Source organism: Aotus nancymaae, unplaced genomic scaffold (assembly GCF_030222135.1).
Source record: "Aotus nancymaae isolate 86718 unplaced genomic scaffold, 86718_ANA_hifiasm-v0.15.2.pri h1tg000010l, whole genome shotgun sequence".
Taxonomy (NCBI): domain Eukaryota; kingdom Metazoa; phylum Chordata; class Mammalia; order Primates; family Aotidae; genus Aotus; species Aotus nancymaae.
The window spans coordinates 56,711,423-56,783,511 of NW_026988421.1; the positions used below are offsets into that span (position 1 = coordinate 56,711,423).

Consider the following 72,089-nt stretch of genomic DNA (forward strand, 5'->3'; position numbering starts at 1 on the left):
GGTCCATGATAGAGCTTATGAGCCAAGGACATCCAGGGGGTTCCATTTGCAGGATTATTTGTGGCCTATGGTTTTAATTCTAGAAGAAACCAATGTGACAAGAAGGTTAAAGAAGAGAAGCCCAGATGCCAACAATTATAGAATGGTTATAAACGGGCCTAGGAGTGGATAGAGACAGCCAGTTGTTAAATAAAGTCCACGATACTGTTTCTTGAAGGTCTTGAGCCCTGTGTTCGTTTGATCCCTGAGTTCTTTAACTTTGTTTAAGATAACACTTAATTGGTTTACAAAGTAGCAGCATTTCTTCCTGGAAAGAGACAGGTTCCCTTTCTTTGTTAGCAGATTTAGGGCCCTTTTACTTCGAAGAGCTATGGCAGCTAAAGAGTTAAGGTATTTTTGCAGTGTGAGCTGCCTTTGCAGCAAATTAGCCACCTTTTTAATGTTATTATTTAACTCCTGAGATAGCTTACATTAAAACTGAGTAGAGGTAGTAACTTTTCTAATGCTAGTACCAAGTTTTCCTACTATTCCGGCTTTTGCCCTGCTATGAAAGGAATAATTGGAGTTTGAGAGTCCGGTTACAGATAGCAAAGTTAAGAGTGATAGTCCTGTTAATGCCAGGATGTGAATTAGACTCACAAGCTTTTACTTTCCTTGGGATCTTCTTGGAAGAGCAAATTTAGATTCTCTAATGGCTTGCAGATGTATGAAGGGTAGTCTCGTGGAACTTCAGGCTGTGGAGTGGAGGGCTGATTATTTTCTTCAGGTGGTGTCTAAGGCTTCGCCCAAGTGTGATGAATTCATTAGTTTGACCTCTGAGGCTGCGCACGCACGACCACCCCCGTGATCCCACGCAGGCCCGGCCTCCGGGAACAAGCTGTGGTTGCGCGGCCCCAATTTATGGCCAGGACGCCAGGCCTGCAAGTCAACGGCCTGAGGGAAGCACTGCCCCATGGAGCGACTGGCGCAACTGGACCAGAGGAGGCTGGCTACCCAGGTTAGCACGGGGAGGGCACTGCCAGTTGGGGAGAGGGGTTGTCGCCTGTGGGCAGGAGGCTCGGACCTGGCCCAGAGAAACAACACAGAGCGGGAGCAGGTTTGGAGAAAGCTGGGCAGCCTCCCTGGGGACTCCGGTGGTCCCACACAGGGCCGGCAGCCTCTGTGCCTGGTGCTTTCTCCTTGACGGATTTAAGAAAAGCAGTAGGACAGATTTTAGCAAGTGGGAGGGGTTCGATTCACTCACGGCTGGAAAGTAACGCAGTCTCTTACTACGTTTTCTCCTGTCTGGCTCGCTGCGATGTAACCGGGGATGGGAGCAGGTTGCAGGGGTGTTCCAAAGACGCACACTGTTCCCTGATAGGATGTATTTTCCCGGGTCCTTGGGCCTTACTCACCCAAGAATGGGGAGAGAGCCCTGGTGGCTAGGTGAGCTTGTTCTGTAAGTATCAGACCCAGAGAGTTTTGAAGAAAAGAGATTTATTAGGCAGAGAAAGAGAGAGAGAGAAAGAGAGAGAGAGTGTGAGGGAGTATGAGCTCCCATGCCGTCATGGAAGGGGATCCAGAGATGGAGTCCATATAGGTAAGGGAGTAGGGGGAATTTTAACCCCTGAGTTACACCTGCCCCATTCAAGTTCTTATCTAGTGAGAGAAGCTTTTTCCAAACTTCCTCTGGAGTGATTCATCTTCAACTCTAATGCTGGATTGGCTGCCTGGCTTGCAATAGAGCCTTTCAAGGATTTTGGCAGTCTTTTTAAATAAAGGAAGCTCACCTGGGCTATCTACCTTCCCGTGTGCAGGAAAGTTAGACAAAGAACTCTAGGCTCCCAGATGGGGAGGTGGACGGAGGTATGGTGCTGGGAAGTTCTTGCCTTTAAAACAAGCCCCTTGTGGACCGAGAAGAGAAGTTAACAAAGTCCATCGCCCCCATGATCCAATTGCCTCCCACCTTGTCCCTCCTTTGACCTGTGTGGATTACAGGGATTACAATGTAAGATGAGATCTGGGTGGGGACAGAGTCAAACCATATTATCTGGTATAGTATGTCATATAGTGTGTGTATATATATATATTGAAAGCCCATATATAGGTGTATATACACATACAATGTATAATGGTAAATATAAAACTAAATTCAACAGTAATTAAGTCTACAATAAAATTTTAATACCATATATATTTACCTTTTTGTTGTTGCTGTTAGGGTCCTCTCTACCTATCCTATTGTTATTTAATAATCATAGTTTTTTACTCTGCTTTGTGCAGTTAGGCTTACTTTTACTTAAATGTGACAGAACAATCCAAAGTCATCATTATTTAATAAAATACAGACATTACTTTTTTATGTAAACCAAATTAAGACACCGAATTAAGTGTCTTCATAGTGAGATTCAGTCTTCTATTATCTAGCTACTAAGCCATACTTATGACTCAATTGCCCAGAGCTGTGGGAGTCCCAGCCATCCCTTTAATAGTCACCCACTGAAAGAAGAAAGAAGGGGGGAAAAAAAAGTAGTAAAGGAATTGTGCCTGCTTTTTTAAAAAAGGTTTTTCAGTAGAGTAACATACATTTGCTTAAGTTGCATTGCCCAGAACTTATTCACATGGTCTCACTCATCAAGCTGGAAGGAAGGCTAACAAATGGGTTTTGTTTGCTTATCATACACTGTACTGAATAAAATGGGTTATTTTACTAAAGAAAAATAATGGATAAGAGATTAGGTAAAAAGCAGTCTCTGTCACACACTGTATTTGCCCTTTTAAGATATTTTGATTTTCTTTATTTCAATATTTTATAAGCTTTTTGTATAAAAGTGATAAACCCAACTTTAATATAATTGAGGATGACAACTGATATTTTATTCTTCAAAATCCTGAAACCAAACATTGAATCATCAGTGTGCGATGAGAGCTATATATTACTTTTAGTAGATTTGTCCTGGTCTCCCATGAGATGAGGGTAAAATAGTAAATTTATTTTCTCATTGCTATAGTGCCTCTCAAACAGATTGAGAGTAAGTTCTCATAGAATAAGCCAGTAATAAGTTACTGGCACTAGGGAGTTTCTTCTACTTTACTTAACAAACTTCTGATTAAATGAAACTATAATACATTATCATACTAATTTTATTTCATGTAATAAGACATAATGACCCCACCCCCACCCCCCCAGTTTACTCACAATAAATTCTGCTGTTCCAGAAAGAAATTAGTGGTCAAAATATATCTCACAATAAACACCATTTAGGTGTATTAACTTATCCCCAAATTATTTCCTCAAATGAATATATTCATTATTATTTGAATAGTGATTCTGTTGCACGTAACTTGATACATGTACTTACAGTTTTCTTCATCTTTTAAATATAGCTAAACAAAGATTTTATTTTGGGAAGGCAAGTTATGTGAACTGGTAGCAATACTGATCACTGTGGTTTAAGAGTTCAGGGTTATTCAAAATGCCTATGAAATGGAGTATGAGATGAAGCAACCACAAGAATTTTTGTTTAAATTGTGGCAAAATACACACAACATAATATTTGCCATCTTAACCATTTTCAAACCTGTAGGGTTGCAGTGTTAAGTATATTCACATTGTTGTGTAACCAGTCTCCAGAGTATTTTCATCTTGCAAAAATGAAACTATACCTATTAAACAACTGCTCCCTTTTCCCCGCCCCAGACCTGGCAACCACCATTCTACTTTCTATCCGTCTGATTAGTGTACCACGATGTCCTCCAGGTTGATCCATTGTTTTAACTGTTAGAATTGGGGTTTTCTTATGCCTCTTTTTGTTTTGTTTTTGCCAACATTATCTGAGAAAATAATTTTATACTTAAATTTAGTTTCTGGTAGTGGCTATTCTCAGCAATTATTTATTGTGACACTCTATTTGGTAAACTATAGTGTAGTTTTCCTATTTCTCTCTCTCTCTCTTATTTACAGTGTTTATTTGTTTGCAATGATAAGGCTTTTCTAAGAAACAGATGCTTCTTTTAAGGCACTATTACCTCACTCATCCTCTTGTAGCTAGACAATAAAATAAATTGGGATAAAAATACATTTAAAAAGTAAAATTAAAAATAGTCCCTTTAGATTTGAAATAGTTTTAACTATGTTACAGTTTAATGTAAAAAAAAAAAAAAAAAAAAAAAAAAAAGGTAGCCCAAGACTGTCTTTTTCAATGTATTCTCTTTCTTAAACTTACATTTTAATGAAGAGGAATTTTTTTTAGGAACTGCTAATTGTCCTTTAATAATGCATGGGAAGTATAAGAAGTTGAGTAATTAATGGAGAACAGCTTTCACTAGGAAGGCCCAGTTTTCTGGAAAGAAAGAAAGAGAAGAACGTGGAAGAATTCAGTACAAAATTTATTTGGTATAGAGTATGTATTCCCATAGCTTCGGGAAGTAGTATGGTACAGAGACAAGTTCATGGGTTTGAAGTATGACAGATTTGGATGTGAATTCCAGCTCTGCAAATTACCAGCTGGGTGATGGGGGCTATATCCGTGCTACTCAAAATGTGACAGGAGGACTGATGCCTATCTGTGAGTTGGTTGTCACAGGTTTGTAATGACACAAAAATAGAGCAGTGTACATTTTAACACTGTTGATCAAATTGACGTTTCTGTGTCATCCCACTTGGGATCACTGGATTTGTCTCACTAACAGGGTATGGATTAGACCAAGTGTTGTTCACTAGCCTGATGAGTCATTAAGAGGCAAGAGCTGCATTTTAGTTACACACGTGAGGAGCAAGAGATGACATGATGTTTTAAGTTTGGTTTGTGAAGTGTAATTAAATAAAAATAAAATATGTGTGCTTATTTATTTTACAGGTCTTTTTAAAGTTTTATCAGATATATTTTAAATGTATGGTTTACCATTATTAGCTATTTAAGGAATCAAAATTTTAACCCTAATATGGAGATGGTAAAGAAGATTTACAATAATCTTTTTGTAAAGACATAACGCATTTTTTCTTTCAGTAGTAATATATGAAATTGTAATAATGGAAGTCACTTAAAAGAAGGGATAAGAAATTGTAACCCTAATTTACATATGGTAAAAGAAGATTAACTGGACTTTTTTTTGTCAAAAAATGAGACATCTTTTCTTTCAGGAGTATTAAATAGTGATAATGGAAGTTTTTTAAAAAAGTGAATACCAAAAAAAGGTCAAACTAATTTTGCTCAGAAGTAATATCTCTTGTATATTGATTTCATTTTGTAGCTGTAACTGGTGATGAAGTGATTAAAAAGAAGTATGTTATTTGTGGAGATGAATTGGCTACTGAAATGATTAAACCATCAAACTTAAGGCCAATTATATACACAACATAAAGAGATGCATTCAAAACCACAGAATTATGTGAAAGAAAAAGTATTAAGATAGAGAAAGCTGACAACAGATGTTCAGTGTTTTGAATATAAACATTACTGCTTGGCAGAATTTATGTAACATAGCACTTCTAAGAATAAAAACACTATGTACACTTATTGAGAAACTAATGAATGGATGTAGCAAAAGGCTTTGTCTAGAAATGTTTCTGTAGCAAAGTAGTTGACTCAAGTACCACTCTTCAACACTATACTTTGACACATTCAGGAATTAGCTAATGATATAGAGACTAATTAGAACTGACTACTGATGAATAATTTTGAAAATGCAGCATCAGTTGCATCCTTCTGGATAAAAATTTAAAACAAAAATTTTGGTCTTGCTAAAATTTTTTTAAATTTCTTCTTTTGTTTCTATCAACATACTTCTGTGAGACTGCTTACTCTACTGTGAACATTGTTCTAAGAAAACATAGATATAAAAAGTTGCCAATTATGTTTGTTTATGCAAATAAAGGATTGAAACTTGCTTAGTTTTGATAGGTCAGCACAGCTGGGTTTTGAGTGGTTGATACAGCTCTTATTTGATGAGGTAGTGAGCTCTGGTGGGTTTGTTCAGGTGATCTCTGATTGGTTGGCTTCCACACCCCAAAAGGATATGTGGGGATGGGTGAGGCAGGGGCCATCTTTCTGGCCACAGTTTATTCAGACAACAGGAACTGGTTGGACTTGAATGTAGAAGGGGAAGTCCTGTGATACTTTTACAGTATCTTTCTGAGAACCAAGAGTATGTGACTGCTCCCTCACTCCAGTCATGACAACCTTATTCTGTTTTAGCTTTGAGCAACTCAGATATCCACAGGGAGTCCACTTTGCCTGTTGGTCATGGGCTTACTTTAACAAGATTAAAGTGTTTTACTGTCACGCCACCTACCCAGTACGATAAGATCCATGTTAAGCCTTTAGAATGTCAGCATTCTTACAGTTTCCCACCACAATTTTGGGAAAAAATCAGAATAGCTTTTTAAATAATATAATCTTATTTTAGGAAATTGAAGCTTAAATCTAAGGTCATTTAATTACTGAGTAGCAAAACCATAGCTAGAGAGCAGGTTTATAGAAGTACACTTAATTCCTTAACTCATTTGCTTTTCAGTTAACTGGAAAGCATAATATGGTTTGCAGAAGCTGACAAATATTTAGATTAAATATATATACCCTTGTAAATAGAACCTGAACCAATTATTTCCTAAATGGCTTGTTTATTTTCATTTAGAAACCCTGTCAAGTCTTTAATAACAAAACTGAATAAAATAAAAACAAAATCACCTGTAGGTGCAAGTAAAAAATAAAAATTTTTAAATAAAACATCAAAATAAGTATTAATTGAAAATACCAGGCCGGGTGCAGTGGCTCATGCCTGTAATCCCAGCATTTTGGGAAGCCAAGGCAGGTGGATCACTTGAGGTAAGGAGTTCCAGACCAGACTGGCCAACATGGTGAAACCCCACCTCTACTAATACAAAAATTAGCTGTGCATGGTGGTGCGTGCCTGTAATCCCAGCTACTTGGGAGGCTGCAGCAGGAGATTTGCTTGAACCCAGGAGGCGGAGGTTGAAGTGAGTGAGATAGTGCCACTGCACTCCAGCTTGGGTGACAAGACAGAAACTCCCTCTCAAACAAGAAGGAAAAAAAAAAAGAAAAGAAAATACCTGTTCTAGCTTCCTCTCACTCCCAAAAGGTTTGTTGTAAGCATTGGAATATATTATTTCTACTATTGGTAGAAAGGGGCAACCATCAATTTAAAAAATAGACCTTAACTATTATTATCTCAGGTTTTTAGATTTCTTGGAGAGGCTGTACTTTTTTCTTTTTATTTCTTTTACGAGGTAGTTAACATAGAATGCTGATTATTTTTGCTAAATAAAAATGTTAAAAATATTTTTGAAATCTCTCGCCTATCATTGTAATTTTTAAAAAGACACTTCTGTCACACATGCAGAGAATCAAATAAATACAAAACACTACTGAAGTAATGAATGATATTAGGGATAATTTACTGCAGTTTGAAAATTTATGTGACTTGAATGCAAGAATTTAGTGCCTATTTCATTTTAAAGGTACAAGATTTTCTTTTCTATTCTGTCTATAATAAGATTGAATGTGACCTTTCTGGTTGAGGGCAGCAACCTAGACCAGTGCTATAGCTGGGACTGTAATTGTTAGGAAATCAATGCAATGAGATGAAAACATCCACTTGATAAACATGGGAAAACAAGACTTTATTTTTCTCTAGTGAGTAGGTGTATATTACCTATGAGAAATAGAAAGTCATTGTGAGAATAATAAACTGAATCCAAATTATAGCATTATCTATTAGGTTATGGAATAATTTGTGCATTACTTGTTATTTTAAACACAATGATAAAAAATTATCACAGCAAAGTGTCAAGAAAATACATCTTTGATTTTAACTTAAAATCTCTAACTCTGTAGGTGATTTAAACTTGTGAATTTTATATTTAAATCTTTATAAATTTAAACAGCATTAAACTATTTAAGAAAACCTAATCAGATTACTTTTAACTTTGATGTAATTGACTTATAAGACTTACTTTAGTGCTTGGGAAGAGGTAGTTTGGTAGTCAGATTATTTAAATAATGAAAAAGAAATTCAATACACTGAATTTATAACTTTATTTTAAAATGTTAATTGAGTTTTGTTAATTAGGTTTCAGAATGGGATCAAACATTTGAATATTAAAATTCTGTGGAAGCAGAAGTAGAGTAATTCAATTTATAAGTTAAACATTTCATAAGATTATTAGATTAAAATTTTAACTTACAGATTGAATAGGATTTTAAAGTACATGTCCAGCTACTTCTCTTTGTGCACAAAACCTACTTTGAGTACATCAGACAACACACAGCAGCTGTGGTTCCTTGTCCCCACCGGTCTCAATCCAAGACAGATCGTTTTGCCTGTTCAGTATTCTCCATTAGACATTCACTCATACTCAGCCATTAGTGATTTTAGTAAAAAAAAAAAAAAAAAAAAAAAAAAAAAATAGTTAGGTCTTATTGTTTACTGTTCTGCCTTTTGTTTTTCTTCTCCTCCTCACTGGTATTATGGTCTTTATTTGGTGGTTTCTCTGGAGGACACCATTGTCCCATCACCTTCCTGTCATTCACATGATGCTGACAATTAGAAATCTTGCCTATTTGTATTCTGTCATGGATATTTTTACACTGGCATTATTTTGTTTGTTTTTAAAATTTTTATTGATACATACTAGTTAAATGGGATTACTTGTGTTGGCTCACTACATGGATCACTAAGATGTTAGTAATTTGATGACTCATAATATTTCATTTTATTTTTGGAACATGAAGCAGAAATTTGCATCAATCATACTTCTCACTTTGAGGCAACATAACATCATTGGTCCTTGCAAGGTCCCCTCTTGGTTTGGTTTGTTAGCTCAGTTTTCTTTTCTTCATTTATTTGGTTTTATTCCTATTTCCACTCCCTGCCTCCCACCACCAACTTAGCTACAGACAACTATTATATGTTCTAAGGTGTCTTGTATTGTTTGTATATGCTATTGTAAAATGCATATTGCTGTTATAAATGCTTTTGCATATGATTTATATAATATAGTGAGTCATAGTAATGTGTATATGTGTGTATGTATATATCCAAAAATATGTCATTCTGTTTCTTTTCTCACTAAGCCCTGGGTTTGAAAGTCAACCATGTTGTTCTGTATTGTTCTGTGTATATACATATAACTTTTGCTTCTTACTACTGCATAATGTTTTAGTGTGTGCATGCAGCCCATTTTGCCTACCACCCCTTCACCTATTGATAGTCATGTTTCCTCTAATTTCCCACCTCCATAAATACTACAATAAGGACCTTCTTCATGTGTATCCTTTATGAAATGCTTGTGAGAATTTCTTTGAGCTACATATACCTTGCAATAGAATTTCTGGGCCACGTAGAAGAGCATACGATAAATTTGACTACGTGTACCAAATTGCTGTGTGGAAACCAGTCCGTACTCCCCAAAACAGTGCCATTACATGACAGTTCCTACATTAGCAAATATCTACTAATGTCTGACATTATAAAGTGTTCTATTGTTGGTAGACAGATAGGTACAGAGTACTATCTCAGTAATTTCATTTGCATTTTACTGTATAATAATTATTTTGAGGATCACATTACGTCAGCTTTAATTTTTTGAGTTTCCTTTTTTGAAGAATAATTGAAGTTGCAAATGTGCTTCTTCATTCAGTCATTTATCTATTAACTTTGTTAAGAGGCTTTTAATGAACAAAAAACATTACTTCTTATTTATATCACTTGGAATTCAAACTTTTGATGTTTTATTTAAGAATCTTTTTTCTGCATTTGAATAAAATATTCTGTTTTTTTTTTTCCCAATTACCTATTAGGTTTGTTTTTCATATTCATACTTTTAATCTAACGACTTTAAAATTTTGTGAAGGAAAAATCTTACTTTATCTTATTAAGTATAGCACTTTCTCCAATGCTATTTATATGCCATCTATCATTTCCAGTGATACTTGATGCAGTTTTTATCATATATTAAATCCTGTGTTTATTTGATTCTGTTTCTGATCTCTCACTTTGTTGGTTTAATTTTTTTATCTTCTTGTGGCAATTCCAAATTTTTTATTATGATTGGTGGTTTTGCTGTAGTGTATTTTAATATTCAAAGAAAAAAGTAACCCCTTTGCTCTTTTTTCCTATGGTTGATTTAGATATTCATAAAATTTTTCTGCGTATAAATTTAGAATACATTTGCATTCCTCAAAAAAAACCCTGAAATGTTGGTTTTTGCTTTAATTTAGTTTAGATATTAACTTGAGGAGAAATAACAGCTACATTATTAAATATCATATACGTCTCTATTTTTATCTCTCCATTTATTCTGATCATTCTCTACATCTTTTATTTTAGTGTTAAAAGTTTATCGATAGCCAAGCAACTTGGGAATCTTGTTTGGATTATTTTATAAATTAGTTGATAATATAAATTTTTATTTTTAAAATATATATTTTAGATGGATTGTTGGTGGTATTAAAATATTTAATGATTTAATGAAGTTTTACGTCTATCTTGCATCTGGAAAAATTGTTTAAATCTTTTATTTCATAATAGTTCATGTGTTGATCCTACTAGCTTTTTCAGACAGATAATTTTATCATCTGTATGTAATGGCAATTTTAGCTGCTTTTCTTTCTTACTTTTCTTTTTGTTTTATTATTGTGTTGACCAGAGCCAAGTGTATTTGTAGATATAAAGACAGTACAGAACTATATTAAATATAGCATCCTTATCTGGTCACTATCTTAAAAAGAATGCATTTAACGATTTAAATATGAGATTGTGGACTACATGCCATGGTTTGCAGTGAAGAAGTATGAGAAACTAAAATAGACAGGTCATGCCAGTGAAGAGAAGGTAGGGTCTGGGGGTGTGAAGAGTCATTCAATTTCAAAGTGGGGGCATTGCATGAATTTGAAAAACTTGCTGTTTTGAAAGAATGGTGGAACATACATAGGTATAAATAAATATATACAAATGCTCATAACATACTAAACCTGTGCTAATATTTGATAAGACCAGTAGTTGGTATTTGTTATGTTATATAATTATATTTACAGCACTGTGGGTAAAATAAAGAGGTAGATATTAAAGATAGTAGAACCACATGCCATCTTTGAAAAACATGAGTGCATTTTAAAGTGGTTATAGAAATCAGAAAATATAAAAAGCTCTTCTAATTTGTCTTCTGGATCTTCTGCTTTAACCTCTTTAGATTGCTGTCATTAAACTATTTAAGTAAACAAACCTCTGACATTGGTGGCAGTAAGGAAGCAGTACACTGAATGAGCTTATATAGTTATTTCATCAGAAATATGCAGAGATTAAAACAAACTGATGAGTGTATTTTGAATTTTTCTTCTATAACATAGATTTTATGTTACTAAAAGTTGCTTTTTCTAATATATTGAACATTGATTAGGTGCATATACTATAAGTGTATTATGTATGGAATTAACTAGGAGGCTTTACTATGAGAGACGCATTACTCTTTTTCTTTACTAAATTAATGGCTTGTATTAGATTTTTTTGCTGTCTAAACTAGCTGATAGATTTTAGCTCACAGAAATCTTAGATTCTACTATGTCAGTGATAGTTAACTATCTCTTCATTTTCATTCTACAAAATAAATTATTAATGGGAAGGTTTTAGCAATCTGAGCTTAACTTGAACAAATAAATAAATTTGTTTTGCCTATACTAATAAACAAGGAGAAATTAGTGGAAGGACTGCACTAACTCCCAGAAGTGCAGGGAAACCTTCAAATATAATTTCATTTCTGGAGATCACAGGACTAAAAACTCAGCAAGTAATGACCGTTTAAACAATCTCTTTGTTAAAAGCCCTGTTTGCAGTTACTTTGCATGCTCCTATGGTTATTGTTGCTTACATTACTTGATTTGCTACATTCTCCCCCCTTCTCATTGGATTATGAAATCTCTCTGATCAGAGATGTTTTCCACCTCAACTATAGATATAATAATTTGAGTCTATAGTTGAGTTAAATAGTGTAGAGCTTACCTTACATACAGGCGTGATATTGTAAACTGCATTTCTTATTATGCTAGACATAATAATAGTAGAAGTGTCAAAATGTAGCTTAAGAATTTTATAATTCCAGTGATGATGACTCCAAATCTGTAAGCTAATTAGTTTGTTGCCAGAAACAAGCAAACAAACAGCAAGTCAAGCTGCAATTAGTTGAAAATATCCATATTGATACGTGTAACTGTGCTGTAACTGCATGCTGAACTATAATATAAGGGCAACCATTTCTCTTGCTGAAGTCATCATACCACCCTTTTGTAGAATATAGGATTGTTTTTCTTTTTGTTGTCTCAGTACCTGCTCTTAAACATTTCCAAGTAAGAAAATGTCTTTAATAAGCCACTGTTTCATTAATAAGTGTATTCATTCATCTCTACTAAATACTGCATCTGCTAAATTAAAATACTTTTACTTCACAATCAATTTATCACATTTTCTTATCACCAATGAATGCTCAGTTTATTATGGTGATAAATATGAATATCGGAGATGTAAGAGAAGGTTTGCTATTTTTACCTAGAGAAATTTTCCAGAGGGTGGGGAGATGTCATAAGTTGATTTAACAGAAACTAGAGAACATATGTATATTTGGCTTTCTTCCCTCCTTTATTTGTGGTAAAATTCTGAATTTTTTTCCTATGTCACTCTGTTAAGAGGATAAAAACAAAAGAATTTTTAAAAATCATCTTAGGTTCAAATGGAAAAAAGGGAGAAGAGTTTGAGGAGGGGTGTTTAGAGTGTGGTGGTGACCATGAGAATCAACATAAGAGAAATCCACAGAGAAGGGAGAAATTCCAGAGATGTGAAAAGCACATGAAAAGCTATTTTCCTCTCACCAGCCTTTCAGATAAAAGCCCTTGTCTTTTCTGGAATCTTTTCTTTCTTTTCCCCTAGCTGCCTTGTGTCCCTCTTTGGTAGGTATTAGCAATTTTTAAATACTCCTTAATACAGATTATTATATTTACGTGATAATTTGCGCTCTCTCTCTCCAGTATATCCACCACCACTGGTTATCCAGGGATCCTTTGGGTCTCACAACTGGGCTATCCCATGCATTTTTTTTTTCTTTTCTTTTGATACAGGGTCTAACTCTGTCACCTAGGCTAGAGAGCAGTGGTATAAAAATGGCTTACTGCAGCCTTGACCTCCTGGATCAAGTAATCCTCTCACTTAAGCCTCCCAAGTAGCTGGGACTATAGACACACACCACCACACTTGGCTAATTTTTAAATTTTTTTTGTAGAGACCAGGTCTCACTTTGTTGTTCAGGCCGGGCTCAAACTCCTGGGCTCAAGTGATCCTCCAGTCTTGGTCTCCCAAAGAGCTGGGATTGCAGGCATGAGCCACCACACCCAGCTCCTTTGACTTTTGAAGGCTTCTGTGGGTTATGTTTATCTAGTAGGGCGTGAGCATTGTATGAGGATGCAAGTGATAGCTTACAATCACAAACACGTTACTATAACAATGATTCAGTCTACTTCATTATTTACTACCAAAGTTTCTCTGATTTATTATAAGAGTTTATGGACCTTTGCATGCAAAATAGAGTAAGGAGAATTTTACAGATCAGCTAAAGTCCATGTTACAGATGAAGAGTTTGAGGCTCAAAAAGACTCAATGTCTTGTCTAAGATGATACAGTAAAGTAGGAAGAGACCAACAATATCCAATTTTAACTTTCAGATCACCTAATTGGATATTCAGGGTTCTTTTTATAACTGCCTCTCACTTTTAGTCTTAAAAATAATGCCAGAATTGGGGAGACAGAATTTGGTTCCCAGAGGTAACAGGAAACTTGAGGAGAGTTGTGTAAGAGAGAATTGAAATTCTGACAGACATTCTTGTTTGAACTCACCCACACCGTTGATGAAATAGATTATCGGTAGGAATTTTCTCCAAAACACATTACTTAAAGAGGGGGAATGCTGTTCAAATTACCTTTGGTTATTGCATGGTGAAGCAGTGACTTACCCCAAATTAAATTTTTACTTCCTTGTCGGGTATTTAGAAATGAAAAGAGATATTTAAAGATTATTGGAATTAAGTGAATTGGGTTCGTTTTATTGTTGCTATTTTTCTGATAATTTTCAAATGAAGTCTACCTTGCCTATCCCAGGAGGCTTGTTTTGAGAATACTTCACATAATTTTGAGTATACAGGAAAAAAAAATGGTGAGCAAAGATCATGCAAAAAATGATAGTTCCTTTTCTGTATCATCTTATTTGTGGGTGAGATGGACATGAGAGGTCACCAAAACAGAGATAAGATCAGTAAGTCTGCAAATTTTAATTGGGTTTTTTTTTTTTTGATACTGCCAAAGAATCCTGTTTGTCCAGTTCTTTGAAGTTAAAAGTATAAATTGCACATTTTGAGGAAGGTAGTAACTTGTCTTTCCTTAGAATTGTTTTGCCACAAACTTTTTTTTAACCTATTGAGTTTAGTAATGTGATAAGTTAAACTTACTTCTAACTGCAGTAATATTATATACATTAAGTTAGACCCTATTTTTCATTAGTAAGAAATAAAATAAGCATATTTCTTGATTAAAGATGGCAAATACAATCTCACCAACATTTTCTTTATTTTTCTATATTTTGTCCTATTCCTTATCAACTCTACTCTGTGCCTATAAATATTTTTATTTAATTTATGGAGACTCTGGCTCTTCGACTTTTAGTCAAGTGCAAAATATTGACTTAATAAATGTTGAGTTTCAGAGATTCTGTTAGAAAATTCTGAAGACAAGTAAGAAACAAATTTTTTTTAAAGCAAGTGTATGACCAGGATTTTCCTAGATTGTTTACGTACAGTATTTCAACAAATTAAAAATAAAACTCCCTGAGAAGGATCTACCTTCATTAATAGGAATTCAACAAATGACAGGCCCTTGGTAGTAAGTAGTTATGCTGCAATGTAAATGCACATGTATGTGTGATCATAAAGTCAGTCTATAAAACTCCCATTTTAGAATTATCTATTGTGTAACTAATATGTAATGCATTTAACATGAAAAATGAGTTTTCACATCCTAATAAGATTGAGTTAGAATTGTCAAAGTTACAGGAGTCTCTTCACTGCAGGCCTTCTCAGAGTATTTACAATACTTATGGTCCAAGCTAATGTGTTTTCAGGCTCCAGGTGTGCACTATTTTCCAAATGTGTTTGCCCTCCAGAACCCTAGTGGGGAATGTTTTATTATATATTTTAGAGAATACACTTTGGAAATATATTTTAGAAAATACACTTGGAAAACTATACAAGGGAGTAGTTTGCCCCAGTGATTACAGACACTGAAGCAATGAGAGGTTTCTGAATGGTTGTTTAGTAATTGCAAATCTCATGTGTTGTGCATTTGTGTGCATAAGCATGTATCATGGAACATTCCTCCTAAAAAACTTGTTTACAAGCTATGGGGAAAATTTGCACTAAACCTACTTGTTTGCTTCTTAGATACTATGAGCTATATTTTATGGCATAGGCTAAAGAAGGAAGCAGTTGTCCTAAAATTATTGACCAAGGTCATCATATTATGTCTTAAACTAAGATTATAAAGTCTAACCAAAAGTCATAGATCTAACTGATACAGGGTAAAAAGTAGTCATATACTAAAAATTATAAGTGAATTCCAATAAGGGATAATCATTAAAAGAAAATCTCTACTCACCATTATCTATGGCACTGCCTTATATGTGCTCAGATGAGTGTCCTTCATTTTCTTCAACTAAAATTGTTTTATCCTTCATCTCCACGAATGCTGCTGCTATTGCTGCAGATAATGATGCTTATGAGGATGTTCTTGGGCACCAACGTTCTTATCCTCTGGCATCCGCCTCTAGATGCTACTGCAGGGCCAGTATGAAACTTGCTCCTGTTGGGATCCAAAAGCACTTGCCCCAGCTCCTGCACCCACTCACCTGCATGCTCTCCCCCTGCAAGGGGTGGAACACAGCAGGTTCCAGTGAGTGGAGTTTGTCCCTGCTGGGGCCAGAGCAGCCAGCTGACTCCAGTGCTCGTGTACTCCAGTTCCCACCCATGAAGGGGAAGAGAAATATCCTGCTTCACTATGAACCCACAAAGAGAGTCAAAATAGACTCATTTCTGGACCTCTGTGACATTAACATCATTTAGTATTATGTAACATCATATATAGGACATTAACAGCGTGATTCAGATAAGAAATCATCAACACCACTACAAGGTAGTTCCATTTCTTTAATAGTTTCTCTTTCATTGTGAACAGAAGTTATTGGTTATACATTAACTGCAGTGTTAAGGGTGTCTGTTCATAAACTTCAGTGTATTATGCTGAAATCAATTGCTAAAGTCATAGCACATGCTTATGCAAACACACCCACAACTACTTAAGGGATAGCACTAACACAAAGCACAGAAATGTCTTGCACTATTCACTGGGGGGAGAAAAGAAAAAAAACAAAGCTGAGTTTTAATTCACTGTCATGTGCTTAAGAAACACTTATCTTTTTAATTAAATAAATGCAAATTCCTGGTCCCACTTCCAGGAATTCTGATTTAGTAAGCATGAAGTGAGACTCAGGAGTCCACATTTTCAACAGTTATCAACAAGTGACTGTGAAACTGGAGATGCAGAAATTAAGATTTAGAAAAGACAGTTTTAATAATAAAATTAGTTCCTGGAGTGCTAAAATATGCACTCAAGTAACATTAATAAGGTGATCATGTAACATTTTTATCTGAAACATCTCTATTTAGATTACTTTGCTACATTTAGACATTCTCCACAAAGAATATATCAGTACTGTTTCATGTTGGCATAACATGAAGTGCCTATTCTACTGTTTATAGTTTGTCCATTTTCAAAACAACTAATATAAAAAAATGCCCTCTTTCAAACAAACACACAAAAAGCATCCTTAGAAAAATGAATGCAATGGTGTAATTAGACCACTGCAGTAGTGTCTTTGTTGCTATGACAACCTTACTTCTCTTTCTCATCTAGTCCATACTAAACAGATTGGTGTCAGCTAACTACTTCAGTTTTTTTGTTGACTTCCTCTATCTAAAAAATTCTTATTGGAGTAATGTCCCAATGTTAAAAACAGTCTCCAATGTAGCATCTATGAAATATCCAGCCTTACTTATCACTCTTCTCTTAACAATTGACTTTAGCCAAACTGTTCTACTAAATTTCCATTTAACATTTCACATTTATTTCTAAACATATACATTTCTCTTGCAAATTTCTGCCTGAAAGGCACTCTCTTTAATCTACATTAAACTCAACTTTCATTTCAAAAGTCATTTAAGTCTCTGTATGTCTGTCCAAGTACCCTATAGCCCTTGCAAAGTGCTGGAATTACAGGCATGAGCCACCATGTACAGCTTATATCATGTATTCTAAGGGTACATATATTTTTCTTATTTATTTATTTTTATTTTTTGAGACAGAGTCACTTTGTCACCCAGGCTAGAGTGCAGTGGTGTGATCTTGGCTCACTGGAATCTCTGCGTACCAGGTTCAAGAGATTATCCTGCTGCAGCCTCCCGAGTAGCCAGGATTACAAGTGCCTGCCACCACATGTGGCTAATTTTTTTTGTATTTTTAGTAGAGACGGGGTTTCACCATGCTAGCCAGGCTGGTTTTGAACTTCTGACCTCAAGTGGCCTGCCTACCTTGGCCTCCCAAAGTGTTAGGATTACAGGCGTGAGCCACTGTCCCTGGCCAATTCTTTGTTTTTATATCCATCTATTTATTTGGGTGTAGAGCGATGCCCTTTACCATCTCTTCTTACTCATTTTTTAACCCCAGTACCTTGTACAGACAAAAAATAAATACGTAATGAAAAAATAAATGTGTTAATGTATGATTATAATGGTTATGTAAAGGGATATGTTTTTCCTTATTTGTATACCATAGCTCTCTATGGAAAAATAACATATTTTTACTTGGATGAGACATGAATGATGATTGTTTCTAAAATCAACAAAATTGTCAGTATCTTCACAGCCCAGTTGGGGATTTATGAAGGAACTATTTGTTTCAACAGCAAATGTTTTCCACTTCAGAAGTGTTAGCAAATCCTAAGGCATAAACATACACATTGGAGCATGAAAGAAGTTTGTGTGCAGTTTGTGTGTTAGAATTGTGGGAGTTGTTATGGCAGATGACACTTTTGCTCAACAAAAGCTGTTAAATTTGCTTGGATTTACCGAAAATTTGGATGTGTATGTAATGCATTTAAGACGAGTGTTATCAGAACAAAATAGGGACATTACATAAAGATATAAAGGTCAAATCATAAGGTAGAATTAACAGTTATAAATATGTTTGCATCTAATAACAGGACCCAAGATACATGAAGCAAAATTGAGGAAGCTCTCTATTATCTCTCACTAATTGATAAAACAAGTCTAAAAAAGTCTGATAATAATATAAAAATGTGATCAATACTTTAATCATCTTGAATTAATTATTTATAGACTACGACATACCAGAATGACAAAATATTTCTTTTTCAAATGTGTAGGAAATGTTTACAAAGATTGATGAAATATTTCTTGAGTTTCTAATAGTTAAAATATTATACAATATGCAGTTAGAATACTAAAGTATAAATTAGGAAAATGATATTCAAGAAATCAATAAACATAAGATATCAAAAGTTCCCAAATATGTGAAAATTAAACAACACAATTCTAAATAACTCATTTGTCACAGAGAAATTTTTCCCAAATTGAGGCTGAGGCAGGAGAATCGCTTGAACCCTGGAAGTTGAAGTTGCCGTCAGCCAAGATGGCACCATTGCACTCCAACCTGGGCAACAAGAGCAAAACTCCATCTCAAAAAAAAAAAAAAAAAAATTCTGAAGGGATGATAATGAAGACTAAACATAAATATCTGGGAGATGGAGTGAAAGCATTATTTAAAGAGAAAGTTATTGCCTTAAATGCATATGCTGCTGCTTTCAAAAGAAAACAGGTTTGCATATGTATTTCACTTTATGAAGCTAGATAAAGGAGAGTAAATGAACCATTAAATATATAGAACAGAAATAACAATAAGAGGAGAAATAAGTTAAAAAGAAAGAAAATGAGACAAATTTTGTTTTTAAAACAATGAAAAATCTTAATTCCTAGCAAGACTGACCAAGAAATACAATTTGTTAAATAGCATACAAAAATTTGGCTGTGTGAATGTTGAGCACATAGAGCTGAAGACTACCTATTACAACAACATTGTGCTTAATACACCATAAAGTATTTTATCTACTTTTTATTAACTTAAAAATAAATATGGAACAATTTTCCATGTCACAGAAGGGTTTCCCTATCACCATTTAAAAAGGATTGCATAGAATTTGTTATACAACTCAATCAAAAGCATTTTTAATGAGTTTTATAGAATGAGTCATAATTTACTACAGTTGCTTATAATTATAATAAACACATATGATATGCATTTTTCTTTCTGAGTCTGTGCACACATTCTTAATTTTTCCCTTGAGTGAAATTACTAAAATGTAATGCACTGATTTAAGGACTCACATGCGGATTGCCAAATTGCCTCTGAAAGAAGATTGTAACTCTTTAAATTGTGTTAGCACTGTATGAGCATGCTCATTTCCCTTGCAAAATATTAACATTTTATTATTTAAGAAATCAGTCAACTTGATAAAAGCGGTAGTCATATTTAATTTTGCTATTCTTTGATCATAAAAGAGGTTAAGAAAAAGATGTAACATGATCACAATTAAAACACTACTAAATACAGATGAATAATGTATTTTTTAAAATAAAACTTTACTTTCCATGTTAGGATTTTGGTGTAGACATTCCCAGATATTTGCCACAGAAGTGACAGCCATATTTGTATCATTTGAACTACTTGAGATTCACCTTCTCCCCACTCCCCTTCCTCTCCTCTCACTCTGCAACCAAACCAAAGTAAACACCCAAATACACTGTGACAAACATTTTCCTCCCAACAATTAAAACTTAGTGTTCAGCAGTGAACTTTAGAACTGGAGCAGTGGAGAGGGGAGTGGGAGGAGGTATTCCCTTAAGTGCATCAGGAAGCAGAGAAAATGGGTTTGAAAGAATAATAATACAACAGGAAAAGAGAAATAGAGACTAGTAGACTAATGAAACTAATAAAGGGGGAACAATGAAATCAACTTGCTTGTAGAGCCTCTTGTAGCCACAAAAACTAAGGTTAGATCAAGTAAAGTATGTCCTTGGAGCTGAGGTTGATCAGTTTTCATAGCTAGTAATGGAGCTAAGATAGTATAGCAGTAGCTTGGGGCTTAGTGAAGATAGTTATTTGACCATGCAGCATCTCCACAGTCTAACAATTCACCTGCACCTAGTAATTGGTTCTAAAATGAGTCTTGCAAAATCTCCCCAGAGAGGCATTGTTAGTAATATATCTAGCTCAAATTATCTACTTGCACTGAATTTCCCATCAGGATTAGTTAAGGGAACCTTTTTTAAAAAGAACAAATTTGATCAATATTTTTATATTCAACCATAGTTTGTAAATATGGACTATAAAAATAAGTGCTTTTGTTTAACTCAAATAGAAAAATAATTAAATGTACACTGCTTGAGTCATGATGTCTACAGAGGAAACAATCCAATTTAGTGCGGAATTCTTGAGGACATTTATCCGCAAGAGCCTTTACTTGAGTTTTCTGTAGTTTTCTATAGTGTGTGTATACAAATGTGTGTGCTTTTATATCACAAAATGATACATGGAACCAAATAATACAAATCAGTTTATCTTACCACAAGTTAATATTTTGGTACAGCATATGAAAACATAGCTATATAAATAAATACATGTTTTGGATTAATTTTCCCAAGTTTTTGTCAATGAACTCTTCTTTAAGGAATTTAAAAGGAAAATGTATACTTCTATATTCACAATATTTTATTTTATTTTTCCATATTGAAGTTTTAGAAGATTTGGAAGTCATGTGGGAGAGAATACATTTATTTATCCATGTTACTGTGCTAAATCTGAATAGGAAATGTGACTTCGAATTATAGCCAGAAGCAGTCATTCCATGCTGCTCTATGTACTCACCCAAGTCTGGAGCTTGGGACCTGCCTGTAAGGGAGATTGTATTTACAGAGCAGATAACACTTGCTTAACTTATCCATTGGGACATTTTACCTTTATCTATGGGGTACATTTAAGGAGACAGAAAGAGTTGAGTCTACAGATGCATTCCTAGAAGGTAGTTATTTGCTCAGAAGGTAGGCATAGGTACTTATTTATTGGAATTGGGCTTAATAAGATACCCAGTTTTCAGCTTTCCTGGAAAAAAAAATTGACAGGGCTTTTGAGGTTAATAATACTGTAAAATCTTAACTCTATTAGCAGAGGAGCATGAATCAATGTATGTTAGATTATTGCCATTCCATCAATGAATTAACTTATACATAGAAAATAGTGTGTAAGGGATGGAAAGAATCGGAGGTTTCTCATAAGAAGCATCATGGAAACGGGAAGATAGCTGAAGAGGGAATCTAAAACAAAACTGAGTTATCAAAATTATCTCCTCTTCTTTCATAATAGCTTATGTAAATTCAAAGAAGCACAATGCCAAACAGTAACTTACTAGATGGCACTTATGAGAAAGTGGCTTGTTTGGATTGGATTCAGTCTTTTATGTAACGTGTCTTATCAGTTAACCCTAATTACTAGTGATGAGGTGAAAAACCCAGTAAATCTATGGGATGAATAAAGCTAGTCATTCATTAGATCCAAATTTGTGTATGTTAGTTAATGTGAGAACCAGATTGGAACACAGTTATCCAGGGCTCTGAGCTCCTTTCAGTACACTTTGTTATGTTATTACTTTATATTGTTCTCAAGTCAAAATTGTGTTATTGCTTCAATGTATTTAGACCTTGGCTGATTTGAAAGAGTTAACTCCTATTCTAATAACCCTCTTTAAAATCACCTAGATACTATGAGAAACCAGGTCTTCATGAATAAAGTATTTTACTTAACTTTGGTGGTTTTATAAGTAATTTATTCCTTGTTAGATATTGGCAGAGACCTTGAGTCTTTCTGTCACCAGTTGATTTATAGAAAACAGTATTTTTGGAGAAGGCTGAAGTTCAATAAAGGTTGAAGTCAGTCTGAAGGACTCAGATGTTAAAATAAGTACTTTTAAGTCATGTGTAGAACTTTTTCATAACATACCACCTCCATATAACAGAATATGAATGTGAGGTCTGGGTAATAATGTTATATTTTAAATAATTTCTTTGTTTTTGGCCACAATTTAGAGAAAAATAAAAGATCCATATGTAGGTTGGAGAAAAAACATTAAAATGTGATATATCTCATAATGCCAAATTTTTGGACAAGATTTTTCTTCTTTATATCCACTTAGAAATGAGTTATGTTTTACATAAAAATAGTATAAAATTATAATTAATATAAAATTATTTTGCATGCAAATTTTGATACAAGGATTTAAAACTCAAGGCTATAAAATTATACATATAAAATATATTATTTTGCCTAAAAATTTTAATTTAAGGATTATTGTTAAGCTTATTACAACTGCTAAAATGAATGTTACTAAGGGGTAAGGGTCTATGTTAAGCAAATAAAAACAAATTGCTCTCTATATTAGTCATTTAGTTCCCAGACTGACCTTTGTAAATTTTCTGTTGGTGATGTTGACAGTAGATTTTGATGCAAAATATGTCACCTTGATGATTATCATATACTCTCCAGGTTTTTTTTTGGCCTATAGCACAGGTTATTATTATTTAAAATTATTATTATTTTCCTTATGTCACAAAGAACCCAAGTATAAAACTGATGTAAAACAAATTAGCATGGTATTTTTAATATTGTAGATTTGAAAACTGAATTTCTTATTCTCATTTTATATCTTTATTTGTTATTAATTAATGAGTAATATATGCAGACAATAATTTATTGGGAACCCACTATGAACAAACAAAAGAAAAAGTGTGAACAAAATAAAGACAAAAAAAAAAGCACAGGACAAAGAGATAGTATAATTTCTTGAGAATATACTTAAACATATGAAAACAGCCAGCAAGATGGTAATAAAAAATTTGGTGAGTGTAACCCAGTTCCTAAGAAAGGAAAAATTTAAGAGGATATTAACTTATTTAAGAATAAATAAATAAATAAATGACTTATAGTTTTAGTTTCAACATGGAAATAACTTAGAAGTTGCCATGCCTGTCCTTACAATATGAAAATCTAAACAAACTAAAAATCAGTGACTTTTATTGTACTCAACAGAAAACTGAAGTTGCAAAGGAAACTCTTACTCTAAAATCTGGAAGAGAAGCCACAGGGGCCATCAGCTGTGGAGCACTTACATGATCATTTTGACCAGTTTTTAGAGGATAAGTGTACACTGGCATGAGAGTGAGAAATGCATGAGGCCATAGTCTTAGTGGGAGCCTCATTCAGTCTTGGGTTCTCTCCCAGTAGTCCTATCAAGTTCTTGTAGTGAAGATCCAAGAAACAACCCCCACTTGTGGCTCTGACAATGGGAAAAGAATAATAATCATAAAGTTTATCCATGTAGTGCTCCACATCAAATGCCTTGCTGCATTTTGGATGTTTGTCCCCTAAACCTCATGTTGAAACTTAATCCCCAATGTTGGAGGTGAGGCCTCATGGGAGATGTTTGGATCGTGGGAGCAGATCCTCCATAAATTAATCTTCTCCCTGGTGGAGTGGCAAGGTGTGAGTGAGTACTCACTCTGTTAGGTCCCATGACAGCTGGTTGTTAAAAAGAGCTTGGCACCTTCTTTCTTCTTGCTCTCTTACTTTTTTCACCATGTGTTTTCTGCATAGCTGGCTCTTCTGCCATGAGTGGCAGCTCCCTGAAGCCCACACCAGAAGCAATGCTGGTGCCATGCTGCTTGTACAGTCTTCAGAGCCATGCACCAAGTAAACCACTTTTCTTTATGAATTACTCAGCCTATTCTACGCCTTCATAGCAACACAGACTAAGACAAGTCTACACTCCAAGGAAAACATTTTGCCAGATTATATGCCACATGATTCCAATTACATGATATTCTGGAAAGACAAAACTATATTGATGGTAACAGGTAACTTCCAGGTTTTGAAGCGAGGGAAGAAAGTTAAATAGATTAAACATAGGGGAATTTTTAGGGTTGTGAAACTATTCCGTATGATAGTTCAATTGTAGTTCCATGACACTGTGCATTTATGAAAAGAGCTATAGAATATTGTAGCAAGAATAATGAACCTTAGTGTATGTAGATTTAAACAAATCATTTAGGAAGAATCCCAGTATGGAATGCAAACTTTGATATAATTGTATGATAAATTTATAAAATAACCTCACTGAAGGTGTGGGGGTGGAGGGAAATGTCAACCTAAATAACTTTAGAAATAAGTAGAGTTTGTTAGGCTGAAGACAAGAGACACTGTCTATAAGTAATCTACTCCAGTTGAGGAAGCTGGTTCCTAAGGGGACGGAGAGAAGAGTAATGTTACAGTTGAACACCTAAAGAAAAACTACCATAGCCAGGTGATCAACAGTGATAAGCCATCTTAGTGCTATGTACACTTTATGATGTGATAAAAATGCCACTTTACTTTTGTGGTATTCTTAAAACGACATACTGTTAGTCTAATCATAAGAAAAACATCAGACACCGAGGCGGGTGGATCATGAGGTCAAGAGATAGAGACCATCCTGGTCAACAAGGTGAAACCCCGTCTCTACTAAAAATACAAAAATTAGCTGGGCATAGTGGTGCGTGCCTGTAGTCCCAGCTACTCGGGAGGCTGAGGTAGGAGAATTGCCTGAACGCAGGAAGCGCAGGTTGCGGTGAGCCGAGATCGCGCCATTGCACTCCAGCCTGGGTAACAAGAGGAAACTCCATCTCAAAAAAAAAAAAAAAAAAAAAAAAGAAAAACATCAAACAAATCCAAATTAAAGAACGTTTTATAAAATAGCTGCACAATATGCCTCAAAATTGTGAAGGTCATCAAAAATTAAGGAAAATCTGAGAAACTATGATAATCAAGGGACCATAAGGGACACAACAACTCAATCTATCATGGTACCCTGGAGAAGGTGCTGGTACAACAACAACAACAAAAGGACATTTTAAAAATCTAGCCAGATGCACTGGCTCACACCTATAATCCCAGCACTTTGGGAGGCTGAAGTGGGTGGATCACCTGAGGTCAAGAGTTTAAGACTAGCCTGGCCAACATGGTGAAACCCTGTCTCTACTAAAAATTAAAAAATTAGCTGGGCATGGTGGTACATGCCTGTAATCCCAGCTACTAGGGAGGCTAAGGCAGAAGAATAACTTGAACCTGGAAGGTGGATGTTGCAGTGACCGAGACTGCGCTATTGCACTCCAACCTGGGTGGCAAAGTGAAACTCTGTCTTAAAAAAAAAAAAAAAAGAAAATCTAAGTATGGATTCAGTTAATCATAACATATCAATAATGTCTCAATATTTGTTCTTTAATTGTGAAAAAAATACCATACCAATATAAGATGTTAACAGTGGAGGAAACAGGATAGGCTACAAGGGAACTCTGCACTATTTTATCAATTTTTCTGTAAATCTAAAACTACTCGAAGGAAAATTTTATTTTAAAAAATGTAATATTGGGATGATCCCTAAAATGAAGATATTGAGAGTAATATAGACACACCATAGAGCTGATGTAGGATATTTTTTAAAGGCCTGTTTTCATCCTAAATATTTATTTCAGTTTTATCACATAGATGCGATCTTTTTAATGTCTACAGTGATTTAGCAATGTGAATTCACTCTCCCAATACTGAATCTCTTCTCACTAATCATTACCAGGCTTTTTCAGTGGGTCAGCATGTATTTCAAATATTATGATCATTATCAAAAGATATAATGCATGTTTTTCAAAGGGTAATATACTTCATACATGATCCAATCCCTATTTATTTTTCCAACCTTATAGTCTTCCTATTTTTACTACATTCTAGAACGTAGAATTCATCTAAAACATGCCAAGGTCATTTTTTTTTTCTAAACGTATTTTTTTTTACTTGTTTTCCCTTTTGCTTTGAATGATCGTTTCACAGATTTTGCTTGGCTGGCACTTTCTCATAAGCCAGTTTTCAGTTCAATAGTCATCTCTTCTCAAAGGCTTTTTATCTGACCAACTACTAAAAATAGCAACTTTGTCTAGTCATTTTAGCTGTTGTCACTATCTGCAATTATTTTGTTTGTTCCTTTGTAGTCCATTCTGTCTACCACTAAAATGAAAGATAGGTGAATGCAGAGATTGTGTTATCTGGTTTACCAGTGTGTTCAATAAATGTTGGTTGAATGCATGAAAGGATGACATTGTCCCACGATTTAAGGACATATCTGTAAACTCCAGTCTCATCTTTAAAACTTCTATAACTGAAAAAAATACATGCAAACATCAAAGAGGTATCTGGCCTGCCATCCACCCAGAAATTATCTGATCCTCAGAATGACTTTGTGAGATACTGTCCCCATTCGACTAGTCTCTATATTTGACTCTCAGGATAACATAGGAAAGACGAAAAGACTGTCTTTTCTCAAGAGCAAAAACAGCAAAGTAATGGAGAAAAACAATCTAATAACTTCAGGCCAAAGATGAGTTGTTTCCCCAGAATGGATATCTGTAGGTCTCTGGCTTAGGTGATTTCAATAGTTTTGGTGAAAGCTATACTACCCCTACCTGAAAAGGGCTCACGTGTAACTATCTCAGCATTCTAGGGAGCCCACAGACTTCAGCATCCTATTGAAGTCCATCTGTGTGCTCTCTCTAGGGGCAGGATATTTGGGCAGCAGATCTCTTCTCAAAGAGGAGGGGCCAGAGGTGCTAAACTACAAACGGATTTTTTGTTTGTTTGCTTTCACTCTTTTCATATATACAATGCAAACAAAACAGGATTTCTGAGTATTTCAGAGATTTAACATCTATAAATTCTGACAGAAATTACCTATTTGCTCAAGAAAAGGTAAGTAATGCCATTTTAGTATGTCTGGCAGATGGGTTCTGGAAAGCAAGTTTGCCCAAGATCTCTATGCTTATTTTCTGTGCTTGTATTTCATACTTGATACAGATGTGAAATACAATTTTCTGTGAATTAAAGTCCTTAACATACTTTTGAGGCAAGAATCCTTGCTCTAAATTTAAGATATCCCCAGGAATGGTGTCAAGATGGGGTTGGAGACAGAGATAATTTTTGATTTTTATTTTTAGTGGCATTCCATTTAACTAAGTGGAGGAAATCAGAAAATATTATGCAGATTATGATGCTACTAATACAACACTATTCTGAGTCTGAAGAATCTTACTCATCCTCAAGGCTCAGTTTTAGCTAATAGAGACCAATTTAATCAAACAATTTTCCTTTCCTGGTGATACGATTTGGCTGTGTCCCTACCCAGATCTCACCTTGAATTGAAATAATCACCACATGTCAAGGGTGGGGCCGGGTAGAGATAATTGAATCATGGAGGCAGTTTCCCCATACTGTTCTCATGGTAGTGAATAAGTTTCATGAGATGCGATGGTTTTATAAATGGGAGTTCTCTGAACAAGCTCTCTTGCCTGCTGCCATATAAGATGTGATTTTGTTCCTCATTTGCCTTCCAACATGATTGTGAGACCTCCCCAGCTGTGTGGAACTGTGAGTCAATTAAAGCTCTTTCCTTTATAAATTACCCAGTCTTGGGTATGTTTTTATTAGCAACGTGAGAATAGACTAATACAGACTATGGATGTATACTTGCTTGAGAACCAAACATATTACTTAAAGTTAAATTGTGAAAGATAGCTCATGATTATATCTCTTTTTTTTTTGTTTTTTGAGACAGGGTCTCACTGTCAACCAAGCTGGAGTACAGTGGTGTGATTATAGCTCAGTGCAGCGTCAACCTCCTGGGCTCAAGCGATCCTCCCACCTCAGTCTCCTGAGGAGTTGGAACTAAAGGCATATGCCACAACACCTGGCTATTTTTTTTTTTTTTTTTCAGAGATGAGGTCTCCCTAAGTTGCCCATGCTGTTCTAAAACTCCTGGGCTCAAAAGATATTCCTGCCTTAGCCTACTAAAGTGCTAAGGTTACTACAGGTGTCAGCCACTGTGCCTGGCCTTACTATAGTTTTTTGAAACACAAGAAATAAATGAAGCTTATTTATTTATAAACTAATTTATATCATGAATTTTTTTCCCATTTATGCATTTCTCAAAAAAGTTTGCTACATATTCTCTCTGCATTTTCCTCCTGTTTTGTTTTTTTTTCCCCCCACTCTAATCAGGATTTTGTTCTGGACATGCCTCTGAAATAGCACTGGCAAAATAACTACATGACTTTAAACTGCCAAATACAACATTGAATTATTCAACTATTGCAAATTAATGCTGCATAACAACTTCAGAATCTCAGTGGCTTACTAAAAAAATTTATTCTCAGAATATGTATTGCAGGTTGACTATAGTTGAACTAATTTAGGATGGGCATAGGTAAGTGGCTTTGCTTTACGTGGCTTGTTTGTTTGGATTGGATTCAAGCTGACCATTTTTCTCATTATCCCTAGCTCAGATGCTATCCAGAGCATATTTTTCTCATGGTGAATGATGGCATGTTTTTGTAAAATAAGTGGCAAGAGCATAAGAGATGAAACCAAATTATGCAAACCTTTATGGCATCTTTTTTTATATTGCATTTGCTAACATTCTATTAGCTGAAGCAAGTAATGTCCTTGAGCCCTATGTTAATGATGTTACGAAAAGAAATTCCACTCACTGTACGAATATACTGTAAGGTTATGCTGCGCAGGATAGGAGAAGTATAATTCCAATTCAGAGAGAGTGTGGAAAGTTGCAATTAATAATTCAGTCTATCACTAAGAGTCAAATCTAAGTCTTCATGTTATTGTTCGTAGCTTTCTGCACTTGACTTCTGGCCTCCCACTCTCATTATTCTCTTTCTAACTCAATAGCTGATCCTCTTTAGTCTCTTTTGATACTTTCTTTATATCATCCTTTCTTCATGGATGACCTCAGAACTAAGTTTTTGGATCTTCTCTAGGTAATCTCACCCAGTTTCATATTTCTAAATATTATCAATATGATTAAAAACCTCTCCAAGTTAAATCTCTAACCTGCAAGTCTCTCTTAAACTTTGAACTTGTATAGCCAACTGCCAACTCAATATTTACCATTATAAATCCAAGGAGCATCTCAACTTTAACATAGCTCTCTTAGTTGAAGGCTGCTGTTACAAAGTAGTATATCTAGGTGGCTTATAAACAGCAGAAATGTATTTTTTATGGGTCTAGCGACTGGGAAGTCCAAGATCAAGGTCCTAGCAGATTCAGAGTCTGATGTGGGCCCACTCCTTGCTGCACAGTGCCCTTCTTCTCTCTGTGTCCTCACATAATGAAAGGGGTAAGTGAGTTCTCAGGAGCCTCTTTTATAGGGACATAAATTTTATTAATGAGGCCTCCACCCTCAAAATCTAATCACCTGAGAAAGGCACCACCACCGCCTAATACCATTATATTGGTGGTTAGGATTTCTTTTTCTTTCTTTCTTTCTTTTTTTTTTTCTCTTTTTGAGACAGAGTCTCACTCTGTCACTCAGGCTGGAGTGCAATGGCATGGTCTTGGCTCACTACAACCTCTGCCTCCCAAGTTCAAGCGATTCTCCTGCCTCAGCCTCCCGAATAGGTGGGATTACAGGCATGGGCCACCACACCTGGCTAATTTTTGTATTTGTTAGTAGAGATGGGGTTTCTCCATGTTGGTCAGGCTGGTCTTGAACTCCTGACCTCATAATACACTTGCCTGGGCCTCCCAAAGTGCTGGGATTACGGGTGTGAGCCACCGCACCCAACCTGGTAGGTTAGGATTTCAACATGTGAATTGGAGGTGGGGGCAACAAACATTCAGTCTATAGTATTTTGCCTCTGGTCCTCCAAAGTTCATGTTATTCTTATAGGCAAAATGCATTCATGACATCTCAACAGCCCCTGAAGTCTTAACTTGTTCTAGCATCAACTCTAAAAGTCTAAATTCCAAGGTCTCATCTAAATATCATCTAAATTAGATAAGGATGAGATTGTGAGATTTACAGTTAATCCTGAGGCAAACAACTGCACTCTATCTGTGACACTATGAAGCCAAACAACTCATGTGTTTCCAAAATGCAATGGGACAGGCATAGAATACACATTTCCATTCTAAAAGACAGAAATAGGAAAAAAGAAGGGGGTTACAGATTCCAAGTAAGTCTAAAGTACAAAGTAAACTCCGTGAGATTTTAAGACTTCAGAATAGTTCTCTTTGGCTCAATGCTGTGCCTTTTAGGCACATGGTGACAGAAGTCCTACATTTCTGACTCTCTGGAGTGACAGTCCCGCCTCTGAAACCACTGGGGCAGTAGTTCCGCCTCCACAACTTTGGACAGTTGTTTGGCCTGTTGAAAGAAAGGTGATGGTCTCCCCTTTTGAAATCAAGGGGGCGGCCCTAGTGATCTCTGAATTGCATTTGAGGTCATTCTTCTCTGGTTTTAAAGAATAGTGCACATTTGAAGCTGAATAGCTCTATGGTTCTGTCCTGTAAAATACAAAAAGTAGGACAGTCTTCCTTTATTCCTTTTTGTCTCCTTTTTGTTCAGGTCAAACTGGCTGTTTTCCTCCTCTGGTGGCTCAGTAAGTCCATGGTTCACATCTATATGAATCTCCTTATCTTGGCCATGCCCTTATTGTTCTCCCACAAAAACATCTTTTTTTCATATGAATAAGCTGAGAAATTTTCAAATCTTTAAGTTCTGCTTCCTTATTGCTTAATAATTCCATCTTTAAACCATTTACCCTTCTTGCAGCTTACCATAAGCAGTCGGGGACAGTTCAGTCTCCAAAACTTTGCTTAGAAATAACTTCAGCCAAATAGCTTCCATGAAACACCAGAACACAAACATAATTCAGCAAAGCTCTTGGTCACTTTGTAACAAACATTTTCTTTTATCTATTGTCAACTAACATGTTCATTTCCATTTGAGACCTCATCAGAATGGTCTCTACTGTCCATATTTCTTCCAACATTCTCGTTATTTAAAACCTAGTCCAAGTCTGAGTGCCAGAAAACCAGGAGCAAAATCTCCAAGGGCAGAAGAAGATGAATGTTCGAACGCAAGCAGAGAGCAAACTTGATGTTCTTCCACCCTTTGTTCTATTCAGGCCCTCAACAGATTGGGTGATGTCCATTAGCATTGGTGAGGGCAGTCTTCCACATTTGGCCTACAGCTTCAATCATGATTTCTTCTGAAAACATCCTCACAGATGCACCCTGAAATAATATTTTGCCATATATTGGGTCATCCCTTGCATAGTCAAGTTGACACCTAAAATTAGTCATCACAGTTCTACCCTTTATTAACTTGGCATTTATAAACATCTTTTTAAATACTAAATACCTAAATAAAGACAGTAACAAGATCCTAATTCCAGCTAACATGATACAGCTGTCCTACACATTTGTCCCTTTCACAGTAGAGAAGATAAAGTATGTGAGTGATGTTTTCTCTTCTCTTGGTAACCCATTCTTAAATACTATTATCTAAAATTAATACTACTAAAATAATTAAGATTAAAGTCAGTACATTTTATGTTATACAATTGAAAAATAAGAGAGGAAAGAAAAAGATACTGGCTTAGTATATGTATGTGTATATATACACACAGATGTATTTGTGTGCATATGTGTACATATCAAATACATATATGTGTGTGTGTATATATATCAAAATAAGGAGGACACACATGGCAGTTATAGTCCTTGTTTCTGACTAGTCATATGATTACAGCTGGTATTTATAACTGTCTTCTTCTACTACTCATTCTGTATTTCCTTTGCTTTCAGCAAGCATCTCAGCTAATTGTGGTTCTTTTTCTGGTAGAGTGACCTCAATCTTTATTCCTGAAGAGTCTCACCTATTAGCAGTCCTGTTTGAATTGGGCTGTAGTTTTCCAATTACCTTAATCACAGGGCACAGTAACACTGAGAGACACTTTAAGGGATCTCCTGTATTCCAGACATACTCTTCCTTGCCTCTATTTTGTAGTGGTAGTTCAATTTCCCCTTGGTAATTTGGATTAATTGCCTCAGCCAACACCATAATTCCCTTCTTTACGTATTGATTCAGTGAGATGAGGAGCCCAAGGCGGCCAGGTACTAGTCTTAAAAATCCCAATTCATTGAAATCATTGTTGTGTCTCCTGGTGGAAACATTCTTCCTTCTTGAACAAGACCTCTAGGCCAGCAGAGCAGAGTGTCAAGGGAACCAGAAGTAAACATTTTGTTAGTGAATTTCCAAGTGTGACAGTAAATAGTGTGGTGCTACTCCTGTTTCCACCTCTTGATTTTCAGACTCATGAATCCTGGCTATGAAAGAAACAGTACCGTATAATGGAGGCTAATTTAGAGCATATACAGACTTTTGAAAAACCATGCCCCAGCCCTGCAAGGTTTTGGGACTCACTTCCACTGTAACTGAACCTTCAAAAGACCATTTTATAAGCTGCTTCAGAATGGTGGTGATCATGGTAAGACCAGTGAATTCCATGAGCATGGCCTCGTTACCACGTGTCTTTTGCTGTGACATGATTTCATTGATTAGAAGGAATGCTGTGAGGAATACCATGGCAGTGTATAAGGCAATCTGTAGATCTACATATGGTAGCTTTGGCAGAAATACTGCATTCAGGGAATGAAAATCCGGAGTAAGTGTCCATTCCAATCAGGACAAAATACTACCCCTTCCTTGATGGAAATAATTTAATGTAATCATCCTGCCACCAGGTATCTGGCTGATCACCTTGGGGAATAATACTATATAGAGGGCTCAGTACCAGTCTCTGCTACTGGCACGTTGGGCACTCAGCAGAGGCCATAGTCAGGTGAGCCTTGGTGAATGAAAGTCCATGTTGCTGAGCCCATGCTTAACCTCTTTCCCTATCACCATGGCCACTTTATTCATAAGTCAATTGGGTGATAACAGGGGTTGTTGGGGAAAAAGGCTGACTGGTATCCACAGAATGGTTTACTTTGTCGACTTGATTTTAAACCCTCCTCCTCTGCTGAGGTCACCTTTTGATGAGCATTCATGTGGGACACACATATCTTAACATTTTTTATCCATTCAGAGAGGTATATTCATATTCCTCTTCCCCATATTCTTTGTCAGCAGTTTTCCAATTATGTTCTTCAAATTCCTTGCAGCTGCCCACTTTTGGGGGATATCTGTGATCAGAATCAGTAACATGGCTAAATTTATAATAATCCTCTGTCATTCTCCAAGATCCATTTGTCTTCTGCATAGGTCAAATAGAAGAGTTGAATAGGGATATAGTGTAAACTGCTATCCTTGCATCTTTTCTTGACAGTGGCACTAATAATCTCTGAAATCCCTCAATGAATGTTGTATTATTGGTGATTTACTATGTTTATGGGTAGAGGTTATTCTAGTGTTTCCACTTGGCTTTTCCCATCATCATAGCCCTAACTACACAGATCATAGAGCAAATGTGGGGATTCTTGAAGCTGCTAAGTATGTCTATTTCAATTTTGCACTCTGGAACTGGGAATGCATAATTCCATACCCGTAGGAAGGGTTTAGGAATTCACTTGACTCACTGTGAGATGGATTTGAGCTAAAAACTTCATTTATCACCTGACCTTTTTAAGTTCCTACTCTGACTGGTAAGCCACAATGATGTTTAATATCATTTCAGAGCCAGTGTCCAGTAATCTCCCCAAAATCGGATTATTTTATTTTCTCTAAAGTCCTGGTGGAGGTCTCTTTGGGGAAGACTGGGAGAAATTTACAGTGTAATTTTTTTTTGTACTCTGTTGGAGTATTTTCTCAAGAGGAACCAGCCTTCCCCTAACATCAAGGGGGTTTTCGACCAATAAATTGGCTCAAGTATGAGAATTGATTGAAAGGTGATGAGTATCTTTATAATTTGAGATATACTTTTGCTTACTTGACTTGGAATTTTTCTTTTTATACATATTAAATAAGACTTTAGTGGACTTTTATTCCATAATGTATATATAATAATTTATATTATTCCATAATATACATATTCCAAAACATCATGTGGTAAACAATTAAAAATTTTTTTTATTATATTTTAAGTTCTGGGATACATGTGCAGAACATGCAGACTTGTTACATAGGTATACATGTGCCATGACGGTTTGCTGGACCCATCAACCCATCATCTACATTAGGTATTCCTCTAATGCTATCCCTTCACTTGTCCCCCACCCACCAGCAGACCCCAGTGTATGATGGTCTCCTCCCTGTGTCCATATGTTCTCATTGTTTAGCTCCCACTTATGAGTGAGAATATGCAATGTTTGGTTTTCTGTTCTTGTGTTAGTTTGCTGAGAATGATGGTTTCCAGCTTTATCCATGTCCCTGCAAAGGACATGAACTCATTCTTTTTTATGTCTGCATAGTATTCCGTGGTGTATATGTGCCACATTTTCTTTATCCAGTCTGTCATTGACAGGTATTTGGGTTGGTTCCAAGTATTTGCTATTGTGAATAATGCTGCAATAAACATACGTGTGCATTTGTCTTTACAGTAGAATAATTTATAATCCTTTGGGTTTATATCCAGTAATGAGATTGCTGGGTCAAATGATATTTCTGGTTCTAGATCCTTGAGGAATCGCCATACCATCTTCCACAATGGTTGAACTAATTTACACTCCCACCAATGTAAAAGCATTCCTATTTCTCCACATCCTCTCCAGCATCTGTTGTTTCCTGACTTTTTAATAGTTACCATTCTAACTGACATGAGATGGGATCTCATTATGGTTTTGATTTGCATTTCTCTATGACCAGTAATAAGCCTTTATATATATATATATATATATATATATATATATATATATATGTGTGTGTGTGTGTGTGTGTGTGTGTGTGTGTGTGTGTGTGTTTCTTGGCCACATAAATGTCTTCTTTTGAGAAGTTTCTGTTCATGTACTTCACCTACTTTTTGATGGTTTGTTTTTTCTTGTAAATTTGTTCAAGTTCCTTATGGATTCTGAATGTTAGCACTCTGTCAGATGGATAGATTGCACAAATTTTCTCCCACTCTGTAGGTTGCCTATTCACTCTGATGATAGTTTACTTTGCTGTGCAGAAGCTCTTTAGTTTAATTAGATTCCATCTATCAATAGTGGCTTGTGTTGCAGTTGCTTTTGGTGTATTAGTCATGAAGTCTTTCCCCATGTCTATGTCCTGAATGCTGTTGCCTAGGTTTTCTTCTAGATTTTTTGTGGTTTTAGGTCTTATGTTTAAGTCTTTAATCCATCTTGAGTTAATTTTTGTTTAAAGTATAAGGAAGGGGGTCCAGTTTCAGTTTTCTGCATATGGCTAGTCAGTTTTCCTAGCACCATTTATTAAACAGGAAATCTTTTCCCATTGCTTGTTTTTGTCAGGTTTGTCAAAGATAAGATGGTTGTAGATGTGTGGTGGTATTTCTGAGGCTTCTGTTTTGTTCCATTGGTCTATATCTCTGTTTTTGTACTGGTACCATGCTGATTTGGTTACTGTAATCTTGTAGTATAGTTTGAAGTCAGGTAGCGTAATGCCTCAGAAATAAGGTATCATGATGCCTCAAAGCTGGCTTTGTTCTTTTTGCTTAGGATTGTCTTGAGTATGTGGGCTCTTTTTTGGTTCCATAGGAAATTTAAAGTAGTTTTTAAAAATTCTGTGAAGAAAGTCAATAGTAGCTTCATGGGAATAGCATTGAATCTCTAAATTACTTTGGGCAGTATGGCCATTTTCATGATATTGATTCTTCCTATCCATGAGCACGGAATGTTTTTCCATGTTTGTGTTCTTTTTTATTTTCTTGAGCAGTGGTTTGTAGTCATCCTTGAAGAGTTCCTTCACATCCCTTGAAAGTTGTATTCCTGGATATTCTATTCTCTCTGTAGCAATTATGAATGGGAGTTCATGATTTGGCTCTCTGTTTGGTTTATAGAAATGTTTGTGGTTTTTCCACATTGCCTTTGTATCCTGAGACTTTGCTGAAGTTGCTTATCAGCTTAAGGAGTGTTTGGGCTGAGACTATGGGGTTTACTAAATATACAATCATGTCATCTGCAAACAGACACAATTTCACTTCTTCTCTTTCTATTTGAATACCCTTTATTTCTTTCTTTTGCCTTATTTCCCTGGCCAGAACTTCCAATACTATGTTGAACAGGAGTGGTGAGAGAGGGCATCATTGTCTTATGCCAGTTTTCAAAGGGAATGTTTTTAGCTTTTGCCCATTCATTATGATATTGTCTGAGTATTTGTCATGAATAGTCTTATTATTTTGAGAAATATTCCGTCAATGTCTAGTTTATTGAGTGTTTTTACCAATGAAAGGGTGTTCAACTTTATCAAAGGCCTTTTCTGCACCTATTGAGATAATCATGTGGTTTTTATCATTGGTTCTGTTTATGTGTTGGATTATGTTGATTGATTTGCATATGTTGAAGCGGTCTTCCATCCCAGGGATAAAGACTTGATCGTGGTGGATAAGCTTTTTGATGTGCTGCTAGGTTTGGTTTGCCAGTAATTTATTGAGGATTTTTGCATCGATGTTTATCAGGGATATTGGCCTGAAATTGTCTTTTTTTGTTGTGTCTCTGCCAGGTTTTGGTATCAGGATGATGCTGGCCTCATAAAAAGAGTTAGGAAGGAGTTCCTCTTCTTCTGTTGTTTGGAATAGTTTGAGAAGGAATGATACCAGTTCCTCTTTGTACCTCTGGTAGAATTTGGCTATGAATCCATCTGGTCCTGGAATTTTTGGTTGGTAGGCTGTTAATTACTGCCTCAGTTTCAGAACTTATTATTGGTCTATTCAGGGATTTGACTTCTTCCTGTAGTCTTGGGAAGGTGTATGTGTCCAGGAATTTGTCCATTTCTTCAAGATATTATAGTATATTTGCATAGAGGTGTTTATTGTATTCTCTGATGGTAGTTTGTATTTCTGTGGGATCCGTGGTGATATCCCCTTTATCATTTTTTATTACATCTATTTGATTCTTCTTTGTTTTCTTCTTTATTAGTCTGGCTAGTGGTCTATATTTCATTGATCTTTTCAACAAACCAGCTTCTGGATTTATTGATTTTTTTTTTTTGAAGAGTTTTTCGTGTCTCTATCTCCTTCAGTTCTACTCTTATCTTAGTTATTTCTTGTCTTGTCTCCTGTTAGCTTTTGAATTTGTTTGCTCTTGCTTCTCTAGTTCTTTTAATTGTGATGTAATGGTGTCAATTTTGGATCTTTCTTGCTTTCTTCTGTGGGCAATTAGTGCTATAAATTTCCCTCAAAACACTCCTTTAGCTGTGTCTCAGAGATTCTGGTATGCTGTGTCTTCATTCTTATTGGTTTCAAAGAAGTTATTTATTTCTGCCTTAATTTTGTTATTTACCCAGTAATCATCCAAGAGCAGGTTGTTCAGTTTCCATGTAATTGTGTGGTTTTGAGTAAGTTTTTTTAATCCTAAGTTCTAATGTGATTGCATTGTCATCTATTTGATTGCATTGAGACTGTATTTGTTATTTCCATTCCTTGGCGTGTTTTACTTGGCTGAGGAGTGTTTTACTTCCAATTATGTGGTCAATTTTAGAATAAGTGCTATGTGGTGCTGAGAGGAATGTATATTCTGTGGATTTAGGGTGGAGAGTTCTGTAGATGTCTGTTATGTCCTCTTGATTTAGAGCTGAGTTCATGTCCTGAATATCCTTGTTAATTTTCTGACTCATTGATCTGTCTAATATTGACAATGGGGTGTTAAAGTCTCCTACTATTATTGTTGGGGGTCTAAGTCTCTTTGTAGGTCTCTAAGAACTTGCATTATAAATCTGGGTGCTTCTGTATTGGGTGCATATATATTTAGGATAGTTAGCTCTTCTTGTTGCATTGATTCCTTTACCGTTATGTAATGCCCTTCTTTTTCTTCTTTCATCTTTGTTGGTTTAAAGTCTGTTTTATCAGAGACTACGATTGCAACCTCTGCTTTTTTTTTTGCTTTCTATTTGCTTGGTAAATATTCCTCCATTCCTTTATTTAAAGCCTATGTGTGTCTTTGCATGTGAGATGGGTCTCTTGAATACAGCAAACCCAAACTGATGGTTCTGGAATCTTTATCCAATTTGACAGTCTGTTTCTTTTAATTGGGGCATTTAGCCCATATACCTTTAAGGATAATATTGTTATGTGTGAATTTGATTCTGTCATTATGATGGTAGCTGGTTATTTTGCCCATTAGTTGATGCAGTTTTTTCAGTGTCGATGGTCTTTACATTTTTTTTTGTTTGTTTGTTTTTTGCAGTGGCTGGTACCAGTTTTTTCTTTCCATATTTAGTACTTTCTTCAGGAGCCTTTTAAAAAATCTCTCAGCATTTTCTTGTCTGATTTTCTTTCTGCTTCACTTATGAATCTTTGTTTGGCTGGATATGAGATTCTGGGTTGAAAATTCTTTTCTTCAAGAATGTTGAATATTGGCCCCCACTCTCTTCTGGCTTGTAGGTTTTCTGCCAAGAGATCCACTGTTAGTTGAAATGAAGTCCACCTTCATTTCAACCTAGGTGAATCTGACTATTATGTGTCTTGGGATTGTTCTTCTCAAGGAGTAGATCTGTGGTGTTCTCTGTATTTCCTGAATGTGAATGTTGGCCTATCTTGCTAGTTTTTGGGAAGTTCTCCTGGATAATATCCTGAAGAGTGTTTTCCAACTTGGTTCCATTCTCCCCATCACTTTCAGGTACACTAATCAAACATATATTTGGTCTTTTCACATAGTCCCATATTTTTTGGAGGCTTTGTTCATTACTTTGCATTCTTTTTTTCTCTAATCTTTTCATGCTTTTTTTTCATTAAGTTGATCTTCAATCTCTGATATCCTTTCTTCCTCTTGATCAGTTCAGCTTGATACTTGTGTATGCTTTATGAAGTTCTCATGCTGTGGTTTTTCAGCTCCATCAGGTCATTTATGTTCTTTCTAAACTTTTGATTTTAGTTAGCAGTTCCTGTAACTTTTAATCAAGGTTCTTAGCTTTCTTGCATTGGGTTAGAACATGCTCCTTTAGCTCAGAGGAGTTTGTTATTACCCAACTTCTGAAGCCTACATCTGTCAATTCATCAAACTTTTTCTCCATCCAGTTTTGTTCCCTTGCTGGCAAGGAGTTGTGTTCCTTTGGAGGAGAGGAGGCCTTCTGGTTTTGGAATTTTCAGGCTTTTTTGTGCTGTTTTTTCCTCATCTTCGTGGGTTTGTCTTTGCTGTTGGTGACTTTCAGATGGGGTTTCTGTGTGGACGTCCATTTTGTTGATGTTAATTCTATTCCTTTCTGTTTGTTAGTTTTCCTTGTAACAGGCCTCTCTTCTGCAGGTCTGCTGGAGTTTGCTGGAGGTCCACTCCAGACCCTGTTTGCATTAGTATCACCAGCAGATGCTGCAGAACAGCAAAGCTTGCTGCCTGTTCTTTCCTCTGGAAGCTTCGTCCCAGAGGGGCACCTGCCAGATGCCATCCAGAACTCTCCTGTATGAGGTGTCTGTTTACCCCTGCTGCGGGTTGTCTCCCAGTTGGGAGGCACATGGGTCAGGGACCCACTTGAGGAGATAATGTGCCCCTTAGCAGAATTTGAGCACTGTGCTGCAGGATCCTTTGCTCTCTTCAGAGCTGACATGCAGGAATGTTTAAGTCTGCTGAAGCTGTGCCTACAGTTGCCCTTTCCACCAGGTGCTCTGTCCCAGTGAGATGGGAGTTTTATCTATAAGCTCTGACTGGGGCTGCTGCCTTTCTTTCAGAGATGTCCTACCCCAGTGGGAGGAATCTAGAGAGGCAGTCTGGATACAGCGGCTTTGCTGAGCTATGGTGGGCTCTATCCAGTTCAAACTTCCTGGCAGCTTTGTTTACACTGTGATGGGAAAACCACCTACTCAGTAATGACAGCTATCCCTCTCCCAACCAAGCTGGACTGTCCCAGGTCAACTTCAGACTTCTGTGCAGGCAGCGAGAATTTCAAGCCAGTGGATCTTAGCCTGCTGTGCTCCAGGCGGGTGGGATCCACTGAGCAAGACAACTTGGCTCCCTGGCTTCAGCCCCTTTTCTAGGGCAGTGAATGTTCTGTCTCTCTGGTGTTGCAGGCACCACTGAAGTATGAAAAAAAAAAAAAAAAAAAAACTCCTGCAGCTAGCCCAGTGCCTGCCAGTTTTGTGCTTGAAACCCAATTTCCTGGTCTGTGGGTTGCAAAGACCATGGGAAAAGCATGGTATCTGGGCCAGAATGCACTGTTCCTAATAGCACAGTCCCTGAAGGCTTCCCTTGACTAGGGGAGGGAGTTCCCTGATCCCTTGCACTTCCCAGGTGAGGCAATGCTGCACCCTACTTCTGCTTGCCCTTTGTGGGCTGTACCCACTGTCTAACCAGTCCCAATAAGATGAACTGAGTATCTCATTTGGAAATGCAGAAATCACCCACCTTCTTTGTTGATCTCGCTGGGAGCTGCAGACCAGAGCTGTTCCTATTCGGCTTTCTTGCCAGCTCTCAGTACATGATTAATATACACAACTTATATTTGTTAATTAAAAAATACATAAGTATTAAAAAAAGAATTGAATAGTCCTACTATTTCACTTCTATGGACATCATAATTAAACTAGGCAATTCCATGAGGCTGGGCAAGTCAGACTATCCTGATTGCTGCTTTCATCCTGCTGCCCATTGTAGTAACCAAGCTCAGCTTGCTTTTCATGGTTGAATTCTACCACTTGGTCTCTGATACCCCAGGAACCAGTTAATCCCATTGAATTTAGATTTTCCAATTCAGTGACTGCAGTTCTTACCATGAAATGTGATGTACAGAGAAGAGTTATCACAGTTTTTTTCAAAGATCCTGGGGTTTCTCTCACAAATTTATTTCTCATAGAGAGTGGAAGGTATGTCTTCTGTACCCTCCCAGCGTCGGTGGGTAGTTATTAAATAGTAAATTTATTCTAATGTTCTAACCTCCTAAGCCTTTGAATCTCTTTCTCTTTATTAAACCACATTATATCCAGCATTTCCAGTTTGCTCACAGTGGTCCACCCTTTGTTCCCTGTTCTAGCCTATTAACCAAACTGTAGAACCCTTTCTATCTTCAGAAGCTATGACATTAAATGCAGAATTTCTGCTAAAAGAGCACATATCAATAAATATGGCCTGATCCAACATTATGTTCCTGTCACCATTACCCCATACTGTTAGTATCATACCCACATACATCTCTGGATTCTATCTTACAAATTAGGAAACTAAAGAAATGCTTTTGAGTGTATCTTACATCCTCATGGGTCACATTTTACACCTCACCTTTACGAGTCTGCTGAAACTTGAGTCCAGCTATAGGTCTGGAAGCAAAGATGAGTGATAAGGGGAGTCCTGAGGAAAATCAGCTTCGAATTATGTGGCAACTGCCTTAGGGGAGTCCATTGCTGTTTTTATTGCTCAAGCAAGGCAGGGTCAATCCCCTCAGGTGGAGGTTCAGACTATTGTGAGTACAGAGGCAGATACCACCCTGGGTTGAGAGACTGATACCCTTGGGAATAGTGATGCCATTGCCTCTGAGGATGGGGAGGCCAATATCTCTGGGGGTGGTGTTGCCATTGTCACCAGAGGTAAAGAGACCATTGCCACTAGGATCTAGAAGGCCAGTTTCATTGGGGTTGAGAAAACTTTTTCTATTGATAAAGAAGACTTACTAGAATTTAGGGGTGAATGTATCTAATTTCATCAAGATTTTTCCACACATACCCACTGCAATATATATAGGATCCAAATTTTTTTTCCAATCAATACCCTCACTTTAACAGTAGACATCATTCAAGGGTAAGAGTTCAATTTGCACTATAATTTAACCAGTTGCAAGATGAGGTTTTGTGTTTAACTTTTAGCAATTATAGCCCTTCCGCTACAGGAAATAAGGGACTCCTTCAGGACACAGAAGTTCTTTGATCATTTATTTGGTACTTGAGCTAGGAATTTGAATCCTAGAGCTCATTCTTTTCTTTATCAGTTCATCCAGTGACATTATCAGGTGAGATTGGGCATGTTCAGGGTGGTATGGCTGTAGACACATCTAGTAACATTAGAAGCAGCCAACAAACATAGTTGATGTTCATTAGTTTTCCAAAAATGTTTGAAAATATCATATACAGACTTAGCTCCTTGTTTCTTATACATGGTTCATTAGAAGTATACGGTGCAGATATGTTGCATATTTTTATAAACAGTTCATGCCATGGACTATCAGTGTTCTTTACGAACAAAACAAATCATCATTTTCTTTAATCAGATTAGGGAATCAGTTCTTGATACCCCAGAAACAATTCAGTATACTCATCCTTAAAATTGTTTTCCTAGAACTATTCTAAATACTAAAATCTATATTAGTCAGGATTCTCCAAAGAAGTTAAGAAGGCTGAGAAGTCTCATAATCTGCTGTCTGCAAGCTGGAAGCCCAGGGATGCTAAGGTGCTACTTTGGGTAGTTGCAGCTTAAATCTGGTGGCCTGGGAGCCATAGAAACCAGTAATTTAATTCCCAGTTTAAGTGTGAAGCCCTGAGAATGAGAGGTGTCAATAATGTAAGTTCTGGTCCAAATTGAAGGTTCAAGAACCAGAAGCCCTGATGTCCAAGGGCAGGAAAATATCAGTGTTCTAGCTCAAGCAGAGAGCACATTTGCCCTTCTTTTGCCTCTTACTCTGTTGAGTCTTTCAAAGATTGGATGATGTCCACTCAAATTGGGGAGATTTTTCCTCAGATCTTTACTCAGCCTATAGATTCAAATGTTAATCTCTTCCAGAAGTCCCCCCACAGATGTTCCCAGAAATAATGTTTTACCATCTTTCTGAGTACTCCTTAGCCCAGTCAAATTGACACCTAAAATTAACCATTACAGTATCCAATACTGAACTTAGGATTTCAAAATTCCCACTGACTTATATTACCTACACATTTTCCCCTTCATAGCAAGTCATTGAACTGTTCTTTTGATTTCTTAGATCAAAAATGTTAATCTTTTTTTTCTTTTTAACAAATGTCACTGTTTATGTTTTGACTACCAGAGTCTACTATTACTAGAGCAATCAACTTGGTCAGATAATATCAGTTCTCTGCTTTAAAGACTCATAGCTTACTATCTTACATGGCTTGAGAAAATCCAAAGCCCTAGGAAAAGCCTGTGGTTACTTATCTCTTGTAAGTCTCCAGCTCACTTATTTGCTCCAACCACAGTGACCTCTTTGCTTTCTCTATAAAATGTCAGACATGATTCTACCTTAAGACACTTATACTTGTTAATCAATATGCCTCTACAATTCTTTCCCCAAATAACCACATGGTTCATTCCAATACTTCCTTAAGTCTTTCTTAAATGTCAAATTGCCAGTGATACCTTCTCTAACCACTATATGAAAAGGAAGATTCCCATCTCAGACACACCCATACATGCACAGACACCCTTCTCTGATATTCACCCTCTTTTCATCTATCTCTAAATTAAGTAAATGAATCTATTTATCCATCTATTTATCTATCTAATCTATTCATAATGATAATTTTATTTTCTACCTGACCCTGCTAAGTATCACTCTTTATAGTTAGAGGAGTTTTCCTAGTTAGGTTTATTGTTGTTTGTTCTGTAACTAGAATAGTACTTGGGGCATTAAATGTTTTCCATCATAAGAGGTAAGTCATTTTTCAGCACAATTATAGAAAATTGCTGGGTTTCAGTCTATACCTTAATTCTAAAATTTAGCAGTTTAAACTTGTGATTTTATTTCTCTAAGCTGATTAGATCCGTTAGTTTCAGCCTTATCATGCCATAGGTCTTGTGTTCATTGTGTTGTGTATATTCTCCTATAGTAGTGGAAACTCCATCCTGAAAACTTGGCTTTCACAGTGCATTATAGATAATTTTATAGATGATTTTCATCTTGCAAACTATAGGCTACCAGATCTAATTATCTTGATATGACCCAGGCTTTACTTTTTGTTCTCACCTTGGCCAGTAACCAGTACCAGGTTTCAGGTTACTTGCCTGCAACACACTCTAACATAGTGTTTTCACATTCATGTTTGAGAGGCAAGCAAGATTAACCAACTCTGAGTAATTGAAATAGAAAAAATTACTTCAAAATGTAATATTTCTCAAACAATGGTTGGGGATTTATGAAGCAAAATTCATGAAAAGGACAGGAAATAATGGAGACTAAGAGGTTAGAGCTACAATCAGAATCATACTTTGCGTCCACACGATTATGTTTCCCGAATATGCAATGAGTTTAAAATTCAGAGCATGAGAGAAAATGTGAAATATTTACTATTCTAATTGTTTTTTTCCCTTTCACCTTCTTCCTAATCAATAAGATGTTCACATTATAAAGTTAATTTTAGTGTTACTTTTTATTTGTTTGTATTTAGCAAAGTTGAGTGAGTTATTTAAATTCCTTAAATTTTCTTGGGAGTTAATACAATATCAGTAATAGACCAATAATTTGGTATTTATATTAGCAAGTCTAATTTCTTGGTGTTTGGGGTGTCTCATAGCCTACATGAAAGATAAGAAATCTCCTGAAACTTATACCACCGATTAGTAACTTTTCTATTCATTTTGCTAATTTTCCATTGCATTTCTCCCTTTGAGACATTAATACACCATGCAGAATAAAGTTTATATATTTCAGAAGTAAAATAGCAAATTAACATAATTTTTTCCCTAAACACTCCAATGTTTTCATTTTCATCGTGATATATATTACTCAGTGTTTCTGTTCAATTAAGGAAATGCAATACAAGTCTGACCTGATCTATCTTAAACTTCATAATGGGGCTGACATTTTGCAGTGAAAATAGCATTGTGTTTCTGGGTCAAAGTTAAATACTACTAACATTTCTTTTATTTATGGAGGAAAGAAAAGACAGCACTGCCATATGCTTTAATCATTTACGTGAGTTGCTTAACAAAAATTCGAAAGGCCTTCAGGCTCAGGCAGTGTTTGCTGCTGAGCATTCAATCGCAATTGCATGCTTCATAACTGAGCTGAAAACAGCCTACAACGAAATTTCCATTTCAATTTCCTCAGCTTGATAACTTAGAGTTACATTTGGTGTAATTCTATAGCAGGGCAAAGGAGACGGATATTCTAGAAATACTAATAATTTGGCTTGAAAGTCAAGTTGAAATTTACTTAATGATATTTGAGAAACATATTTTACCTACACATAGGTGAGACATGAATAACATAATGCCTAGTATAACTAAAACATTGAATATATTTTCTTTGTAGACTGTAGGTACACAGAAAAGTAAGGTAGTAAGTCAATTATCCTAGTTATTTATATTAAATAAGGAGTTTGCTTGGTTTAGACTATTGAAACATTTTCTAGTTTTGAATACAAATATAATTCTCTATTTTCTACTTGATTTTTAAAGTAACTTTGTTGTAACCAAGCAAGCGCAAAATCACCAAGGAGACAAAGACTAGGCCAAATTACAGGGTCTTTATTGCTGGAGGCCAGGGAGGACTCCCGGAGGCCCTGAAAGGAGGGTGTCAAGACCTTTTATGCCTGTAAACCACCTCCTGGGTGGGGGTGGGGGTGAGGATGAGGGGCTTTGGACATTCTGATTGTTGCTTAAGTGGTTCACAGAAGTCAAGATAAGCGTTAGTTTACACACTGTCTGGGTAGGGTGGAAATTACAGACCTTAGTTGCTTATTACGAGTTGAAGGGGCCAAGATGGCACAGGTTTGGACTGCTTGCCTGTCACATTAGGGTTACAAAGAGCAGTTTCAACGGAAAGCCGAGGTATGGTCGAGGTATGCAGATTATGGGGCAATTTCCATGTCACAGCTTTTAACCAAGAAAACAAAGAAACCTTAATAGATTGAGCTACTCTGCTATGCAACCTTTTAATACATAAAGTAAAGCCAGTGATTTTGAGTTGAAATAATTGGTAGCTAAGGCATAAAACTGATTTTATATATTTTGTTCTTATTTTAAATTGTTATGAATTTTTTAATAAATTCAGGATATAATTTCAAGGAATGCTGTTATATGTCAAATTTAATACATAGAAATACAAATATTTCTATTTTGAAATAATTAACTCAGAATTTAAATTTTTTGAAATATTTGTGCATATGGGTATGTATGTAAAACACATGGTAACAATAATATAAATTGGCATTTTTACTCTACTATTTACATGTTAATATTTTCTATGTTGAAAAAGATCTTCATGATTATAATTTTAATGGCTACCCAATTATCTTGATGTTCAATTATAACTTAAATCATTTTTTCTGTAATTGTTTTCAGTTTCTCAAAATAGTTTATTAAAGGAGAATGTTCTGTTGAATAATTTCTTTAGGATAATTTCTTAGGTATGAAATTAAAGATACATGGTAACATTTTTCTCATTCTTACTGTGTATCATCACTACAGTTTACATGTGTTTTACCAAAGCAGGATGTATATGCAGTGTTGAGTTTTATCATTTGAAAATATTTAGTATGAAGTTATTTCTCAAGTGGAATTTTTCATCTCTCTCTCAAACCTAGTCCTACTTTGTCTAAGCTTTACTATTTTCCTCTGCATGTGAAGAGGAATTTATAATTGGATATGGGCACAAACAATTGTGTATAGAGTTATTTTATATTAGAATTAGGATGCTTTCTTCTGTTTTGTCTCTTATAATTCTTTTTTCTGTGTTTTGTCTCCATGCCATTTTTACATGGCTGTGTGTGAACTCTGAGTGCCTCTTGAGGACCAGCTGTCTTTTTTCTCTCTGCTATATAAGCATCAGTTCCAAATATTTAAATGGGCATGGGGAAATAATAAATAAATAAATTAGTTAATTAATCTTTCTTAGAACTTAAATTTGTCATGTGTTTTAATTCTACATTTTACCATAATTGAATAAATATTTAAATACATTCATGAACTAATGGATAAAGAAAAGTGCAGGTATTAATTAATGCATTAATTTGATTCAAATAGGACAATATAAAGATCTGATTTGTTTGTATTTAATTAGCAATTCATTATTCCAGCATTATATATTGCTATAGCAGTAGCCCTCAGTTTAATCATGGCTGTCTGTATCCATGCTATTGAGAAGACTAAAATCCATTTACACTTGGCTTGGTCTTGTGACTTGCTTTGGACAGCAAGCACTGCAGTGACAGTCGATGTGACACAAGGAGGGACTTAATGTGCTTCTGCTTTGGAATATACCTTACTATGCTATTTCTGTGACAACTATGAATCACTCCCATGTGAATGATTCCCAGACTAGCCTGACAGTCATAGCCACAGATGATAGGGAGCAGTGACCCCCAGACCCTTGGGTTAGTTCATTCTAGACATATCAGCCCCAAGTTGACTGATGGTGATGTGTACACTCAAATATTACCAGTGGAAAAACCACCTAACTGATTCAAACACATACTGACAGTGCACAGCAATGATTCTTGTTTTCAGGCATTGAGTTTTGGGGTAGGTTATTTCACAGGAAAAGCAAACAATGAAATCCAACTGTAAATTGTTTGTTACCACAATACCTCAATGTCAGTTGAGTGTAAGGATTACCATTTGATATTTATTAAATAGGGTCTAATCATTCTAGATGTTAGTATCCTTATATTTGTTTTTTTAGTGCTTCTTTTAGGGAAATTCTAGAAAACTTTCCCAAATCAATGCCAGAAATGAGACATTTTTGTATGAGACGTGTTTGTTATGGTCTTATGGATTCTGTTGTCTCTAGTGAACCAATAAGTTAACTCACAAGAAAGAACAAAACAAATTAAAACTAGTGAACACTCTACATATTACATAGAATATCAGCAGGATGTTGTTTTGCACAAGCATGTCTATGACTGTGATAAATTAGAAAAACTTACAGTGTATAATGGATCTAAAACTTGAATTTACTATTTTATGTCTCTGTTAATTCTATATGTTAGAATGCAGCAATGATTAGTATTTGATCTAAGGTATATCAGATTTTCTCCTTGACTTTTTGCGACTTAACTTTCATATTAGTCAAGATTGAAAGGCGAACTGAACAATTTCTTGAAAGTAGCATCATTTATAGAATATCTCTTAGGCATTCACAACTACCTGAAGTAGTCATCTCTAGAATAACCCCCTCATGGTCTATCACGTCTAACACAGTGAAATAAAAGGCCAGATAAAAATTCACTCCCATGAAGAAATATTTCCTTAGGGAATTGTTGCAACTGTGATTATTGTGAATAGTTGAACATTAAATCTTAACTAGAAACAAATGTAGTATTTAAAAATAAATTCTCACTTTGACATGCTAAATAAATTCCAAAGTTTGTAAGCTTGTTTCCAGTCCATCAGTCACCTTTCTTGAGTGCCTGCTTTGCAGGGAGCATCACACAAGTTCAGTGAACATCTATTTCACAATTTCATGATAATGAGTGTTAAAACTTACCGGTTTCCCATGGTGATTTTACATATCTTTCATTCCTTCTAATCTGTCCATACCGTTCACATTTCATTTTATCCTCCCAGAACTTCTGCTTCTGATTCTAAATCCCCCAAAGTGAAACTAAACATTTCTTCAAAAGAATGGTAGCTCAGTTATAGATATATTGAGCCCATTCTTCTAAGGCCCGTTTTAGCAACATGTCAAATCATTTAAAATGGGAAAAATGATAGATTGGGCTTATGAGGATGAAAACAATCTGGAAGATTCCAGAATGGTTGAAATTCTTTAAAATCTATTAAATGGAAGTGAAATGACACTTATTATGAATATTCCATGTAACACAAGTTAATTTTCCTTTCTTTTTATGGACATTTATTACTCATTTATTTCATGATCATTTATGAATTTTTTTCATTAATTACAAATAAGATATGACAAGATCACTGTTTTACACCCACTCCTTCATACAGTCCTCCCAACTCTATCACAGCAAAACTCAGGATGTTTACTTCCTGATTTAGGGTAATGCCTCATTATCAGCATCAGGATTATGAACCTGATTAAAATATTAAAATTTTAAATATTTAACCTTATTAAAATTTTACTAATTTGTAAAACCCTCAATAATTTAAATATATATTGGATAAAATAAAAAAATTATTACATTTTTCTTTTTCAAAGTAGTTGCTACCTAGCTCCCACTTTAATTATGCCTTGTTTTTAAGATAAAGGGCAAATTCTTAAAAGAAAATATTAATAATTTTTATTGCATGAAAGAGTCACAACATACTCTTAAAATGCTTAATTTTCATGTGTATTTAAAAACTAGAAATATTCTTTATTTTAATTAGACAGTATGGTGTTATTAAATTTGTGGTCAACTATTCTCGTATTGTTAAAAAAAAAAAGTTAATCCAAATGTTTTTCAGGTTTCCATTATATGATTAAAATCATTAATCTAAAAAAAGTCCAGTTCTTTCTTAGTATCCTTACCTCAAAAGCATATTAACAATTATTTAAATAATTTATTCTAATCTGCATTCAGTAAAAAAAGAACCTTACTCTTGAATTTAAAAATTTGTACATCTGGATATTAGCACTTTCTTTGAAAAATGAATTAAACATTCATTTAACAAATATTTGTTCATCATCTGCTATAAACTGAACACTGTTACTATTTCATCTAGAAAAAAAGTCATTTTTTTTCCTATCAGGAATGCATATTGCTAACTCTGCAAATTCAAGCTACGTGGAAAAGCATTTTCGAAAGTAGATTGTGGAACAAAAACCCAGGAAATTTTTGCTAAAATTAGTTATCACAAACTGTCATAAAAGCGTACTTGCAAAAAATATGCATTTTATTAAAAAATAGAAATAATTACTGTTGTCTTTTTGAGATCAGTGAATTGAAGTCAGGGTAAGGATATATAACCTTAGAGTTAGTCTGACTTGGCTGTGAATAATATTTCCATAGTTCTAGAAGTGTAAATGTTGCTATTGGATTTCAACTTTACAACCTATAAAAGAATCAGTGTTGGAAACACTTGGTTATGGTTTCAGGAAAGAAAGAAATATTCTAGCAATGTGAATCATATAAAATAGAAGAGGGTCTGTTGGGGGTTGGGGGCTAGGGGAGGGACAGCATTAGGAGAAATACCTAATATAGATGATGGGTTGTTGGGTGCAGCAAACCATCATAGCACATATATACCTATGTAACAAACCTGCACGTTCTGCACATGTATCCCAGAACTTAAAGTATAATAAAAAAAGAAGAGAGAAGGAATACATTTATAAAGAGAAAGAAGAATTTATGAAAGTACTAAAACCTTTATTTTATGGTGTGAAGACATGGTGAGTTAAGAGACAGTGTCGTAAGTTAATGGGACAATTAATTTTTTAATTAAGAGGCTGGGTGTGGTGGCTCACGCTTGTAATCCAAGCACTTTGGAGGCCAAGGCAGGCGGATCACCTGAGGTTGGGAGTTCAAGACCAGCCTGACCAACATGGTGAAACCCCGTCTTAAAAAATAAATAAAATAAAATAAAAATAATTAAGATAGGAAGGTAATCTACACAAAATAAACATAGTACACTATTGACTATGGAAATATATCATGGGAAAATAGGGCTTACTATTGATTTTCTATCTTTAATTGTTGAGCATTAATAGAAATTTTTCTAAATTTGATAAATTCAGAAATAGAGATGTTAACACATAATAAAGAATTATGTGGAAATCACCAGAAATATAAAAGTTACAGAAATGGAATGAGTTGCTACTAGGAGTGAGATTGGAGGTGCCTTAAAATAGACTATAATATTTGATTAGATACCATCCATTTGTATTACTTTTTGTTTAGAATATTATTTTAAAGCAAAACAAATATTAACATTGAAGTATATTTACATAATTTTACTTTTCTTAAACTTTCTTCAAAACTTCCCAACCTTTCCTTCTCACCAGTGTAAACATGCAATGCAAATCTGTTGTTTATTAGTCAGAAATATTGTTAGCACATTTCAAGGTATCATTCAAATTCTCTTTTATGCTAACTAAAATAAATATTATAGACTTATTTGAAGTGATTATAATAATATTCCAAGGGAATAAGAGACTGATCTGCCTCAATTATTTCCCTAGATAGTTGCATTTTATTTAAGTATTTGCTAACACTTTGTTCTGGGTAATTATCCTTTTGGGAAGCACACTAATTCAAGCAGTTTTGAAATACATTGTTTTCAGTTATTAGGTTATATTTTCACAGGACTTCAACTGATTTCACTGTGTTTTTATGTGGCAAACATAGAAAGAAAACATGTTTTATTGGTCCTAACTTATACTTGATTATAAGGTGAACTAAGCAAAAAACAAAAACACTAAAAGAAAAAAAAAAAGGCCCCAGGTAAATTATGACCTGCTCTTAATTATGAAGCACATCAGTATTTAATAGAATATAAAAGTTAAAATATAATTTAGAATATAGTGTTACAAAATACTGTATGTAGAAAATGCTTCTTTTCACAGACATTTTCAAAGTGTGCCTCTCCATAGAAATACAGTACTCCACAAATTCTAGCTACATGCGTAATTCTAAATTTTTATAGTAGTCATTATTTAAGAAGTAGAAAAAAAGGAAATTAATTATATTTCATGTAACTCCATATATTCAGAATACCATTTCAACATTCATCCTATGTAAAAATACATTAATGTTATATATCTTAATTTTTGCACAAAGTCTTTGAAATATAATGTGTAGTTTATATTACAGTGCCTTCCCATTAAGAATAGCCATATTATAAGTGTGTCATAACCACAGATAGTAGCTAACCTATTGGACAGTACCAATGAAGATCAGTTCCATTTTCACAGAAAATTCTGTTGAACAGTACTGAATTGGAGGAGAAGTGAAAATAAAATAGACATTAATAATAAAGTATGATAAATGGTATACAGAGAAGAGGCAACAAATTCAGTCCTGGGTGTTAGGAAATATTCCTAGAAATGGCATCCCCTTATTCTCCATATAATTTTTGAAATTTAGATATTTATGTTCATTGGGGTAAAAGTTCTTCCAATTATTATTAGTGAAGATAATTTATATTTATAAATCTAATTAATTTCCTAATATAAATTAGTCCAATGTAGCATTGATGCACTAGAAAAGCAAATCATATATGAGCAATACTTTTCAATGTTTCAAAGATGGTTTCATTCAAATTTGCAGAGATAGCCAGCTCTGGTATGATTAAGTTTGTTGATATTATCTGGCCAGGTACAGTGGCTTACAGTTATAATCCCAGCACTTTGGGAAGCCAAGGTGGGAGGATGACTTGAGCCCAAGTTCAAGACCAGCCTGGGCAACATATTGAGACTAATTTCTACAAATTAAATTAATTAATTAAAAAGATGGTCCATATTATCAATCTGAAATATAATGATAAAATGATACAATATTTATGACATTTCTCATAAGAGAGTTTTCACAGTGCAGTATTCCCTCCTTATTTGTGGTTTTACTTCTCTTGGTTTTAGTTACCCACCATCAACCACAGTCTAAAAACATGTAATGTATAGTAAGACATTTTGAGAGAGGAAGAGATCCCGTTAATATAACTTTTGCTTACAGTATATTGCTATAATTATTTTATTTTATTAATTATTGCTATTAACCTCTTACTGTGCCTAATTTATAAATTAAACTTTTTATTGTAGATATTTATGTATATGAAAAACATACACAGGGTTCCATGCACATAGGGGAAAAAACATAGAGTTTAGTGCTATCTAGTTTCAGGCAACCACTGGAGGTCTTGAGGTATATCTTCCACTGATAAGGGTGACTAACATATATGTTTGTGAACATTACAGTATGTTCAGTTAAGGGAAGTTGTGTTGAACCAGGCTTCTGAAGTTATTTGAAAACATTACATCTATAATAAATAATAGAATTTCAATGATGTAGTACTCTTGTATTTTTCTCCAGGCAAAAAGCCACATTGCACATGTGTGTGAAAACATGTATATATATATGTGTGTATGTGTTTAAGCTAACACATTCCAGAAACCAGTCTTGAAAGCAAAGATAAGATGGGAACTTGGCTGATGGGATCTCACTGTGGTGATTATTATAGTTCACCAAACTGTACAATGCTGGAAAAACCAGTTTCTGTAGTGTCTTTTAAAAGTGTGTTTGTCTAAATTACTTTGATGATTGCCAAATATAATGTTTTTTTGTACTGTATACTAAAGCAAAGTGCTTACATAGAAAGTGACATATCTCCCTTACTCTCCCTAAGAGAATGACCATTACTGGCCAGGCACAGTGGCTCACTGTTGTAATCCCAGCACTTCGGGAGGCTGAGGCGGGTGGATCATGGGGTCAGGAGTTCGTAGACCAGCCTGTCCAATATGGTGAAATCACTAAAAAGTACAAAAATTAGCTGGGTGTGGTGGCACATGCCTGTAGTCCCAGCTACCTGGGAGGCTGAGGCAGGAGAATCACCTGAACCTGGGAGGTGGAGGTTGCGGTGAGCCAAGATCATGCCACTGCACTCCAGCCTGGACAACAGAGTGAGACTCTGTCTCCAAAAAAAAAAAAAAAAAGAAAAAAAAAGAAAATGACCATTATTGAATATAACAACGAATAAAATTATACTGAATTTTTAGTCTTCATATTTAAATTATATCTGAGTCTTTGAATTTCAAAAACAGGATAGATGATTCTACTTTCAAAATCTTTACTTGCAATATCTTGAGATTACAGGAGCAGAATTGCTAAACACCTGGCAAGTCTTACTTTTCTCTTGCTGGGAAGCTCCACACTTCCTGTCCCTTAAAGGGAGGTGAAAAAACATACCAATGGAAACGAAAAGGGGATGAATGAGAAGATAAGGAAGAAGAGGAGAGGAAAGAGAGAGAGAAGAAAGAAGGTCAGCGCAACCTTTAAATGGGGTGGCCCTTGAAGGTAGAGGATTAAATGAATCTTGACTTCCTAGACTCCTTTAATCCGTAAAGCCTCAGCAGTACTGACAGGATGGCGGATCTTATGGTTAGAATATTTCAGAAAAAGACACTAGAGAAGGGATTTTATGACTTTTGCCTGTAAGTCAAAGGAATGCTGCTGTCAGTTTTCTATCCAGCACTATTCTAACCTCTTACTCAATAACTTGTTACCTTAGTCATTAATTTCTCATGTGTAATGTACCTTTTTGCCTGGAGAAAAATACAAGAGTACTACATCATTGAATTTCTATCATGTATTATTGATGTAATATTTTCAAATAATTTCAGAAGGTTGGTTAAACATGACCTCCCTTAACTGAAGCAGCAGTATTTGTCATAAAAATTTTCTTACCATGAGGAATTTCCACAGCATCATTTTAGTAGTTTCCATTCTTTTTCCTACTCCTCTAATTATATTTACTCATCATATTTTTAAATGAAGTTATAATTGGCAGAGATTGATGAAGAAAAAGGTGAAAAATATAAAGGACACGAGATGTTGACAGTATTTCCAAATATTTCTTGCACTGAATTAAAACACATAGAGAAAACTGCATACAATCTAAATGTGCAGCTAAAAATTATTAAACAGTTAACACCTCTTTAACCACTTTCAAGATCAAAATGTAAAATAATATGAGCACCCTGAAAACTGATTCAAATCACAAACTGCTCCTTTTCTTCTAAAGGCAAACACTATCCTCAATTTAAAGGTAACAACTGCTCACTTTCTTTGTAGTATTACTACCTAAAGCACGATAACTCAATGGAACCATTCAGTTTGTCTATTTTTGAGCATTATTTAAATGGAATAATACATTATACATAAATGTGGCTCTGAATTCTCTTGCTCAATATTGTACTTGTGAGATCAATTGAAATTTGTGCAGTTGTGGTTCCATTTTCTTGTGATTGTTGTAAAGCATTTCAGTTGATGAATATACCCACAATTTATACACCAATTTTGTTTTTAATGGACATTTGGATAGTTTCCAGTTTAGGGCTTTTATGATGAGTGCTGTGAATATTCTTATGCCATGTTTCTGAGTTCACATATAAATACATTACTGTTGTCTATATACCTATGAGGAAATAGTTGGGCTTTTCATATCTTTAAATTACTAGATAATATCACACTGCTTTCCAAAGCAATTGTATAAATTTATATTCCCTAAAAGGAATAGTGTTTTTCTACACTTACACAAACACCTGGAATTTAATTTTATTTTCTTTTGGGTGCAATTTATTGAAACTTTAATAAGCTTTTCCTTGATGACTAATGAAATTCAACAACTTTTTCAGTTGTTTTACTACACCTGCCAATTTCTTCTTTATTCATATTTTTTACCTTTTTTTGTGTGTTATTTTTTCTCTTGATTTGTAATTCTTTAGATTTTCTGATTATGTGTCTTTATACATTTCAAATATGGTTTCAGACTTTAACTTATTTTATGATCAAATTTTTATGACCAATACTTACGTTTAAACTTTATGATCAGGCTGAGCACGGTGGCTCACTATTGCAATCCAGCACTTTAGGAGGCTGAGGAGGGTGGATCACTTGAGGTCAGGAGTTCAAGACCAGCCTGGCCAACATGGTGAAACTGCATCTTTACTAGAAATACAAAAAATTAGCCATTCGTGGTGGCAGGCGTCTGTAATCCCAGTTACTCTGGAGGTTGAGGCAGGAGAATCACTTGAACCTGGGAGGCAGAAGTTGCAGTGAGCTGAGATCATGCCATTTCACTCCACCCTGGGCAACAAGAGTGAAAGTTCATCTCAAGACAAAAATAAAAAAAAAAAGAACACTAAACTTCATGATCATTGCTTTTTGGGTTCTGTTGAAAATGTTTGGCCTGGCATCTGGGGATGCTCTCAGCTCTTGGTGCCTGGCCCAGCTTACTTCAAAATATCTACTGTTCATGAAACCCTGTGCAAGCTCAGCCTGGAGGGAGATCACTTTACACTCCCAAGTGCATATGGGTCAGTCAAAACCTACACCAACTTTGATGCTTAGCAGGATGCTTTGAACATTGAAATGGCCATCAAGACCAAAAGTGTGGATGAGGTCACCATTGTCAACGTTTTGACCAACTGCAGCAATGCTCAGAGACAGGATATTGCCTTCCACCTACCAAAGAAGGACCAAAAAGGAACTCGCATCAGCACCAAAGTCAGCCTTATCGGGCCACCTGGAGATGGTGATTTGGGGCCTATTGAAGATACCTATTCAGTAAGATGCTTCTGAGCTAAAAGCTTCCATGAAGGGGCTGGGAACCCATGAGGACTCCCTCATTGAGATGATCTGCTCAAGATCCAGTCGGGAGCTGCAGGAAATTAACAGAGTCTATAAGTAAATGTACAAGACTGATCTGGAGAAGGACATTATTTCGGACACATCTGGTGGCTTCTGCAAGCTGATGGTTGCCATGGCAAAGGGTAGAAGAGCAGAAGATGACTCTATCATTGATTATGAACTGATTGACCAAGATGCCTGGGATCTCTATGATGCTGGAGTGAAGAGGAAAGGAACTGATGTTCCCAAGTGGATCAGCATTATGACTGCGTGGAGTGTTTCCCACCTCCAGAAAGTATTTAGTATGTACAAGAGCTACAGCCCTTATGATGTGTTGGAGAGCATCAAGAAAGAGGTTAAAGGAAACCTGAAAAATGCTTTCCTGAACCTGGTCCAGTGCATTCAGAACAAACACCTGTGTTTTGCTGACCGGCTGTACGACTCTGTGAAGGGCAAGGGGACTCAAGATAAAGTCCTGATCAGAATCGTGGTCTCCTGCGGTGAAGTGGACATGTTGAAAATTAGGTCTGAATTCAAGAGAAAATATGGCAAATCCCTGTACTATTACGCCCAGCAAGACACAAAGGGCGGCTACCAGAAAGTGCTGCTGTACCTGTGTAGTGGAGATGATTGAAGCCTGACACAGTGTGAGCGTCCAGAAATGGTGCTCCCCATGCTTCCTGCTAACAGATCTAGAAAACCAATTGGGACTAACAGTTGCTGTGGTTGTCCCTGTGAGGATGATGTTAGCATTGCCCCAACCTTATTTTAGTTGCCTAACCATTGCCAAGCTTTCCTGTCTAGTCTCTCCTGTAAGCCAAAAAATGAACATTCCAAGGAGTTGGAAGTGAAGGCTATAATGTGAAACACTTTGCCTCCTGTGTACTGTGTCATAAACAGATGAATAAATTGAATTTGTACTTTAGAAACAAATGAATAAAAAAGAAAATAATTACATTCCTTGAAGTTATGAATATATTTATCTATATTCTTTTGAATCCTCTAGCATTTTGCTTTTTGTATTTTATTCTACATTGACATGACTCACATTTGAGTCATTTTTTTTTCAAATAAATGTATCTAATTTTCTCATTTACATAAACGATTGTATACCCCCACTTCTCTGAAGTGCCCATATTGTGTTAAATCAGATGTCTATAAATTCATAGTGTTTTTTTGGTATACGAATTCAATTCTGTTGGATGATTTGTTTGTCCTTTCAGTACTACCATGCTATACTAAATATGGTAACTTTATATTACAAAATTGTATCTGTAGAACAAGTCATGTCACGTTGTTATTCTTCAAGGAAATCTTGGCAAATTCTATCCTTTTAATGTTCAAAAGTAAATAAGCTTGGCTAGGATTTACAAATCTATTATAATTTTGAATAATAATATGGATAAAATTGTCATTGTTACAAATGAATCTTCAAATCCTGAAGATAACACAGCTCTATTAATTTAGATATTTTTAAATTTCTCTAGTGATATTTTGTAGTTTGTCCAAATAGGTTGTTTGCTATATTTGTTTCATATATTGGTAGATTTCTTATATTTTAATAACATTTTAAATTGCATTTTTAATATGTAATTGTTAATTGTTAATTATTGCAATAGACCAATACATGTCTGTTTATTTACTCTTGTTCATTACCTTATAAAAAGTTATAGAAATTTGAAAATTACATAAGTATTCTTTCAGATTGTATCCACAATCATATTATTTTACAAAAATGAAATTATATTTCTTCCTTGTAAATATGTATACCTTTTTTTCTCTTGACTTACCTAAATACCTAGAACCTCCAGCATTATATAGAATGTATAATACAAAAAAACTGGCAGGGTACTGAAGGTCCACCTCTGTCAGTACAGGCCCCTAGAACTGTAAGTTTGCATTGGTACCAATTTATGTGTTGTTGCATTTCTCTCAATTCCATTTGGAAGAGCAAATGAAAATTTGTAATTGAACCCAGGTTGAGGATTTACAGAAAAGGGTCAATGAATTAAGGATTCTGGCAAGGGAGTACTTTGGGTGGTCACTCAAGGAATGCTGGCTTCATAGGAAAGTAAGTGTTCTCTTTGTAAAGAATATCAGTTTACTCCAAGTAAAAGAAGACTCAGAGGAGGTCTTGATGGTGATGAACGGTTTATTGTTAGTTTTAGAGTAAGAATTTTTGAAGAAGATTGGTTGTGTTCAGAAAGAATGTTATTGAAGTATACTGCATTTATGAAGTAGAAGACTTCTGAATAATTTATGGTTTATATAAAATATTTTGAGTTTTAATGAGTCAAGTTCTAGTTTCTTGCATACAGTTAAGAAATTGAGTCAATAATGATTTTAGAATCCAATCTCCATTATTAAGGCAAATAATAACAAAGAATAGCTTGCTGTAGTCCAATGTTTCTACAAGTGGAAAAGCCAAATAGCATTTAAAACAAAGCAGAACAAAAAGTTATTTAAAGGCAATAGAAAAGTAATACGGGGATAATATGAGAGACCAAGATTCCAGAGTCATGTATCTTGGAAAGATGAAGTAATAGCTAGTTACATTTTCTCATGGAACACGCAAACGCTTGTTACAAGATAATGGACTATGATTTCAGGCAAAGAGCTTAGCTGGAAGGCCACAAATGTAGGCAGGAGGCAGGAAAACTAAAAGAATAAAAAGTTGGATTCTTGGAAAAGTAGGAGCAGAGAACAGAGCTCTTGCAGTTCTGGTTGCTATACTGCATGATAAAAATCCTCAAAACTTAACACCATCAAACAATGAATGCTTTTATTTTGCTCATGATGTTAAATGTTTGGAATTCAAGAAAACTTTAGCTGGGCAGCTTAAAGTGTCTCACATAGCTGCAGTCAGTTGTCAGCTGGGCTACAGTCATCTGATATTTGGAGTTAAATATGCAGCTAATACGGCTCATACTCATGGCCATTAATGCTAGGGCTTGCCAAGGAATTCAGCTTAACCTGGTGACCAAAGAGCCTACACAAGTCCTCTCCTTCATAACAGCCACTGCAGCCTCTTGGTATTCAAATATTTCACATGATGGCTGGCTTCCTAGGAGAACAAAACTAAAGTTCTGCAATATGTCACAAAAGTCAGTGAGCTCCTGGAAGGTAAAAGGTTTTTTTTTTTTTTAAATAAGACTCTTAATCCTCTATTACCTTCTTCCAAGTCTTCAACTTCTGTTTCCAATTGTTTTTGACATTCTTGTACACAAACCAATGATAATGATAATACAGTAGTACTACTAGTAGGAATAATAATAGCTAAAAAAATATAAGAACATGATTTAGGTGCTATTATGAGCACTTTATTAACTTACTTAATCTTCACCACAATCCTATTAGGTGGAAATGATTGTTATCCCTCTTTCACAGTTGAGGAAACTGAGTTACACAGAGGTTAAACAACTTACCAAAAATCACAAAGCTAGTAATTTGCAAAGTCTGGATTGGAATCCAGGAGTCGGACTGCAGCCTCCATGCTCTTTAACATTATGCTATACTCATACACACTTTGGACTCATTAGGTCAGTTTGAAAACCAGATGCTGATAGGCATTAAGATCTAGTCAGAGAGGATATTATTTTGCTTGATTTTCAAATAGTAGTCTTATGAGGAACTATTTAAATGATTTTTAGGGATTTCACTGAGAATAAAGAGTAGAGTCAGGATTGAAACATGGGTTTTCATACAGGGACTAGAGCACTCTCTATGAACCATATTATGAGTCTAGAAAAATTATTTCATGCTACTAAGACAAGTTGGGTGACTTTGAAAACTTGACTCTAAAATCTGCTCTTGAGGGGATAAAGGTATCCCTGCCCTAATCTCACACCCATGTACACTTCCCCTACCATCCAAAAAAAGCTGAAACTCCTTCAAGTTATTTGGGTCATAAAAGCAAACAGATTTTGCTTGTTTCTCTTACGATCTTCATCTCAAATCTTCTTCTCTTGGTGTATGCTTGTGTTGTAAATTATAAATTAAATTATAAATTTAAGTTATAAACTCAAGAAAGCTTAACTGACTTGTTAGGCTATTGAAGCTGGGACACTGTCCCCTTGAGCTAGTTCATGCATGATGTTCAGCTAGAGAGCACCCCATGTATCTCAGTCTTTTTCTCTCTCTCTCAGGGAGTGGTAATGAATTTAGTGATCATTTCTGTACTCAGGTAAAAGCTATCTGCTTATTACAGCAGTGAGAGGACCCCCCATGGGTGCAGTGAATAGCACTTAAATCATACATTTGTCTTGGGTGTAGCAGAACTTGTTCAGAGCGGATGCTCTTAGTCCATGTAGCATGACTGATAGTTTTATGCTCAGCCTTTGCAGGTCTACAAAATCATATAAATAAATAATTCTATTAACTACCAGGACTCCCTTGAAAATCACTGGGTGTGGTTCTCTGTGTCTTTACAAATTTCTCCACGACTATATAAGAAGTTATATATATTGGAATAACTTAAGAAAAAGGTAAATAACTCTAATTTGCTTTTTTGTGGTTTGGTTTTTTTTGTCCTCTTCTTTTTCCCCCTCCTTCTTCTTTTTCTATAATTTGCTACTGTTGAAACATAATACAGAAAGATAATACTACATCTTTAGAACATGAAGCGAGGAAGTGAAGATACCTTTGCTGATCAAAAACTAATTATAAGAAAAATGGTTAAGAAATAGAACTAAAGAAAATTACTCAAACAATAAAGGTCTTAAATTAAAATAGAAACAGAAAGCTCACTTTGTAGACTTCAGCATTTTATGGTTGTTACACAGCTTACAGGTAAAATTAATTTTCTGGAACGTGGCTCATTAACATTTTTATTGTTTGCCATATATTAAAATAATATTGTTATGTACCATTGGATAAAACTAATAGTGCATTAAAATGGTCTCACCTTAAATCAGAGACAGTTTGCTGTAACTAGAATTTCCAATTCTCTAATGACTTTTTTCTCTGCTATGAAAAGAAAAAGCTTCTATATTAAAATGGTGTACAGGGGCAAAAGGAAATTTATTATCTAAACTTGCTGCAAATCATTTGTATTGATCTGTTTTGTTTCCATTCTGCTGAAGCTAATGGAAATCATTTGTCACCTGACTTGTCTCAGCTGATTTGAAAAAAAAACAAAAACAAAAACTAGACCATTTATCAGACAGCTGAAGGTCTGATACAAGTGTGCTTATGTCTGCAATTGCCAAGATACATTCAGTTTCTAGGCAAGTAGTGAATATTAGGCTATATTGGTCATAGGCTTAAACAGATAAATATGAATATATACATAATATATTGTAATAAAACAGTAAACAGGAAACTTATATTAGCCAGTAGAATACTCTACTTACAAGTAATAGTTTAACAGTTTTTATTTTGTAAGGACTAACATTAAAATATAATTATTTAATATTAACTATGGTAATAATATATACTGGATATAAAAACATCATTACAACAATGCATTAAAGTCAATAAACAAGCTTCTTTTGTGACACATACATTCTTTTGAGGTTGACTTTTCCCTTTGAAGAACATTTTTGGTGAGTCAAACATTTAATCCATGTAATTTTATAAATGATAATTTATTTTAAATTTACATAAAAATAAAAGGTGTGTTTCTCTGCTGTATTTATGCAAGAGATTTTTAAGAGTTGCTCTTGAGAAGTCAATTCCGTTTTGTGTAATTTTCAATCTCATAAACACACTACCCCATACATCGCAACCCACATACATACTCCACATTCAGCTGAAGGTGAAAAGAAATATCTCTCACAAACCTTTTGTGACATTCTTTCAGTCTATTAAAGAACAAAAATCTTTGTAAGAATAATTTATTCAAACTTTGTCATTATAGTATTTCATGTTAGCAATTGATCTCACATTAAGGCAAATTTACGCATGAGTCAAACTCATATATAAAACAACACGATAAAGCTCAGTAAAGAGTGAACTACTTTCCAGAGTTGCACTGTATCTTTAGTATATGTAATGAGCATTCATTTCTATTTATTTTTTAATATGCTATTTTTTTTCTGTATCTCCTGCATTCCTTCTCTGGTAGTTGTACAATATCAACTTGAACAGAGTTTCAGAATTTGCATTTAAGTATTAAATTGAAGAGGAGAGTATGGCTCATTCATTCATTCTTCATTCATTTAGCAAGTATTTATCAAATACTTCTAGGAACCAGAAACTCTGATAGAATCTGGGGATACAATGGTGTGAAAACAGAGAATATATTTGTGTTCTTTTAGAACATAAATTGGAACTGCATAAGAGGATATAATTCATTTCATCGTCTGTTCTTGTTTGATGACAAATTCATGATATAAAGTTATTTGCTAAAATACAGGAACATGTGCAGTAACTCAGGCTATTCTTGAAATTTATTTCCTTTAGTCATCCAATTATTAAATAGTGTATTTTAATCAAAAATTTTGTATGGGCTAATTACAGTTTTCTGAACATCTAGAAAATTATGAGACATTGAGGACAAGCGTTTTAAGTTTTTCATAATTTTAAAATATCTGTCAGATATTACCTTTATATTTGTTGAATACATGAGTGAGTTAACACTAAACGCTGTCATCTCTCCCCTCATGGTTTAGCATTTTCTTTGTACTCTAAAATTAGAGGGGGCTAAAAATATCAGTGATATTTATAAATTTGACACTCCAGCTGTATGAAGTAAAATTTAAGAATTCTTATTTATTATTTGATGTCATTTGGGTAGTAACCTCCTGTTAGTCATCATCGTGGTTCAAACTGTAGACATCAGATCAAAATGACCGGTGTCTTGATGTAATTCATTCATTCAGCAAACTTTGGTCACTTCCATCACTTGAACAGGGATGGGGATACAAAGGAAAATTATAGTTCCCCAGCCTCAGGAATTAACTTTACTGAAGAGATAGTCATGTATAGGAAAAAAAAAAAAACATATATATATGATTTAACTGAATGTATGATCTAATGAAGTTACAAACAATTTTTGAGTATATGAAACAGAGCAAATAACTGTTTATAAAACTCTGGAAAATCTTCACATAGGAAAAAAAAGAGAAGCACTCAGAAAAAAGACATTGAAGCTTACAGAGACATGGATGGCCATGAGGCATTCAGGTCAATGTGAAAAATTCAACATGGATGAAGATATATTCTGTGACCAGCTAGGAAAGATACTTTCTAAAAACCACACTAAAAAAAACCAAAACCTCACTTTTTTTTTTTTTTTTTTTTTTTTATCAGAGGAATAGGAGGTCAATTTAGGTTTGGAAGAAGGGGAGAAAAGTGCTTTTTTAAAAATAAAAGATTATATGCTTAAATCATGAGCAAATCATTTAGAAAATAGAGAAAAATGGAAAATAAAGATAAGTATATGGATTCTACTATCAACCTACAACCTGGAGATACTCTGTGCTAACATTTCAGGTATATTGCAGAATATGTTTCTAATAATCAAGTGGATATCGCAATATGGAATCATACTATACATGCTGTTTCTCATCTGTGTCTGCAATTGATGATGTAGCTCTATGTTGACAAGAAAATCTATCTTAAATGCTGATAATTGTCAAATTTGAAAAGTAGATTCTACATGTTAAATGTTAAATAAATAGGGAATATAATCCCAGTAAGAGAATAAAACACACTTTACTCTCTACAAAAATAATCTCTGGAATGAATCAGAGGTGTAAAGAACAAAACAGGGAAAAGCTCTATAGTTTCTTAGAAAAATACATAGGAGTCCTTTATTTCGTATATAATGACCTTCAGTGGAAACAACTTCCAAGTATTACACACAAAACTGAGAAATCAGAAAATAAAATATTGATTAATTTGTTTATATCGTTAAAAAGATAGGAATGCACTGCAACCACACAAGCAAAACAAAACAGGAAGTCTTGAATGTAATTGTAACACCAACCAAAAATATGTAACTAATATACTCAGTGTAACATTCCTTCAAATAATTTTATCTAGGAAAAGTCTGCAGATTATAGATACATAGATTGATAAACTATCACAAATGTAACTCCTTGTAAATGATCACTCAGCTCAAGGAATAGAATGTCACCAGTGTTCTAGAGGATTCCTTTGTGCCCCTTTCCTGATGCTACTTTTTCCCAAGAGTAACTACTATTCTAATACCTTTAGTGTAAATTATTTTCATCCAATTTGTTCTTTATCTACAAAGAATCACAAGTATGAGTATTTTTTTGTATGACTTCTGCTCCATGTATGTGATATTTAACCATATTGTTTATGTGGCTATCGATGTTTTATTATTCCTACTGAATGGTATTTCCCTGGGGCCTACCCCACAGTGTATTCATTCTCTTCATATTTATTGCTCTACTTCTACCTATTGTTTTCATGCTGTATTTTACTATTCACTAGATGACACTATTTCTCAGATGCCTTTAGCTGCTCTTAAGTTTGCTGCCTACAATTTCTTTCCCTTTGCTTGCATATCTCCCAACATGAATTTTGTCTCCTGTAGAAAGAGCACGCTTCCTTATTCTGGTGTTTCTTTCTGGTAGCTGCGTCATAGAGTACAATGGCTTAAGCTCTTAGAAATGAACACCAGCCTTGGAGTTTTAACATAGTCTTTCAGTCATCAAGCATTTAGACATAGGGAATGTCGAAACTATGTTGATGTGAGTTCAAATAAAATGTTTACTCTATCAGTAAAAGCTGCTTAGTTGCAGCACCTAGGTCCTCCTACTGATTCCAGGCTACCTCTCCCGATTGAGTAACTGTTCTAACTCACACACAACTTTCTTGTAGCATATTCTACCTCCAAGCCACCCCCAGATACCTTTTTATTCTGTATTTTTTTTTACCAGGACAGGATAAGAGAGAAAGGATTTGGGCTGCAAACATTTTCAGGAACTTTCCAAAATAGGCATTTTCTCATTGGAACTGGTTGAAGAATGAAGTAGCTATTTCCTGTTTGCTGTGCTCTTGAGGAATATATATTGTAAATAGAAACAGTGAAGGGAAAAAATTCTGCTTCAGCAGTGTTCAAGAAACTGTTTAAGTTGTATTAGAGCTTTGTGTGAGGATGAGACAGGAAAGTGTGTTGTCGTCAGTGTTATAAAAGTTCTAGAAGTCTCCCTTAAAACTTTATATCTGTATAGAAGTATTTTAGTTATCCTTTTTAAAAAGTGGTAATGCTCCCAATTTTGTGCTGATTCTCCGAGGAGACTCATTGTTTCATTTTGTAATCCATTAAGCCTTCTAATCATATTGGGGACTCCAGATAAATTGTACATTCTTGTAGTAACATTTTGAGGCCTATGTAACTCATTTATTTTGTCACTTGTGTTATGTATTTGGTTTAGAATGGAAACTAGTTTTTTTAAAAAAAAAGCAAATTTGTGCAAAAGTGGACACAACCAGCATAAAAGAGGATGCTGCTGATAAAAAATACGGTAGGTAGCAATTATTCTATGATGATTTGTGATATTAAATTTGTTTTTCATGGAAAACACTAGACCTTTTATTCTACCTAGTAATTTTGTGCAAACATTTGCTTTAAAAGTCTATTGGGGCTGGGCATGGTGGCTCACGCCTGTAATCCCAGCACTTTGGGAGGCCAAGGCAGGTGGATTACCTGAGATTAGGAGTTTGAGACCAGCCTGGCCAACATGGCGAAACCCTGTCTCTACTTAAAAAATAAAAATTAGCTAGGCGTGGTTGTGGGCACCTGTAATTCCAGCTACTCAGGAGGCTAAGGCAGGAGAATAGTTTCAACCCAGAAGGCGGAGGTTGCAGTGAGCCGAGATTGTGCCATTGCACTCCAGCCTAGGAGACAGAATGAGACATGATATTGGGAGGAAAAAAAAAAGTCTACTGAAGTTTTTTTTTCCAGCAGAGTCCTTATCTGCAATCAGTTTTGAAGATTTTTGAAGAAAATATTAAATCCAGCTCATGTTTTTTCCTATGAATGTATTCCACTGCCCCCCTCCACCCACCCACCCCCGACCCTGGGATATTGTGATTATAATATCTTTCAATTCTCAGTGGACAACAACCTTTAAAGTACTGTCTTTTAATGACATTGTTGATATCAATTGGCAGACTGCCAGTGGATAAGTCCATGGATACTAATTATGGCATACTGTTTTTTTCTATAACTTCTGGGTGGGTATCTGAAGTCATTTTGATAGTGACAGGAGGCAGCCACATGCCTAGGCAGATAGGGGTGGGCACCTAATGAAGCCCTACCTCCAAGCCAAAGACAATTTAAAACCTGAAACCCAACCTACATGTTAAATCCTCAGATTAGTTGAGAACTTGTTCTGTTTGGAGTGCTTTCCTTTGATTGATCCCCATCTTTCACCTATTTTGCATATACCTACCTTTTCCAAATTAGTTTTCTACACTGTCATGCCCACCTTTAAATGCTGTTTTCAGCTTATCCTTTTGCTTACTCACATACCAATCAGCATGCACTCCCCCTCCTGTGCCTATAAAGACCCCAGGCTCAGTTGGTATAAAGGGAGATGACCTGACTTTGGGGAAGAGACAACCTGATTTCAAGGAGGACGACCTGCTTTCCCTTCCCTTCTCTAGCTCCTCTCTCTGCTGAGGGCCATTTTCGTCACTCAATAAAATTCTCCACCTTCACAATCCTTCAACTGTCTGTGTGATCTCACTCTTCTTGGATGTGGATAAGAGCACAGGACCCACCGACTGTGGGTACTGAGAAAGGCTGTTGCACTGGCCTTTTGCTCTTGCCAGAGGAGGGTAGCTGCCCCACACAATGAGGCAAGGGGCCAGTTGAGCTTCTAACACCACCATCTGCAGATGGCAGAAGTAAAGGGAGCATAACACCCCCTTTGGGGCTTTGCGGTCGCGGACACCCTCACCTGGATGCCGCCGTGATCCCCTCGAGAAAACACACCTGGTCTGGCCACGGGTCCTGCATGGAGTTTATTCCTTTATCAGCACCCAGAGCAGCCAGCTGGACCCTGTACTCGCTCACTCATGTGCTCCCTCCCACAAGGGGTTGAGCACTTGGGGAGGAGTAGAGGGTGTTTCCCTCCCTTGAGTCCAGCGAAGGAGTTGAGAAAAATCCTACATCAATTTCAGTAATGTACACCCTTGGAAGAACGTCAGGACTTCACAGTGATGCTCCATTCACTCTCAAGCTCTACGAGTGGTACACGATATGTTAATGCCAGTGACTTTCATCTTGGTGTTAGCTTTCCCTTTTGATGCTCTTTCAAAATACTCTTTTTAATAACATTTGAGTTTTTATCAGATAGGACTGCAAGGGTGTTTTGAGAAGCCGTTTTCTTAGGCTAATTTCAGTGTTTATATTATCCCATTTCCTAATGAATTTCTAAATTTCCAGTGTCAATAACGATATTTGTTTGGATATGTGTCTGGATACGTGGTTTAAATCCAAAACGGTTGCCTTTTACCTCCTCAGGGCACTACAGTGTTTTGAAGGGGAAAATAATGTATTATTTGAACACTAATCACAAATTCATTGGGTCTCATATTGGAGGAATGACAAAGAAGGAAGACAGGGTGATTTTCCAGGAAACAAATTCTAATTAATCTGTATCATCTTGTTTTATCAATGGTTTTGATTTTGATATCATAATTGACACTTCCATCTGTACAACTCTATTTGTCTAATATGGATGTTTGTAAATATAATTTCACCCTCTAGCATAATATAATCAGATTAATTGATCATTCACTTTTTTTAGTAAAAAAAAGTCTGTGAAACAAGTAACTGTGAACCACATAAATAAAAATTTCACAACATCTGTGATAAAGCTGCATTTGGAAGGAATTTCTTGTCCTTAGTTTAAGGGTTAGAAATGCACAAGAATCCAGAGGTGTTTATAGAACTTCTTGGAAATAGTCTCTTGCCTTCTACTTCTCCTTTCTTCTTTTTCCTCTTCTATATTTCTGTAAAGCCTTCATGACTCTCCTTTTAAGGGCCATCTGTATGCTAATGACTTCACTATCCCCTCTTTCTAATGGGCGCTCTCACCTAAATTATGTCAGGTGTCTCCTGAGTTGTTTCTCAAACTAGCCCCTAGAGTAGATACCAGTGAGGAGTTGCTACACACAGTCATAAAGGCTCCTGAACAAACTTAGAATTGTCACGTAGACTAAGAGGGAATTTGAGAATGTTATGGTTTTGCCATAATTTCATGAGCTCTGCTCACAAAAAATGGCTTTATTGGTTTATAGTTTTATGGAATGCTAATTGTCAAATTCCTTATTAGAGATTCACAAATCATATTAGTAAATTATAGAGTTTGGGAAAATTTATGATTAGACTCTTTAGATCCTTTAATTTGGTTACATCTATTTAATCCAGGTTTTCTTTCCAAATGTATTATTATTATTATTGTCTAGATAACAGTTTTGCTTATGTCATGGAAAGCACTTAGAAAATTCTGACTTCAGATCATAATAATACAAATATCAGTAATTGTTAAAAAGAAATTGAACAATTCCTGGGGAGATGGTCACTATATGTAAGTGGTTCATATGACCTATATAATTTAATTTTCTTAAATAACCATAATTTGATTTTATTGTTATCGCCAACCTAGATATTGGAAAACTTAATGTTAAATGTATTGCCCAGGGTTACTCAGTTAATTAAGAGGCAAGCCTGCATAGGAGCCTGAGGAGGTCTTAGATTATGATTTTTAAAAGTACGGCATATAATGTAACTACTCAGAGTGAGGTCCATTGCCCATACTTGGAAGCTTGGCAAAAATGTACTAAGAGTGGTAGGTTGTCATATTTATGTCAAGATTCTGTGGTCAAAGCTCCCTGGAAATGGCATCCTTCCCAATACACAGTAAGGCTTCTTTAGGGGAAGGTCCTTTAGCCTCTATCCTTCTCCATTTGCTTTTTTTTCCTCTCCATCCTGCCTGAAAGATGTATTTGAAGTCTGATGGATTTTTGGCCACCTTGAAATCATAAGGCAACAATCAGGAAGAAAAAAAAAATCAAGACACTAAAGATTATGAAGAAAAAAAAAGTAAGAACCTAGGATAGCAATGTATTAAGACACATTTCGTGTCTTGAGTTGTTGACCTATAACATTCTTATAATTTAAGAGAAATAAATCACTATTTCATTATTACCACTACCAAGTTTACATTGCTTTAGCCAAATTTATTTCTCTGTGTTTCGATCAAATCAAATGAAAAGTCAGACAAGTGGGAGTGAGCATATAGTTGTGTAGGTAAAACTAACCTAGTATATCACTGTGGAATAGTCTGAAATGAAGTTTGTGGGTGATGGCAGGTGAGGTGGAGCCAGAAAATGAACACCACTGAGATCCAGCCATAGGAATTTAACATCATAATCCTATTGCATATTTTAGTGCTCTCATAAATGAAATGAAGTAATCTGCTCTAATGTTGATTTTAAAATTTTGTATTATAGATATTTCCCACAATAAAATTTTATTGAGTGAAACTTTACAGCAAACAGTATAATAACCATTCTTATTTGGATATGGCATCATTATTGATTCAAATTAATTTGACAATAGTTTACAATGGTAGCCATTTTACCACAATATAGTAATATTTTCCCTTTGTAATTTAGAACAATTTGTTAAGTACTGCTCCATTCGTTGACTTATCGTAGGAGCTAAAAAATATGAAAGAAAGAAAAGAAAATCATTACTTGTGATATGAAGCATACACAAAGAGGGTAGAACATGTAATTTTATCTATCTTTTTCTCTGTATATACTTGGTTTTAGTCATATACGTGTTTTAATTTTAATAAAGAGGCAAGAGAAAAGTATGTGTGTCTTGACACATATTCAAAGAAACTGAGAAAGGTTATATTGGCTTGGTTGAATAAATAGAAATTGAATCAGTGTTGATAGCTTCTACCAAAAATATTTATTTAACAAATACTATGTGTCAGGCACTGTTTTTACTACTAGGGAGTACAAATTAAACAAAATGAAGATCTTGTTTCTAAAGAATGTGCATTATATTGAAGTCAATCAGCCTCAGTTCTTCTTCAGCAGATATTTGGAGCTGATAATAATTATAAACAACATTAAAGGAGTGATGTGACATACAGCAATGTTGTAGAATGGTACCTTTTTAAAAGTAATAATTGACCAGTTATCTGAAAGAGGGGAGCAAGCTATCTGTACATTCTGGGAAAATATGAGGGAGGAACAGAAAAAAGCTAAGTATATGAGAGAGAAATTTAGAGAGTTAGCCAGGAGTGGAAGCTGTGCAGTATTTAGACAATGTGAAGGACTTAGATGGATCAAAGTGAAGATAAATTGTATAGTTTTAAAAAAGTTTGTACAGTTGATTTGTGTTTAAGATGATCATGGTGACAACTGTATGTAGTTCAGTGAATGTTGAGGGACATGAATAGAATTTGGATATTAGTTATGCAAAAATACAGATGAGCAAAGATGGTGGTTTATACTAGAATGGTGAGGTAGTAAAAGCTAATCAAATTCTGGATATATTTTCAAGGAAAAACTGATGGTAGTGTTGATAAATTTTGTGTAGATAGAGCATGAAATAAGATGTCAACAATAGATATTGCAATACTTAATAATTAGCCAGTAGAGATGTTGAGTAGGCAATTTGATCCCCAAGTTTGTAGTATAAAGGTGAAGTAGGGATTAGAGAGATAAGACTAGGTATCTTCAACATGGAACTGGCAGTGAGTGACAGCAGAGCTAAGGGTTGGTCCTAAGGACTTTCTAATATTTTAAAGTTCATTAGATACATGGTTTGAGTCTTTTTCCTCAGAAGTGCAATGGAGGAGGGCTTAATAGTAGTCCATTAGCTTAGTTTTCAGCTTGTTGAATTTCTTGAACTTTATGACATTTGAGTAGATATATGTAAATATGTTGTTGTTTGTTTATGGAAGTGACCAAGTTTAGCCCATTGCCTTATAATCACTTTCTGAGCTTTATATTAGTAAACTGCTGATGGCACTACTTATAAAAAAGACTGTTAAACTTTTAAAATTTAACAGGCTGAAGTACACCTGTAGTAGATGCTGTTTGCTGCTGGTTCTCTTACCAGGTAGTGAGTATTGGCTTTCTCTAGGTTACAGCTCTACCCTCCTCTAGAGAATTGCTCAGGCTCCATTCCTGGAGATGACTGAAGAGGCCATACTCCCTCCCTTAATCCCAAAGCATGTTGTAGAGTATCAAGCTGAGGATAGACTTCTGAGTTGAAAGAACATCTTTCTTTAGTGTTTTGTGCCACCCCATCCTGCTTTCTTCACTTCCTTGCAGAGCACTTGGACAAGAATCCTTATATCAAGTTCCAGTTCTTAGAATCCATTCTAGGATACTTACAATCATTATTTCCCCAAAAGGATTTAACCATGTTCAAACCCTTTTTAATTGAAAATAAAAATATCTTTCCAACAGAACTTTTGACTCAACTCTGGGCACAAAACAAGTGTGTCTTCCATTTGTGTTCAAATTCCACATTCTTAATTTTCATAGCAAGTATCCATGTTTTGTCTCATATACATGTTATATAAAGCTTCTTCATTACTGTGAGAAACAACAAATATAATGCTGACTTTTTAGGTACCCACCAGAAAAAACAACTATGATGTGATCACAGTCATGATGGTCAACTACTTTAGTTGACTTAACTTTATTTGGGCCTCTGTCACTTAT

At 35.3% G+C, this 72,089-nt stretch overlaps 1 pseudogene; it reads left to right on the plus strand.

Moving 5' to 3' along the window:
• The first annotated feature begins 23,879 nt into the window (after positions 1-23,879).
• LOC105712580 (annexin A2-like) lies at positions 23,880-57,042 on the plus strand (annotated as a pseudogene).
• The last annotated feature ends 15,047 nt before the right edge of the window (positions 57,043-72,089 follow it).